A 60,948-nucleotide genomic window follows, 5' to 3' on the forward strand; every position below is an offset into this window, starting at 1 on the left:
AGTCAAAAATTATCAATCGTGCAAAAAAACTATTTACGAAGCTCTATAAGACAAACAAAGCTAAAAAAAATAGCACTTATTTCAATAGAGTCCTCACTAGCTGCTACTTTAGACTACACCAATCTGATTGACGAGTTTGCCAAAATTAAAATCAAAAGGATAAAATTGTAATTTTCATAAATGTTATTCAATGTTAATACATATTATTTCATTTAATTTAAAGTATGTTTTGTTTTTAAAATAAAAGTTTTCGTTCACTTTGTGTAATTTCATTTAATCGAAATAAATACTAGTATTAAGTTTCAATAATATTTAGGGGGCGGCATTTCGAAGACTTGCATCATATTGAAAAGATGTACCGCACGGCTCTGCCTATTAATAATCTAATTTTTTTTTACAATTTACATTTTTAGGTATATTTTGAAAAAGAAGCTACATCTTGATAAAAGGTGACTTATGAAAAAAAGACTAAAAGGCAAAAGTTTTAAAAACACTGTGTTTAACTGATGGTACCACAATAATAGTTTAATTGGAACTTACACAAACATTTGGGGGGTTTAAAGGAACAAAACCCCCATAAAATTTTTACGTAAATATATTGAAAAAGAAGCCTCATCTCGATAAAAACTGGCTTATCGAAAAAATACTAGGAGGCGAAAAAGTTTTAAAAACGTTGTGTTTAACTAATGGTACCACAATAATGAATTAATTGGAACGTACACAAAAGTTTGAGGGGGTTTAAGGGAACAAAATCCCCATAAATTTTTTATGGGGTGGACAAATTTCAATATAATTTTGTTTTAAGATGTTCCTGCCATAAGAATGATACGTGTCCATTTTTAATAAAAAATCTCTAATAGTTTTCGATATATTGAAAAAAATCGATTTTCATTTTGTAACTTCAAAGGGCTGTATTTTTTTTTATGAGCACATTTGTACTAAGGTAAGTTAGGCTTAATCAAACTATTTTTGACCCTAGAATGTGTGGTATAATTTACGACTATTCTTTTCGGGACACCCTGTATAATAGAAGAATATCTTCTTACGTGCGTACAAAGTACACACAGTCTTTTTTTTATTTTTCAGTACTTTTTATGTAAATAATATACTCTTCATTCGGAACGATAAAATGATTAGTTTTCGAGATATTTGAATTTAAACGTGAAGCGACACAATACATTAATCAAAATAGCCGTGTCGTTTCATTTTTAACTTCAAAGATCTCGAAAACTAATGACTTTATCGTTACGAATGAAGAGTATATTATTTGCATAGAAAGTATTGCAGAATCTAAAAATTATGCTAGAATAGCAGTTTCATCAGTGGCGTAGAATTTGGAAAGGGTCAACCATTCACGTTCCCCCGTCGTACGCCTCTGATAATAGCCAGAAACGTTGGTTTAACCTAATTTAGTAGTTTGTACAGTACCTATACTTCCTGCTAAGTATGAAAAGGATACATCGAGAAGTTTTAAAATGCTGAGCAAAAATAGTTTTTAAATTTTTAGATAAAACACCCTGTAACTCAGTAAGGAACCACATTTTATTTAAGAGTTTTAGGTTAAATCTTCGTATTTTGTGCTAAGCTTTCTCCAGTTACTATATGGACAATTATTAATGAAACACCCTGTATTATTATTTATAATGTATAATGCAAAAAAATGTAACACTAATAGAAAAAAAATAACATTGATTTCTTCAGAAGAAGCTGTAGAGTACATTACATATTTATCTTTGTTTATTTGTTAATTAAAGATGATATTTAATGAAAATTCCAATTTATTTATTGTTTATACCAAATTTGATTTGATTGCATTTGAGTGAGCTAAAATTGTTTTATCGTCATTTCATTTAAGTATCTATTATTCAATTATCCTCCATCGAAGAGTAGAAAATAAATGTGGCATTCGAAATGGATGTTGCGCTTTTTTATCAAACACCAATGTCAAGGTCGTTCACAGCCTCAGATCGTTTTAGCCAAAGCATGGCTGTTGCCTACAACACCATAGCCAAGTATATCATCTTCAATTGATAATACATATAGCCTTCTTACCACTTATACACTCCTTGGCACTTTGCACTCTTTAAATAAACTTTTCTTAATAATCTTTTTTGAAACCAATTGAAACGTCAACGTCATTTTTTTTGGTTAAAATGTAATTGTCATTACAATCAAGTGTGGCTAATCCTATATAAACACCATGTTTAACGACATGCTACAAGAATAGTATATTGTGCAACAAGTGCAGAAAGGTACTAATTTCTCACGAGTTTGAAAAGTTGCGGTACGAGCGCAAGCGAGTGCCGCAATTCAAACGAGTGAGAAATTACCTTTCTGCACGTGTTTCACACTATACTTTTTCTACAAGCACAGTTTTTTTATAAAAATAAAAATCACAATTTCCAAACGACGATTAATTATAATAGGTACCTATGTGATAAATTTTAAACTGTATTTAATTAATACCTACTAATCAATTTAAATTCCTTATACCGAAATAAATTGCACAGAAATCAGTTAAAATTAATGCACTGCCTTAATTTGTTTAAATTTAAACAATTATTACACATTATTGACATTATATTTATGCAGTCACGGATTTACACAAAACCTACTTCATTCGACGTCTCTTGCACATGTTGCTAAATCCTTATTGGTTATTTGATAATTATAAAAATTTTAATAAGAATAAAATTGTAAAATAAAACAGTTGTAACATCCATAATTTAGTTTCTATGCTATAGTTAAATATAATAATTGTCTTATAGGTTATATATTTGTCTAAAGTTTAACCACGGATGTAAACAGAATATAACGTTACTTAGAATGCGGTAGTCCACGGATGTAAACAGAATATAACGTTACTCAGAATGAGGTAGTCAACTGTGCAGAAAAGAACTTTGCGGCACAGAAACGTCACTTTGCGGCACAGAAACGTCACTTTTCTGCACACTAATGTCAAATATCTTATACTGTGAGAAAATATCAAGTTTGCTAACATAAAACCGTGCAGAAAAGTGCACTTTGAATAGTGGTTGTAGAAAAAATACTTTCCTAACTTTATGTATCCAAAAAACAAATTTAATAGTAATAAATATACAAGATACCATGCGCAAGGGAGTTTTTGCATTTTTGCGAGAGCAATGTCAATGTTGGCATCCCTTATTTACCTGTCAACCGAAAAGTGGCAACACTGGAAATGTAGGGGTATAAATGTCATTCAAAGGGATGGTACGACGCCGGATGGAAAGTTGCTGCCAGAAAAGGTAAGATGAGGGATATCAGAAGTTGACAAATGTGCACAACGTATGAGATGCTAAAAAATATAATACAAGGAGAACAATGACGGCTCCAGTGGCGTCATACCCCCTGGAATCTCCGTTTAGGATCATCCTGGTTACGACGTTGAACAACTCTGTATTGTGATTCATATTTACTTACATCGTCAAAAGTCTTTAAATGTGCAAATATTTTGTAAGCAGATACATAAATATTAGGTCTGGATCCCGAGTATGAAAAAAAAGTTGATTAATAGCAAGCTGAAAATTTGTTAATAGCTTAAGGGTGTCTAGTCGGATAAACTTTGATATATGGGAACACTGGAACAGGGGCAGTTTTAATTGTGGAACAGGTTAAAAATTTGGAACGGTCAGACCACGAAAACGGCACATTTATTTTGTCCGACAGAACAGACTTAAACTCTCCGAACATAGATTAAACTCTCATGCAAAAATCAGACTGCTATTTATCACCAAATGGGCGTTTTAATGAGTGGAACATGTAGAATATGTCAAATGACAGGAATTATGACAGGTGATAAATAGCAGTCTGATTTTTGCATAAGAGTTTAATCTCTGTTCGGAGAGTTTAAGTCTATTCTGTCGGACAAAATAAGTGTGCCGTTTTCGCGGTCTGACCGTTCCAAATTTTTAAACTGTTCCACAATTAAAACTGCCCCTGTTCCAGTGTTCCCATATATCAAAGTTTATCCGACTAGACACCCTTAAGCTATTAACAAATTTTCAGCTTGCTATTAATCAACTTTTTTTTCATACGCGGGATCCAGACCTATATAAATTTAGTGCTTAAAATGTAATTGAACACATGAACACTATTAGAAAAAAAATAATACATATTAATTTCTTGTGGAGTTATGGATTAAAACAGATATTTATTTATGTATTTGTAAATAAAATTATTACAATTTGAAAATTTCAAATTATTCTGTTTTTATACCAAATTTGATTTTTAAATTGGACTGACAAAATATTGTTAAAATTGTTTTATCATTATTATATCCAAAATATTCAATGATCTTCCACAGTAAGCCTCGAAGTCTAGAAAATAAATGTGGCATTGGAAATGGATGTTGCGCTTTTTTTATCAAACACCAATGTCAGGGTCGTGCTCGTGCACACCCTCACCCTCAGATCTTTTTAGCCAAAGCATGGCTATTGCCTACAACACCATAGCCAAGTATATCATCCTCAATTGATAATACATAGCCTTCTTACCACTGATACACTCCTTGGCACTTATGCACTCCTAAATAAAATTGTCTTAATAATTTTTTTGAAAACAATTTCCGGACTGGAAATTGAAACGTCAACGTCAAATTTTGTTAGGTTAAAATGTAATTGTTATTACAATCAACTGTGGCTAATTCTATATAAACACAATGTTTAACGACATGCTACAAGAAAATAGTTCATAACTTTATGTATCCAAAAAACAAATTCAAGAGTAATAATATACAAGATACTATGCGTAAGGGACTTTTTGCATTTTTGCGAGATCAATGTTAATGTTGGCATCCCTTATTTACCTGTCAACCGAAAAGTAGTGGCAACACTGTAAATGTAGGGGTACAAATGTCATTCAAATTCAAAGGGATGTTGTGACACCGGATGGAAAGTTGCTGCCGGAAAAGGAAATATGAGGGATATCTCAAGTTTACAAATGTGCACAACGTATGAGATGCTAAAAAATACAATACAAGGAAAACAATGGCAACTCCAGTGGCGTCATACCCCCCTGGAACCGCCCTTTAGGATCATCCTGGTTACGACATTGGACAAATCGGTATTGTGATTCATATTTACATCGTCAAAAGTCTTTCAGTGTGCAAATATTTTGTAAGCAGATACACAAATATGAATTTAGTGCTTAAAATGTAACTGAACACATGAACACTATCAGAAAAAAAAATAATACATATTAATTTCTTGTGGAGTTGTGGATTACAGATATTTATTTAATGTATGTTTGTAAATAAAATATGACAATTTGAAAATTTCAAATTATTCTGTTTTTATACCAAATTTGATTTTTTTTTTAATTCGACTGACAAAATATTGTTAAAATTGTTTTTTCATTATTTTATCCAAAATATTCAATGATCTTTCACGGTAAGCCTCGAAGTCTAGAAAATAAATGTGGCATTGGAAATGGATGTTGCGCTTTTTCATCAACCACCAATGTCAAGGTCGTGATCTCACTCACCTTAAACAGCTCACCATGATGCCGCCCTTTAATCCCTTGACATCCTTTCCTCACATGCGCACAACTCTGTCACTTCACTCAGTGCAACATGCCGGCACTTCCACACTTGTTCAACCACGTTGTCGTCTACTCGCGTCGCGACGCCGGCGTCTTCTCTTCGTCGTCGTCTCGGTACGGAGCACGTGCACCACGTGTAGAAACGTTTAAGCGATCAACTTTCACAGAGTCGCCGTCCGCTGCCGGAATCGAACTGCACGAGATTTCTACTTCCACTTGTACTCCGCCGAGTCTGCCATGCCGGTATTCACGCCCCAAACCATGCCTGATTCCTGATGCCGGTATCATATCGGTCATCGTCGCCCGCTGAAGGTCTTGTTTGTTTACATCCATCAGCTTCTTACAAAAAAAAGTGCTAAAAATTCAGCGACAGGTTTTAAAATCCTTTTCATAAAGCTGAAATTTTTAAAAACTCCACTCAATAATTATTATTTAAGGGTGGAATTCAACAATAGTTCAGTTTTACGGGGGTGTTGCTTTTATTTCGATAGAAGAACAATTTTTAGAATTAAAAATGTCTTATTGTTTCTCCAATTGGAATAAAAAATGTATGAGCAATTGGTAAATTATCCTATATCGGGAAAATTTCCCTGTATCGGGCAATTGTTCTATATCGGGCAAACTGGTCGTTCATTGAAAGGACGTCTTATTTTTTCTCATCGCAGTGATATCAATTGCTCTAAACATTATTGTGCACTATCGACACACGTTCTGTCTACAGAAAATCATACTGATTTTGGGAACACTGAGATTTTAGCAAGAGAAAACAATTCTTTTAAAAGATACTTTTTGGAAATTTGTCACATTCTTAAACAGCCTGCGACCATGAACCCTTTGCCTGTTCTTGCATCTCTTTCCCATATATTACTGGTGTTTTCTTATAACTAGAGTGTGAAAGGGACACCCTCTTCCATTTTTCAATTGTTTTCACTTTCTTTTAATGTTAAGTTTATCTGCTATCCATTGATATACAGTGTGAAAGAATTCACCCCTTTCCAATGCCGTCACTGATTTTGCACTTGATCCATATGGTTTTTGTTACCGAAGGTTTCTATAACTCTTGCTGGGTTGAATTTTAAGATGAGAGTACCATTTTCTCATGAGATTTCTACTTACACTTGCACTCCGCCGAGTCTGCCATACCGGTATTCACGTCCCAAACCATGCCTGATTCCTGATTCCGGTATCATATCGGTCATCGTCGCGAGCTGAAGGTCTTATTTGTTTACATCCATCAACTTCTTACAAAAATGAGCTAAAAATCAGCGACAGATTATATTTCTATCAAAACTCCATTGAAAAAATCTCTAAACTCCACTCAATAATTTAAGAGAGGAATTCAGCAATAAATTCAGTCGAGAAGTTGAGTTTTTGAGTTTTATGGGGGTATGGCTATTATTTCTACTATTTTTACTTGAAATTAATCACAATTTTATTTTAAAATAAGTTTATTTGACGTTTCCATTTTTGACTTGGTAAATCATTCTCAAAATACATTCACTTTGGTTTTTGTTGTCAATGTATAATTTTTCTCTCTAATTAGGCTCTAGTATTTTTACAGTTTTCTCCAATAGCACATTAATTAAAAATTCTGGTGATATCGAAGCTGACTAGCATATTGTTGGAATTGTAATCTATTTTTGCTAGTTTTTGCAAGAATTGTGAGATTTTAATAAAGGTTTTAATAAAGGTTAACTAGTTTTGATGGGAAATAAGCCACAATTTTACTAAAAAAAAATGATTTTATTAACGTTTCGACGCCCAAATCGGGTGTCGTTTTCAAAATATTTTTTGACAACGACATTATTTTTAGCTTATTTCCCATCAAAACTAGTTAATTGCCGAAATGCCACAAGAAAATAGCTTAACAACATTAATAAAGATTGTTGTGTTGTGTGCTTAAGGCTGTATTATGTCTAGGAGGAACTTTGACAGTCTGCTGTAAGGAGAACTCAAGCTACTGCAAATTGCTCTGAAGGGTACATGTGCCCTGTATAGTGCCAGTATAAAATTATGTCTAATATTCTGCTTGAATATGATAGTATTCCTATGAACCAGACCATGCCTGATGCCGGTATCATATCGGTGAGCGTCACGAGCTGAAAGTCTTATTTGTTTACTTCCATCAATTACTTACAAAAAAAGTGCTAAACATTTCAAAGTCAATATTTATAATGTGTTATGGTATTAGAGGTCTAATACTCACAATCTTATTGAAGTCATTTATTTTCAAACAGTTTGTGGGCGATATTCGACCGGTTTCGGCATTCACAATTTATATGCCATCGTCAGACCCTTGTAGAAACTAACAAGCTAAATAGTTATTAACGTTTCAATATAGTTGACCTAGGTTACAATTAGACTGAACCCTGATTGTAAACTAGGTCCACTATATTGAAACGATAATAATTTTTAGCTTGTTAGTTTCTACAAAAGCGTGACGATGGCATATAAATTGCGAATGCCGAAATGGTCGCCCACAAACTGTTTTAAAATAAACATCTTCAATAAGATTGTGAGTATTTGACTTCTTATACCCTAACAATTAATGATGTGCTCATACCAGTAACAATTTCATCATTTCAATATTAATACAACTGCTAGTTGTAAAAAAGGGGTCCAGTTGCCGATATGAGCATCCAGTTCCAGTCCCGATAAGGTTCCAGGAGAAACCATCTCTTAAGAAGGGGGCAATGCTACGCCCCAGTTCCCGAAGCGTTTCGAAGAATAAGGCGACTTTATATGTATAACAGAAATTCGAATTGAAGTTCTTAGTATACGTGTGATGAATATGGACTCAAGCTAAACACCGCAAAGACCAAGGTGATGGTTGTCAGTAAGACGCCAATACAACCGGAAGTAGTAACAGCTTATGGTGAACAATTAGAGAGAACTAACAGTATCACCTAACTTGGTTGTAATCTAAATGAAAACTGGGACATGAGCAAAGAAATAAGAATACGTATAGAGAAGGCCAGAGCTGCATTCTTTAAGATAAAGAAACTTTTATGTGGAAGCAACATTACTTTGAATCTTAAAATGAGATTAGTGAGATGTTATGTGTTCTCTACTCTTTTATACGGTGTCAAAGGTTGGACTTTAACAGATACTCTTCTCAAGAAATTGGAAGCCTTTGAAATTTGGGTATACCGAAGAATCCTACGAATAAGTTGGCTGGATAGGGTTCGTAACGAAGTTGTTTTGCACCGGATGGGAAAAGTCACGGAAGTCGTCAGAACAGTTAAAAATCGAAAACTTGAATATTTTGGCCATTTTATGCGACACCCAGAGAGATATAATATACTCCATTTAATAATACAAGGCAAGGTAGACGGAAGAAGAGGGGCAGGTCGAAGAAGAACAACATGGCTTCAAAACCTGAGAGAATGGTATAACAGATCCTCTGCATCTCCGAGCTGCCGTTAACAAAATTGCTTTAGCCAATTTGATAGCCAACGTTCGATAATTGAGCACGGCACATGAAGAAGAAGAAGAGTATAAAATATAAATTGGTACAGTTACATGGATAAACGTTATTAATTCGTAGTGTTTTAGTGCTGGCGCTAGAAGACATTAAATATTGTTATTGCCAGTAATAGACAAACCTCGCGACCAGAAAATAAAGCAAAAAGAAATTTGAAATTTAGGCAGAATAAAAAAAAATAATCTAATCTTTATACTATATATTTTTCTACACTTATAATTTTAGATATCAAAACCTTCTTTTAAACGGATGCTATAGGGTACATTGTGTATGGAATTATCATTGCACACTCGTTTTTGCTGTAGAAGCTGCTCCACCAATTTCTTTTTGTATTTCTTGAACTTTTGTTCGCGGACAAACCATTTAAAAGCTTTTTTTGTATTTGGAATATGTCTGTTTAGAAAACCTAGCACCCTAAAAAACATTGTTAATTACACAACTATTTTAAAAACAAATGAAAAAAAATTAAGAAGCTTCAAGACATAAAAATTATTTCTTCTTTTTCTTCTTATTTTTATGCATACATGACTTTGTCTGTTTTTCAATGTGCCTCCAGTAATTTGTCATTCCATCGTTTGCGTAGTCTTCCCACAGACATGATATTTGACTGGAATATTTGGATCTTTGTTTTTGTAGTTTATTGGCCAGACCTCCAAATAGGGTTTGTAAAAGCTTGCTGAGCTTTTCGTATCCTCATATGAATATCGTCTTCTCTACCTCCGCTTTCTGTTATGACATTTCCAAGATACGTAAAATTTTCCACATTTTTAATCTGCATGTTGTTAATAGTAAATAGTATGTTGTTTCTTGCTCATGGATTTGGATTAATATTGATTTTCAAACATATTTTATTGGCTTTAGTGGAAAGTGTTTCCAATTGGTCAGCCACATCTTTGAACCTTTGTCCTAATAGGGAGATATCGTCGGCGTATTCTAGATTGCTTAGGCGTGTGGTTAACGTCCAGTGTATCCATCTTTTGACGGAGTCTATTTTGGAGAGAACAAGAGTTTACTGCTATATATTAAAAAGAAACGGTGAAAGTACGCACTCCTCTCTGACTCCAATAAGTATATTAAATTCGTCACTGTTGATCCCATTGTGTGTCATGCTGTCATGTTTCTTAACTCTAAAATCTGTCAAAAGGCACTCTCGAAATCGACAAAAATCATATATAGGGTTGTGTTCCATTCAACCGATTAGTCGATTCAACCGACTGTTCCATTAATACTCTCAGTAAATGTGGTCTCTGCAGGAGGATTCTGGTCTAAAGCTTACTTGGTTAGCTCGAAATTTAACTTTTTTTGTATATCTTTTTAGTATGATGGTCGTGAAAATTTTATTTGCGGCAGTAAACAAGGATATTCTTCTCCAATTTTTGCGCAGTGTGAGGTTGCTCTTTTTGGAAGAAATAAACAGGCCAAGATGGGTGGGCCACGTTATGCGGATGGATGAAAGTGATCTTGCTGATATAACTATGCTAAATAGGCCGGTCGGAAGGATAAGAAGGGGGAAACTCAGATATCTTGACGATGTGCAGGAATATTTAAGGGAGATTGGAGTAAGGGATGGGAAAGACAGTCAACAGGGAAGGATGGAAGAAAGTTTTGAGGCAAGTCAAGACTCACGAAGAGCTGTAGCTGTAACCAACGGATGATGATGGTTTTTATTCTCGCATGCAAAAATATGCCCATTTTATTGGAAAGTTGTAAACAGATCTGAATATCTGTTGAAAATAGTCCTAATATTACCCAGTCGCGAATGTTGTTTTCTTTCTTACAATAAGAACTTTAGTATAGAATATGATGAACCTATCAAAAGTAGTCCAACTTTATTACTTCTATAGCAACATTTTCTTATTTTTTAGGCTGTGTCATTGATTAATTTCTTAGGTTTCACGTGATTTTCACGTAAATATCTTAAGTACATCGACACAATTTGAATTTTTTTTCGTTTTCAAATTCTCACCATATAAATTCAACTGATTGGAGGATGAAATGTATAATTAACGTATTGTTAAATACTCACATGTTCCAGGTATTGTCGGCGTTGTTCTTAAAAAGCCAGTACCGCGGTATTAACAAGCAATTAACGTGAGTTAAACTTATAACTCGTCTTCTCTCAAATGTCTCCCCGACGTTAAAGCACGAACCAGGTAACATCTCACACAACTTGATAAAGTGCGTCTTCAAATTGTAAGATGGATGAACCACAATATCTAAAAGTTTTGGTAATTATAATATCCATATTATGGAGTTGATTGCTCCAAGGAAATCACTAATTAGGAGGCTTCTGTCAGAACAAGAAATATACGAGGAAAATTCAATACATCTATAAATTTAGTGAATGACTGGGAAAAGAAAAGTATTTTTGAAGGGTGTAAAATTTATTAATTCCTAATAGATGAGCGCTTTCGACTTACAAAGACATCTTCAGAACTACGGTCAAAAAATGTTAAAGTACCACTATAGTAGGGGAGCGAAGTATGCTTAATGTGCAATCACTCAAGCGCTTTGGGGACCTATTGGGTTGTGAAGAGTAGGTCCTAAAACCAAAAACAGTTAAGTAAAGTTTTCCATTTTAGTGGGGACTTTCCATTTTTAATTTAATTTTCCATTTGAAACAATCGTTTTTTCCGATTATAGCGCCATCTATCCATAATTTGAAAAAATGTTTCGAATAAAAGTTGCTTAATTTACGTGTTCTTCTTCTTCTTGTAATAGGACTATTTCCTGTTTCTTCTGTTACAATCTTTGCTGCGATCCGGAGCTCCAACTCTCGTACCATCGTTTTTTGGGTCTTCCTATGGGTCGCTTGGTGTTGGGCTTCTGTGTTTTCGCCCAATGCGCCATACGTTCAGGGTCCATCCGATCTACGTGGTCCCTCCACATGCGTCGTCGCGCTCTTGTCCATCTCACTACGTCCTGAACGCCTAGCTCTCTCAATGTGTCTTCGTTTCGTACTCTATCTCTGAGTGTGATACCTCTTATGGATCTTAGGGTTTTCATCTCTGTTGTTCTCATTATCTATTTGGTCTTTGTTGTCTCGGCCCTTGTCTCAGCTGCGTATGTCAGTACGGGTCTAACACATGTCTTATAAATGCGGACTTTGCTTTCGGTGCTCATATATTTATTCCGCCAGATTATATCCCTCAGGAAACCAGATATTCTCGCTGCTTTCATTGCCTGCTGTTTTGATTCTTGCCACAGATGCCTGTCGCTAGATATTTCCACACCTAAGTATCTGCAATCCATTACCTGTTCGATTATTTGGTCGTCCACTACTAACTTACATCTAATTGGGTTCCTGGATATTACCATCGATTGGGTTTTCTCTTTGGATAGTGTCAGGTTATACTTTTCGGCGGTTATTTTGAATTTTTGTAGTAGGCGTTGTAAGTCATCTTCGTTTTCGGCTATTAAGATTGCATCATCTGCGTAGCAAAGTATTCTCATGGTTCGGTTACCCATTTTGTATCCCTGATTCATTATGTTAACACTACCTATAACTTCATCCATTATTAAATTAAATAGGCATGGACTGAGGCTGTCCCCTTGTCTAATGCCTGCATTGATTTTGATTTCTTCCGTGAGCCCGTGTGTGGTTTTAATTCGTGTTTTGTTGGATCTATTGAGCTCTTTGATTATGTTATAACGTTTAAGTTTTCCCAGTGTAGAATTTAATTCAGTTTTCATTGCTACATGGATTTTAACTTATTTCCCTGTAGACTTCAGAATCTCTAGTGCCGTGTTTTTCTTAGAAACACATGTGTGCTATCGATAGAGTCGAATGTTAGACTTTAATAGCTTTCTGGTGAATGATATGGGCCTTGCATCCCATAACTCATTTTAAGTATTAGGCTTGCTAAGCCCTTTATACTGTTAATAAGGCCCTTTTTTGCATTTCTGTGGCGACCGTTGGCAAGTCGCGTACCCCAAGCCGTCAGTCTTATTTAAGCAGAAATCTGAGATATCTTGGCATTCGTGAGTTAAACTTTGTGGCAGTAAGTTAAGCCGTGTCAGTCATGTAGTGGACGTTAGTTGTTTTGTGATGGACCAGCCTAGAATTTTCTTCTGGTAAGTCTTTACAAACCCCTTTTCTTTATAGAACACTCGCTGTGAATACTTAATTTTGTTCACAGGGCTGGTCCCTGGCCCAAGTCCCAGTTATCACCTATCGCTAGCACCTGAATCCACATTACACTGTGGCCAAAGCTATTCTTTGTCGTTCCTTTTATTTCGACTTCGCCGCTGGGTAAATGACCTGGCCTAGATAAAGAATGCCTCTAAGGGCATCCTCTACATCTGTTTCAAGTAAGTTACGCATCCTTTATTAGAAGTATTGAGATGTCTTCTCGCGTGTCCAGAACAAGGAACTTATGTTTGTGTTTCTTCCGTGGGATAAGTTCATTGACTTACAGTTTTAGCCCATTTTTAGTGTTAATAGTGACATTTACATATATGCCGGTCACTTGTTTTTTATTTTTAATATTTAAATAAAAGACATTTTCACCATGTAAATTTTTTTGAGTATCTTTAGAGTATTATTATTGAGTATTTTAATAAATGTTTTGTTAAAGTGTACGATGTCGTTTTTTATTTATTATTTACAGCTCAAGACTAAGAACAATGTTGTTTTGTCGTAGCATTCTTGCTAATTTGTTATTGTTGAGTTATGTTTCGTTAATTATTGTTCCTTTGAGTATTTTTTTGGTCAAAATACCTGGCGCCCTATATTTTCGTTTGAGTATTAAGTATTCCGTTTCCTTAGAGTCCAAGTGTCAAACCATCAGTTAATGTTATCTATTTACCTTTTGTCTATCTTCGTTTCATTAGCTCTATTCGCATACCATTGTTTATTCATTTAACACCTTTCATTGTAACAGAAGCCCAACCCAAAGAACCATGCCCACATCTCTTCCGACTGAGCAACGCGGTCTCTGTTTCGTCAATGTAGGCGAAAGGACCTTTTTATCTTTGGTCATTCCTTATTCCATCTAAGGATAACATCGTCCAGATCCTTCTGGTTCAGCCTTCATGACCTCTTGTCCATCTGATCGTTATACAAAATGGCGCCCCTCTCGTGGAGCCTTATACAAATTACGTGGGACTTCTTCTGTTACCTATGGTTGCTTTATACATAATTTCGTAGAGCTTTGTCAATTGCCTTTTCGCGGGCTATACAAATTTTCATGTCTATGCGTGAAGCATGATTTTCTTTTTTATCATGTTCCTATTAGACCTGATTTTTCTTCTTTTTTTGTTTTGTTTAAGTTTGGCTAATTTGTAGCTATTTTTATTGATAAAATATTTTTTGAGTTATTTTTCGCTAATAGATAATAATAGTTTGACACATTTTAGTTTGTTTATTTCCGTTTTTAGTATTTAAATGTCAGTGTAGTACCTTACACTTTCATTCCTGCTTTTTCGCATTCTAGAGTACCATTCTGTGAAGTATATAGTATAGTATCGATCTTTTTTCTTTAGATATATTTTACTTGAGTAAATTTGAGCATTTTTATTACTTTTCCTTATGTCAAAGGGATACGTCTTTTGCTATGTATCTAATTAAGGTAAAGGTATCTAGATCTTGAGCTGTGTATTTTTTGTAGCAAATCACAAAGAAGTTGTAATTGTTTAACTTTTTGATTTTTACGTTTATTTTGTGCCGTACTTTGCAACTTTTGTGATTTATTGTAGTTTGCTTTATATCGTTTTATTGTGCATTTTACTTTTTATATTTTTTGTATATGTATTGTGTTGCGGTATATTTTTTGTACTGTATTGCGTTTATTTTATTGCATTTAGGTACCGTTTTTGAGTCATGAAATGCTTTGTAACTGTTTTTAGAGGTAGCAACTATCACTATTATTATTGCGTTGTCTTCTAAATTTTCGGGTACATGCTTCTTCGTCGTTCAACGATATTGTTCTGTCCGGTTTTATGACCAATCTTTTCTGACCTCGTAGAATAGTATTGTTGTAATGATTTCTGTGCAGTATATTTTTGGATTTTTATGTGGTTATGTATTTTTGATGATATCCTATTTGGTTGATATCGTATGTTTTTCAGTACCAGAATGTTTTGAGTGGTTTTAGAGAGTTTTTAGTCATGGCGTGGTGTTAGTCTGGAGAATGAAAGAGTCCTGCAGCTTTCCGTCATGCTATTGTTTTAGGTTTGTGATTTAAGTCTTAAATGAAAGAAGTTAAGCTGTCCATTCCAGAAATTGTTTTTTACAATTAGCTATTAGTCGCGAGTGAAAGACCTCGGCGCATGCTGTTGTGAAATATGTTTGAGAAATTATGTTTTACCATTCCAATATCAGCATTCTAAAATCTATTCGGTACAAAACTACTTCCTGTCCAGAAAATATTCCTTTTTTCAGTGTAGAGTCTTCGTTTACCGTTAGGTAATCTTAATATTTTTCGACTAGCCTACGATAAGGTGGTTGACATTTCAAAATTCTTGTTCCACCCCCAATAACATCTGTCAGGGCTAGAGGTATTTAAGTGTGTCTTTTGACCCTAATTTCAGATAAAGAGGCGTAATGTTTTTATTAGCTTTTATTTAGCATATGTTGCAACCGCAAAAGCTTGTAGATACACTTATTTTGATAGTAGATATTTTTAAAGGGCTATGACCCTATTTTAGGTATTAATGAGATGTAAAAAGTAGCATCTTATTGCTTGTTTATATTTCACAAGTAGTTTGACTCGTGAATATAAATTTTCGATGTTTAGTTAGCAGATAATGCAAATATTTTTTTGTTTCGAGTAAAAGAATTCGAGTAATTATTGTTAGTTCTGTCGATAGTTTGGGTGAATTAGGATAATGTCTTGGCAATTTTGTGTCGGCTAATAAAGGGTGAAATTTTTTTGTTAAATACAGGCACGTACTAGGCCCAGATGTATTTACAGAATCAATTTTATTCTTGCGGCTTTCATAAAATAGTATTTCGATAAAATGTCGTATCTATTTAGGACCTAAGTCCCTATTAAATTGTGACACTTCCCTACCTGTGAGCTACCTGTGATTTAACCTAACGATTTAAGTACCTTTATAATAATATTTTATCATATATATTATAATAATAAGGCGTCTAGTATGCGTAATTACTTCCGGTCCTAATTAAAGGTAGATTTCGACAATTATCTGAACTTTCCTTTGTTCATTTCTTTCTATATTTCTTTGTTGAGAACTCCTTGGCATGTTTTACTAACTTCTCTATTCCTTTTGTTTGAGTTCGAATTTATTCGTTACGTGAGATAGTAATTGTGCTTTGGTAATTTTATATGTTACTCGTGTTTATTTGCTTTTGTATTATGTTTGCTGTTTGAATTTGTTTAGGCTCTTCCGGTTCATGTTATCGGGATAGCAGTAAATATTTTTTTGAGTTAGTGTTCTGTGAACATTATACTTATTTTAAGAACGTTTGATTGCGAAATGCTTTGTCCTAGACCGGCAAAGTGAAATCAAATAAGCAAACCACTAGCAATAACTAGTGCGTCTGTTATTATTAAAGTCCCGAATGAAAGATTTCGTGGCAATTTTTGAGTGTAGCTCATAAAGTCCCGGATGAGAGACTCCAAGGCACCTATGCGTTTAGTCGAGTTTGTTAGAGCTCGAGTTTGTTTGTTGTTAGTGGAAGCACTATGACAAATATTTTTGTATTGAGTTTGCTTGTGCTAATTTTGCGTTTGGTTTTGAGTTAATTCCAATGGAGTTGATTTTATTTTAGTTGAGTAGATATTATTAAAGTTATTTATAATAATATCTTATAATGTATTCAGACATATCTTGTCCTGATTACATTCCTTGTTTTTCTGGGAGTTTCTTGATTGAAAATTTTCCGCCTTGGTTAACCCCACAAGATGTTTACGGAACTTTTGGCCAACTTGTTTTCTTTCCCTGTCATAAAATTTCGAGACTTTTTTGCTTTGATCTTGCAGTCAAAATCTTAGCATTGCTTGACGCTTACCTAGTTACCGGTTGAGGGGACAACCATAACGAAGTTTGCCTACGTTACCTTGTTGGCTACTCGCCTTTGTTGAGCTGGAGCAACTTTGATTTTCGCGTCCAAAACTTCAACATTGGTATGTTCCACCTTCTTAGTTTGGCTAGAGCCATTTGTGTAGATATCTGCCATTGGTTGTTGTACTTGCGAGTCAACGAACCATATTTTGAGTCGACTTTCGAGTTGAATGTTTAGTTTTATGTTAAGGATTTAAGCAACACTGTAGGTGTTTGCTGACTTAGTCGTTTAGAATTAGAGTAATCCTTGTATATATAGTTCCCAGTTTTTGTGTTTTATTTGCGTTTAGTTTATCATAGAGATAACCCTTTTTAGTTTGGTGTTTGAGTTTAGTTGCTTATTAGCTTTTTTTGATTTGGTCACTTGTGTTCAAGCAATTCGAGGACCACCACCAATTTTAGTAAATCTAGATGACTACCAACTATTCCAGGCTACTGCTTGATGGTCAGTCTTTTGTTTATGGTGCTTACTGCAGACTCCGATTGTAAACAGTGGTATTACACCACGGTTTAAATCGTGGGGGGAAGCTGTATAACGTTTAAGTTTTCCCAGTGTAGAATTTAATTCAGTTTTCATTGCTACATGGATTTTAACTTATTTCCCTGTAGACTTCAGAATCTCTAGTGCCGTGTTTTTCTTAGAAACACATGTGTGCTATCGATAGAGTCGAATGTTAGACTTTAATAGCTTTCTGGTGAATGATATGGGCCTTGCATCCCATAACTCATTTTAAGTATTAGGCTTGCTAAGCCCTTTATACTGTTAATAAGGCCCTTTTTTGCATTTCTGTGGCGACCGTTGGCAAGTCGCGTACCCCAAGCCGTCAGTCTTATTTAAGCAGAAATCTGAGATATCTTGGCATTCGTGAGTTAAACTTTGTGGCAGTAAGTTAAGCCGTGTCAGTCATGTAGTGGACGTTAGTTGTTTTGTGATGGACCAGCCTAGAATTTTCTTCTGGTAAGTCTTTACAAACCCCTTTTCTTTATAGAACACTCGCTGTGAATACTTAATTTTGTTCACAGGGCTGGTCCCTGGCCCAAGTCCCAGTTATCACCTATCGCTAGCACCTGAATCCACATTACACTGTGGCCAAAGCTATTCTTTGTCGTTCCTTTTATTTCGACTTCGCCGCTGGGTAAATGACCTGGCCTAGATAAAGAATGCCTCTAAGGGCATCCTCTACATCTGTTTCAAGTAAGTTACGCATCCTTTATTAGAAGTATTGAGATGTCTTCTCGCGTGTCCAGAACAAGGAACTTATGTTTGTGTTTCTTCCGTGGGATAAGTTCATTGACTTACAGTTTTAGCCCATTTTTAGTGTTAATAGTGACATTTACATATATGCCGGTCACTTGTTTTTTATTTTTAATATTTAAATAAAAGACATTTTCACCATGTAAATTTTTTTGAGTATCTTTAGAGTATTATTATTGAGTATTTTAATAAATGTTTTGTTAAAGTGTACGATGTCGTTTTTTATTTATTATTTACAGCTCAAGACTAAGAACAATGTTGTTTTGTCGTAGCATTCTTGCTAATTTGTTATTGTTGAGTTATGTTTCGTTAATTATTGTTCCTTTGAGTATTTTTTTGGTCAAAATACCTGGCGCCCTATATTTTCGTTTGAGTATTAAGTATTCCGTTTCCTTAGAGTCCAAGTGTCAAACCATCAGTTAATGTTATCTATTTACCTTTTGTCTATCTTCGTTTCATTAGCTCTATTCGCATACCATTGTTTATTCATTTAACACCTTTCATTGTAACAGAAGCCCAACCCAAAGAACCATGCCCACATCTCTTCCGACTGAGCAACGCGGTCTCTGTTTCGTCAATGTAGGCGAAAGGACCTTTTTATCTTTGGTCATTCCTTATTCCATCTAAGGATAACATCGTCCAGATCCTTCTGGTTCAGCCTTCATGACCTCTTGTCCATCTGATCGTTATAATGTTTCTATACCTCTGACCTATGTTTTTCTTTTCAAGGATACTGAGCACGTCCTTTAATCGTACTCTGTCGAATGCTTGTTTCAGATCTACAAAGCATGTGAACATGGGCTTGTCGAATTCTATTGATTTCTCAACTAATTTTCGCATTATGAAAATAGCGTCTATTGTAGATCTGTTTGGGCGAAAACCCTGTTGTTCTTCCGATACACCCGCTTTCTTATATATTTTTTGGGGTAGAATTTTTGTCAATAGTTTTGATGTAGAATTGAGTAGTGTAATTCCTCGGTAGTTCGTAGGATCTGTCTTTACGCCTTTCTTGTAGATGGGTATTGTTATACTCTCTCTCCATTCCTCTGGTACTGTCATGTTGTTTACAATTTTTTGGAATAATGTTGTTATCTCTTCTATTATTATTTTTACGTAAAGAATCCAAATCTGGAATAAAAATTTGGGGCTCCTATTTAAGAATTTAAAGTAACCCCCGACCCCACGTCCGTGGGGATCGTGTTTGGTACCATTCGATAGATTTTTCAAAAATATTGATTAAGTGTATTTTGCAGTTTTTCGATCTAATGTTTATTTTGCGAAATATCGCGGATTTGCATTTAAAATTTTAAATTTACCCCCCACCCTCTCTGTGGGGGTCGTGTTTGGTATCATTCGATGGATTTTTTAAAAATATTGAACACGTATTTTTTACTTTTTCGATCTAACGTTCATTTCGCGAATTATTCGCTTTTTGTGTGAAACTTTTCAACTCGCCCATTTCCTTACCCATTTCCGCCCCGCTCAAATCGTCAGATTTTTGAAATATACATTCACTGTTTTGCATGTCCTTAACTTACCTTATCTTAATCTGACAATTTCGAGTATTTTTAAGGATAGATTTTTTTTTTCGGGCCCCCGTTAACGAACTCTCTTGTGTTAAGAGCTAATATATAGTAGAGGTACATCTGCAGGGCACCAGGTTTCTTCCCATATGATAATCTGACGCGCTCGAGTAACTGCAAAAATCCCCGCTTAGCCTCCTCTACCACTATAAAAAGTATTGAAAAAAATCTTTGAAAAAATTCCTTATGTAGGTTTTAACACAGAAAAATTTCAATGAAGCTGAAGGGAAAATTCTATAAAACAGCCATAAGACCGGCTATGATGTACGGAACTGAATGTTGGGCAGTGAAAAAGAAAGAGGAACAACGAATGCATGTGGCGGAAATGAGAATGCTTAGATGGATGAGTGGAGTGACAAAGAAGGATAAAATTAGAAATGAGTATATTAGGGGAAGTCTAGGTGTGGCACCAATTGATGCCAAAATGAGAGAGCATAGGTTAAGATGGTTCGGTCATGTTCAACGTCGAGACGTTAATCACCCAATACGAAGAATAGCTGAAGTGCAGATTCCTGGAAGGAGTAGGAGAGGAAGACCAAAGAAGACCTGGGGGGAGGCGATAAGGCAGGACATGTTGGTAAAGGGGATTAACATTGATATGACCCAAGACAGAATTGTGTGGAGAAATGCAATTAGGGAAGCCGACCCCGCATAGGGATAAGGCAAAGAGAATGATGATGATGTAGGTTTTAACACAAATTGGTTAGAGGTTGAATTTTTATATTGGAAAATTGTAAAAGGTTAAAAACGTCAAGTAGAACGATATCTTAATTGCCCCGCGATAAAAAATCTTGTTCTGGTCGTCCCCTCACAAACTAGATTTCTTCTCAAGGCAATTAAATGTGAATAATCGTGATCTTTGCTAATATTCAATTTTAAATTTTTACCGTCTCTCCGTCAGTAGTGTAGGCACTATATTGACACTTAAACACTATTTTGATAATTCTTGGGCGCTCGAATTTAATAAAATTGGGTTTAATTTCGGAGCTACGTTGAAACACGTCTTACAATTTACAGCACAGGACCGCCACCTAACTTTTTTACGGTCCAACATAAGCGAATGAATAAAAAAACAGAATGTCTAGAAAACATGAGGTCATAGTTATTTTTTAACTTGAGTATTTTATAAATGCTAGAATATTCCACAAGGTTTGAGAAAAAAACACAGTTTTATTGCTACACTCAAGAATAAGGTTATAACATATTAAAAAATCACTTAAATCGGACAACAGGTTTAGAAAATTCGAAACATCAAAAATGACCCATTTTTAAGGTGTCCGGTTAATTTTGCACCCCAGTGTATTTTCATCTATTAATTTAAAATAACTGAAAAATTCTCTACCCTGGTGAGATTCGAACTCACGACCATTCGGACCTTTCGATCTGTTTAAAAATTGAAATAAACTTATATTAGCATTATATTAATTGTATTAACTTAAACATCAAAATATCTATAAATGTATTGGAGGATCATAGTCATAGTGAAAACCGATATTCTACTGTAAAATTAATTAAGACGTTAGAATGCTTACATTTTTTAAATTTGCCAATTATGTCAGTCAAAAATCCAAAATTCTAAAGGAAAAATTCTATACATATATAAATTAAAAGATCTTTCAAACATTGGAATAATAAATAAGTACCATGATCATTTCAATTCTGACTAATTGACAAATTAGTCAGAAATCAAATAGAATGTACAGTCAAAGAAGATAAGATAAAAAAGACGATAGGAATTCTAACTATTGACCAAAAATGGGGAAAAATTTAACATGCCCTAATATGATTTGGAAAAGAAACCCACAAACCAGTTTGAGAAAAAAGAAAACCTTGGATGACCAGCAGAAATTCTTGAACTTACGGAAGAATGAAGAAAACATAAAGCAAAAAACCTGAATAAATAAAAAGAAATTCACAGACACACCAGAAAGAAAATTCGAGAGGCAAAAGATAGGTGGCTCTCCGACAGATGCAAGGATATAGAAGATCTGGATAAAAAGTACGACAGCTTTAATTTACACAAAAACATCAAAGAAGTGACAGGTTCTAGAGAAAGAACAAGAACAAATATCCATAAAAATTATAAAGGGCATTATTATTACTAATGTAGAAGAAAGGTTGTGGTGGTTGTGTCAATGGACCAATTACATACAACAACTCTTATGAAAGGGAAGAACTGTCATTAGAAACCACATAAGGTACCGGACCACCAATATTACGAAAAGAAGTCGTCTATATCATCAAAAACACACAAGAGGGCAAAGCTACTGAAACAGATAATGTGCCCACCGAATTATTAAAACTCATTGAAGAAGATGTTATTGATGTAATGGTTGAAATATTTAGTTGAATGGTTGAAATATCTTTGTTGTCAGGATATAAGGTTAGAACCAGGCCCAGGGATGCTTGTATGTTACTTGTTATCTAATATTTTTATGTCTTCACATCGTGGACACTAAGACAAGTAGGTACATCTAAATAAGTTTAGAATTTGAAGGCCGCGTTTGAATTTTGGTGTTGCAGAAGAATCCTACGAATATCATGAATAAATATCAAAGAACGTCAAACGGACAGCGGTAACTAGAAGGATAGGAAATGAAGTGGAAATAATATTATTACAACTTATTCTTCTTCTTCTTCTTCAGCCTGTGTTCGTCCACTGCTGGACATAGGCCTCTTCCATTTGCTTCCATCGATTTCTACTCTTGGCAATTCTCATCCACTGCTTGCCCGCGACTTGTTTGATACCATCTGCCCACCTCTTCTGCGGTCTACCTACTCCTCGCCTGTTTTCTCTTGGTCTCCAGTTTGTTAGTCTTTGTGTCCATTTTTCGGGATTATCTCGGGCAACATGTCCGACCCATTGCCACTTGAGCCTTGCTATACGTTCTGCGACATCAGTAATCTTTGTTATTTCACGAATGTCGATATTTCGAATTTTGTCTGTCAAACTAATCCCTAGTATGGCCCTCTCCATCGCTCTTTGAGTTGTACTGAGCTGCTCTAAGGTTTTCTTTGTAAAGGCCATGGTCTCCAGTCCATATGTAGTTACAGGCAAGATACATTTGTCATAAACTCTACGTTTTAGACACATTGGTATATCTCTATTCTTCAAGATAAAGCTTAACTTGCCGAAAGCTACCCAAGACAATTGTATGCGTCTTTTTATTTCGGCTATTTGGTTTTCTTTGCCGATTTTGATGGTATGTCCAAGATATATATAGTGGTCTACATTTTCAAGACTGACGTTGTCAATAACAAGATTAGTTTGTACATTACTCATTATTTTTGTTTTCTGAAGATTCATTTTGAGACCTATTTTATTTGACTGCTGGTTTAGTTCCTTCATCATTTGCACCAGTTCCTTCATATCTGTACTGAATAATACTATGTCGTCCGCAAACCTCAAATGACTCAAACGTACACCATCAATGTTTAGACCTTTTTCCTCCCAGTCGAGCTGTTTGAATACATTTTCCAATGCTAAGGTAAAAAATTTTGGTGAAATAGTATCACCTTGTCTAATACCTTTACCAAGGCGTATTATTTCGGTTTTTGGTCTTCATTGATTTTGATGTGGGATGTGGCCTGTTTATAAATGTTTTTAATGAGTGTAGTGTACCGTGAGTCTATTCGAGCATCCCTGAGGGCTGACAAAAAGGACCAGGTTTCAATACTATCGAAAGCCTTGTGAAAGTCAATAAATGCCATATGTAAGGGTACATTATATTCTGTGGTTTTTTCTACCAGTGTTTTGATGGTTTGTAAGTTATCGTTAGTACCAAACCCTTTTCGAAATCCCGCCTGTTCAACCGGTTGGTATAAATCAAGTTTTTGTGTTATGCGGTTGGTTATTATTCTTGTTAGCAATTTGTATAAATGTGACAACAAACTTATAGGCCTGTAGTTTTCAATATTAGTAGTGTCTCCTTTCTTGTGTAAAAGTATTATTTCGGCGTTTTCCCACAGATTGGGTATTCTTTTCTCTATTAGACACCTATTCAGCAAGACTTCCACAACCTCTACAACGGTGTTGCCACCCATTTTTAACATTTCAGACGTTATATGATCCTCGCCAGGAGCTTTTTTATTCTTCATTTGCTGTAAGGCATATCTAATTTCCGAAGAAGTTATTTTAGGGAGAGTTTCCGAGCCGACGTTTAGAATTGTTCTATGGTCTGTTCCGTGGTTCTGTATAGTGGATGTATAAAGATTCTTGTAGAACGTTTGTATTTCCTTGATTATTTGAGTTTTTTCCGTCACCGTATTCCCCTGTTGGTTTTTGATTTTAGTTATCTTCGATTTTCCTTTAGTTAAATTTGATTTCAATACTCTCATGTTTCTATTTTCTTCGATGGTTTGCAATATTTGTTTTGTTTTATAAGCCCGCAAGCCCACAAGCCTTGCGGGCTTATTACAACTTATTATGCAGATCAAAATACGAGGAACGCGAAATGTGGGAAGACGAAGAATATTCTGGCTTAAAAACTTGAGGGAATGGTTTAAATGCAGTATGCAGTATATTTAGTGTGACCAACTAGCCCGAAAAATCCGGGACATGGCCCGAATTACGAAGTCGTGTCCCGGCGTCCCGGACGAGGCTTTCGGGCCATCCGAATTTTCAACGTTTTGGTAAAATTCCATATTGAAATTTTTAATAGATCATTCTTCTAAGAATTCACATCAAATTGAATTGGTGGGACGAAAAAAAGTCGACAATTTCTAGACTGTTATACTAATACCACATCCAAAACGCATGCATTTTATATCGTCGTATTATAGTTCTACGAAAATCCTAACTCTGGACTTTTTCTGGATTCTGTATTTTAATTATCGTCTGCTGAAAAGACTATTTAAAAACACGAATATCAAAGAATGATAATTATATTTTTACCCAAGGTTCAATTTACATGGAAATCCAACATTAGTTGATTTTCTAATTTTTCGTTTTTTGAGAACGATTTCCGGCTTGAAAGTCGAAACGTCAAAAACAAAAAAAGTCAAAAAACAAAAAAAGTCAAAAAACAAAAAAAGTCAAAAAACAAAAATGTAATTATCATTACAACCCATTCCATTAAGAAAAATTTTGTCAACATAAAAATGTTAAATAATCAATAAAATTATGATATTAAGAAGAAACAGTAGCGATCAACAGGTAGCGAAAACGGGTTCCAATATTGCGGCTGTATTTTTGAATATTTTTTCGAGATATCTGGCACACGTATTCGTAATATAATAAAGAATGGCGGTACAGAGCCCAATTTGAAAAATATATAAATATGTGGAAATTACTCTGTAATTAAATACAATATTAAAAAAACTAGTCTGTACCGCCATTAAGAAGAACAAAAAAATACACTTTCTTCAAATAAACTTTTTTATCCGATGCCTAGATTTTGTGTCATTTTGGAACTACTAATGAAATAAAAAATTTTAGTAGTTCCAAAATGACACAAAATCTAGGCATCGGATAAAAAAGTTTATTTGAAGAAAGTGTATTTTTTTGTTCTTCTTAATGGCGGTACAGGCTCGTTTTTTTAATATTGTATTTAATTACAGAGTAATTTCCACATATTAATATATTTTTCAAATTGGGCTCTGTACTGCCATTCTTTATTATATTACGAATACGTGTGCCAAATATCTCGAAAAAATATTCATAATTATAGCCGCAATCTTGGAACGCGTTTTTGCTACCTGTTGATCGCTACTATATCACCTTAAATTTTTATATATAAAAAAAATGGCCTGATTTTCATTGAAAAGTCCCGGGTTTTAGGTAGTTTTTTCAGTCTTGTCCCGAATTCGACTAAATTGGAGTTGGTCACACTAAGTATATTATATGCAATATGTTACAGAATAACTATTTAAAGCAACAGTCAACAGGGTCCGCATATCCATGTCGAACTTGAAGAAGAAGAATCTACCTACTCCTACTCGCAGCCCTGCCTCTATTACCTACATCTCAAAACCATGCTGATTGAACATATTCCAATAGTAATACATTCTTTAAAAGATACAAAATTGTATTTTCCATTTATGCAATAAAGCCTAAATTTTTCAAGGTGTTTGTAATCCCACTAAAAATCATGCGTGGTTGATGTGGTATAAGTGTGTAATTAAAAAAAGGTGTTTAAAAACAATTAAAGCGCGTGTTAAAAACTACTCTAAAGCATTTTTACTTTTCAGTTATCAGAATCCGTAACAAAGCTTTGCCAGCTTTATTACAATACAAATACGCCATATGGCTAGCGAGCATGAAAACAATAATACACGTGGAATACAAACAGACCAAGTTGATGTTGTCGAGGGCTCGTTTTAAATTACAAACACTCCCGATGCAACAATATAGTCCATATTACTGCAAATGCTTTCATTTGGCAATGTCAGCTATTTTCGCTTCCACGCGAGTAAATTTTAATGATGGTTTTACCTAAAAAAAGTTTTTTGAGCTGTTTTTATTGGAAAGTTTATAAAAAAATTCGTTTGAAGTCAAGACATGTTAAAAGTCCTACCCTGGCCAATATAAAATAAAGTTTCACAGAAAACGATTGCTTGAAGACTTGGGAAAAAATGTATCAGCAGTGGTGTCATGGCAAAATTAGCAGTGCCGGAATGCACTTTTACTAACTAGTCCAGGAAATGAAGCCTTTTGGCTCGCAATTTTTTCGTCCAGGATGGATTTACTTGAAATTTTCACATAAGGTAGGGAATAGTCCAAGGATCATTTCCTATATTATACCGCTGTATGCTAAAACCTTGGGGGTGGTTGCCACCCCATCTCGGGGGTGGGAATTTTTTATTACACTTTAACAATGTAAATCGATGTAAAAGGTAATACTAAGAAAAAAAAGAATATGTACTTTGTACACACGTAAGAAGTTATAATTCTATTACATATATGATTTCTTAAAAATAAATATACTTCAAACAGTTTGTTTTAATTTTTTTAAACACCAAACTAATTTTGTGCTTACCGCTTTCAAAAAAATTAAAAAAAAAAAGTATAGGATTGCCCTGGATTCGGACTCAAGACCTCTCGATCTCTGGCCGAATGCTATAGCAAATACGCTACCAAGACTGTGTCTGTATCGGTTCGAACGTACCTAATGACAATTAACGGTAACAAACAGACAAGGTGACGCATAATAAATATACAATTCATATTCATTTTACTCCTGAGGAAGGCAAATCCAATGACACAAAAATTGTAATAAATATATTTACTAAAAACACTAATATATTCTTTTCACACCTTTTCTTGCACTGATATATATTTATAAATAACTAGAAAGATTTAGCAAATAAACGTCATACTGTCTGTTTGCGCATGCGCTCAGTATTATGAAATTTTACTCTCAATCGCGCCTAAAGAAGTATAACTTCAAAAATGTTTTTTACATTTTCTTCGTAAAACTAATATTTTTCGAGTTATTCGTACTTGAAAGTAAAAGTTTTTCGAAGAAAAAAATCGACTTTTTTAGAGTGTTTTTTGAGAATACCTCAAAAAATATGCCTTTAATCAAAAAAACTGTTGATATCAAAATTGTATCTTTTAGTAACACAAATCAAATAATTTTTCTATAATATCTTTAAGACCAATATAAACCGAGATACGACATGTTAAAGGTTAGTTTTTTTCGTCAAATGCATAATTTGAAATATTCAAAGCCAAATAACGGGAAAACTTTGCATTTTGCGAGGAAAACTTTAATAATGTTTTTTCAAGTATACAATTAGACTTTTAAAAAAATAATAAAAAGTTTCTGGCATGAAAATTGAGCCACTTATGATCAAAAAATGGTCGGTACCTGCTTTTGTCTACGAAAAAATCAGTGAAAACAACTCCCTAACTACCCTCCTAATTAAAAATTGGTCTTCACCTTTCTGTAATTCCTTTTATATTGATATTATCAATACAGCCAAAAAGTTTGACCTATTTAAAACGAACAATTTTAGAAAAATTGGCGTTTAAAGAAACATTGATTTTTTGCAATTTCGTATTTTTCACCTTTTATTTCAAAATATCTCCGAAAATAATGGAGATACGAAAAAAATGATAGGCTACTAAACTGTAGCTTTTTAAATAACTAAAATTTACTTGTACATAGATTTTCATTACAGAGAAGAGTTCGCGAGATAAATCTATTTAAAACCTCTATTTACGAGCCAACACCCCCGTATTAGAGCCCTTTAAACCCACCCCAATTAAAAACTAAAGGATCTTACGGAATTTATTTTACAGTCTTATAGCTTTTCAAAAATCCTACAAAACCGTTTTTGTAAAAACTTTTTATCGCCAAAAATGAAGGAGTTATGTTTATAAAATAATTTTTTTTTTCGAAAAATTCGAATAGATTGTGTGTAGTTTCAATGTATGTATAATACCACAGAACCGGTTAGTATACTGGAAGATGACTAAAAAACTATTTTTATTTGTAATTTTGTTCTTATTTGTAAAAAAATTCAAAATTTTCAATTTTTGTCAAATAATTTACCTATTGTTCTCAGTTGAGGACAGATTGTAAATATTACATTAAATAAAAAAAAAAAAAATTTGTAAATTCGTATTTTTGTGTAAATAAATGTGGTAATTCTTTAATTCTACTTTCTTTTCTGTATAGATCTATTAAATTATTTACTTATAAAAATTGTAATGTTAAATTACCCTTAAATTAAGGGTGATTTTTAAGGGTTGAAATATCTCCTATAATTGGTTGAATATATATTAAGCATAAAATAAATCAATCATTATTTAACCAATCAAAACCAAATTTTACCCATATTAAAGTTTACAATGTTTTTATTTAATTTATGACAATAAGGGGTAGTTTACACCCCTAAAAATTATCAACTTCCTTGATCATGATATAGAATACGAAGTACAGGGTGAGATGATCCTAATCCCAAATTTTTGTGTAAATCGATGCAAGCCGAAGTTATTCTTTTAGGATAAGTAAATATTGTATATATAGCTCCAACAATAATAAGAAACAAATGTTCACAATATTAAAGTTTAAAATGCTATTTTATAATTTTTTACAATAACGAAAAAATTGCGAGGTTTTGGGATAATGACAATATCAAATCTCTGAGAAATAATAGGTCCCCGGGAATCGATAACATTGCTGCCGAAGTACTTAAAATTGATCCACACCTAACTGCTGAACTTCTGCTCCCCATTATCCGAGAGGTGTGGAAAACAGACCAGGCATTTCAGCGGGCTGGAAAAAAGGACCCATTATTAAGCCTCCAAAAAAGGGCAACCTCACACTGTGAAAAGATTATAGAAGAATATCCTTGCTTAGCGCCATAAATAAAATTTTCACGACCATCAATTAAACAATGTTTAATTTCGAGCTAATCAAGAAGGCTTTAGACTTTAGAGCAAAATCCTTCTGCATAGACCACACTAATACTGTGAGGGTAATAATGGAACAATCGGTTGAATGGAACACACTCCTATACATGGTTTTTGTTGATTTCGAACGTGCCTTTGGCAGCTTATCTAATGCTGCTATATGGAAAATTTTAGAACATAAAACATCACTCATAAAATAGTTTCCATTATAAAGTCACTGTACACTGATGGCGAGATGCAGCGTGACACACAATAGGATCAACAGTGACGAATTTGACGTACTTACTGGAGTCAGATAGGGATGAGTGCTGTCTCCGTTTCTTTTTAACATAGCTATAGATAGACTATGTTCTCTCCAAACTAGACTACGACACAAGACGGATACAATGGACGTTAACCACACGCCTAAGCGATCTAGAATACGCCGACGATATCTGCCTATTAGGACAAAGGTTCCAAGATGTGGCTGACCAATTGGAAACACTTTCTACTGAAGCCAATAAAATAGATCAAAAATGAATAACCATTTTCAATTTCGTTGCAACACGAATCTACAGCCGCACCATATTCTAGTCCAATCAGAAAGCGCAGCAAGCACCTCTACCGGTTTCGAAACTTATTAGTCTCTCATCAGGAGGCACATAATATGCTGCTCTCTCTGACCCAACCAGGACAAACCCCGGCGTGCAGTTACGGATTGCAACGAACGAAATGGCAGACATGCCCTAGCGGTAACTGCTAGCAAAAGACTAAGTTTTCAATCTAATAGCACATAAAACAACACCAAAAATATTACTCTACATCCCTTCTTCTTCAGGTGCCGTGTCCGTATTCAGACGTTGGCTGTCATCATGTTTACAAGTTCCTGAAACCTCTCTCTATCGGCTACTGCGCGAAATATTTCTTCTACCGTGGAACCACACCATTGTCTAATATTATGTAACCATGAAAGTTTCTTTCGACCAATCCATCTCTTTCCCTCCACTTTTCCTTGTATTATAAGGCGAAGTAGATGGTATTTAGACTTTCTAATTATATGGCCGAAGTATTCTGTTTTTCTCTTCTTTGTGATGTTTATAAGCAGACGTTCTGAATTTATCATTTGGAGAACATTTTCATTGGAAGTGTGCGAAACCCACGATATCTTTAGGATTCGTCGATATAACCTCAATTCGAATGCTTCTAATTTATCTAATTTATACTCTACATCCCACCAGATTGAAAACAATGGGAACCTTCTCTGATTACACCTCCGAGGTTTCTAAAATTTTGCTCGGAGGTGATTTCCACTTCGGAAATCAAAACGTCAAATAAACTTAATTCTACAGCAGAATTGTGGCTAATTCCCACCAAAAATAGTAAATAGGGATTATTAAATTAAATAAAATTTAATTCAATATTTAAATCCCAACGTCTAAGATGGGCAGGTCGAAGGTCATATCCATATACTTCCAAATAATCTCCTTGCGAAGCTAATCTGTGAGGAAGTCCCGACATGGAGAAAGCCCTTAAGAAGTCCACTAATGCGATGGAGAGATAAGATTTTTAAGATTTCACTAAGGGGTATTTGAAGCAAAAAACCGGTCATAATTATTTAAGAGTCTATATTATCTCAAAATATGATTAAAAATAATATTTCATTAACATTTTGAATTTATAATAAAAATACATAAAAAAATAACGGAAAAGTACATTTTTTTGAAAAATTGAAAAAAATGAAGATGTTTATACAAATAAATTTTTATTCGGAATCAGTGCAATCTGATTCACTGGTAACTTCAGAATCCTCTTCATCATCATCATCTTCGATAGTATTGTCGTCTAAACTATTTAGGTTAGGTTTTGCTGCAATTAAAATTGCCTTTGCTTCGTCAGAAAATGGCAAGATTTTCTTCTTAGTTTTTGGCCGATTACAGCTGATGAGAGGATCAGATGTTAGAAGTTGTCTATTTAAAATGTCCCTGTTACACTCAATTCTCGAAAATTTTCGGGAAAAGTTCACCCGATATTTTCGAAAATGCTTATTACGTGCTTCAGCGGCCTCCTAGGACAATTGCCCTATTGGCATAATTGCCTGTTCGATCACCTGCGCTCCATGCATTAAAATTTTATGGACTGTAGGTGACATTGGATGCCAGCCGTACAATTTTACATATAGTTTGGCGGTCTCTTGGGCATAATTGTCAAATTTCTGGTGATCAATCTCATGACTACTTGATATTACCTCAAGAATCACTTTAAATCTGTTAATTAATTCCCCGTTGATACCTGTGATGCGAGAAGAGCATTCTGCATTTTGAAAAAATCTGCAAAGCACTGAGAGCCCAAAGTTTAAAGCTTCTTTTTTATGGAATATTTTTCTAATTTATTAAAATCTTTTGATGTCTGACGGCATATATAACATCGCATAGTTGAAGCAGTGTCCGTTGCGGAGTTGCAGACCTTTCCATCTACCATTGTCAGCAAAATATTGTGACTGATTTTCACTGATGTTTCACTGTCTTTAGTTTCTATCAAATTGTTTGCTTGACTTTCAATGTTCTTCAATATTTCTTCTTTGTGACATCTTTCGTTTCATGTACAAATTGAGCTCTGATAAGTCTGCAAAATCGCACCGAAGAAGGAGCAGGATTCTGCCAAATGGTTTTTAATGTTTTTCCACCAATAGAAGCCACCAACCTCACCGGAACAATCGAGCTCATAAATATATTGGAATCATCATCTGCAACATTTTTGAGTTTGGTGAGATCCATCACATCCCCATTTTGATATCAAAAGTACGTGCTGTTTTTCAGTGTCGTTCAACGTATAAATATTTCGTTCTCTTAAATATTTTATGAAACGCAAAGCCGTATGATCCAGAAAAGCTTGAAGTTCAACATTAAAACTGGTCTCGGTAACAGTTATTTTGTCGTCACCTGGGTAGCACTCTTTTTTGCCTTTTGAAGCAAAGAATAACACGAACACGGGTAGATGTACTTCCGTCGACTTGTAATAAATTCCACTGGCTTCTTGTGAAGTTACCTTCTACAAATATCTATAACGTTTCTTGTGGTGTATATTTTATCTCCACGTGATCTTTTTTAGTTGAAATTATTTTTCTGATCTTCTTAGCTTTCGTTGGTGTTAAAGTTATTTCTTTAATCATCTTTGAGGTATCTTTATTTCCGGAAGTGCCCTGACTAACACGACCAGCGAAAGTCAGCTCCTCGACAGGTATATGAGCCCGTATTTGTTCAGTTATCCGCCGCTTGCTCCTTTCCAAGCGACTGACAGGCGGTTAATTGAAGCCAAAATCACCACATACACGCAGTTTTCGTAAAGGCATTGGCACGCTCGATCACAAAACTGCGTGTGTGTGGCGTCTTAACTGCAGTTCATTAACTTAACTACTCAAATAACGGTCTTCAGTCCTGGCCTGCATGCCATGTCCTCTTCGATATCCGTAAGTGAGTGGCCAGCAAATTTTTGGAACTGTTTAACTGGGCGACCGGGCTTAAATGATGACCAAGAAGGAAGCTCTAGTGATGTTCTTAGCCATTCTTCATTATTTTTCAAAAATCGTTCATCAGTATTACGGGCTGCCGTCCATTTCTGCTTAAAACTTGTTTTGAAATACCTTAAAGAACGGGACAAAATATTCCTATCCTCTCTTGGGCATGACGTCATCTGAGCAAGTCTTTCTTCTAACAGGATAAATTTTTGATCTATTTTCATTCCTCTGAATCCCATTAGGATATCAAATAGTTTCGGTCTGGTAATAGTTTTCACCTTTTCCGGAGCACCTACAACGAAAAACTATATAAATTGTATTTTTTTAATGGTACCTATAAACTTAAAAATAGAAATAAAACAATGGGGTACATTGGCGGAAAATTTTCTTGCTGTTTCGGTTAGGAGGCTTCAAACTTTATTACCGTAAATAAAATCTAGCGCGACAAACCCCGACACATAAACAAACGCATTAATGTTTTAAAATTTTAGTAATAATACCACGTTCCTTAATCGTAAATTGGAAACATAAGTTTAAATGCCGAAACTTACGGAGAAATTAACTGTAATATATTATAAAACAATGTACATACCTTCAACTTCCATATTTAGTATGAAATTTTCTGGTAATTCACCACACGACGACATCTTAACACAAAGAAAAATGAATAACAATTTTGTGAGCGCTGTCAACAATGATATACGTTGTACACAAATGTTTTGTTTTGACAGATTAGTAGGCGGAAGCGCTGACACAAAGCGGGCTACGGGGCGCGCCCTCTATGAATTGGTTTATGAACTTTATAAAACATCCATTGCTTACACCATTTGGTGAATTTTAGAAAAACTACTTATGACCGGTTTTAGGCCTCAAATACCCCTTAGTGATATCAAAGAATACTCCATCCAACAAGAAGCGAAAGCACCTGTCGGCTCCTTTGATATTCAGGGGACAGAAATATCGGTCGGAGAATGGTAGGGGTAATACTTCACCCTACACTAAGAAAAGTAATGAGGAATTCGTTCAAAACAGTAGGAAATTTGAGTTACACTGAGAAACAAAGTAATAATTAAAACTATAGTGTTTTTAAGTTGATCTATTTAATATGAATTGTATTTTTTTCTGTAAAATTTAATGTAACCCATATATCAATTTTGTCCTTATAAGTAAATAGGTTTTAAGTTAAAAATATCGATTTTGACTAAGTTTTGTAAACTTATGTAAACATAATGGATTTTTAATACTTAGTTGAATTTAATTAATAGTTAATTTCAAAATAGAGATTCAAATTTCTATTACTTTTTTTCGTACTAAAACTTGTTAAAATAGATATTTTTGACCCACGACCGTTTTACTTAGTACAGAATTGGACTTTCAAATTTTCTATTAACTTTGTCTTAGGTTGATAACTTTTTTGTTTCCTTTTGAGAAATTTTTTTAAATGTATATTGACCTCCAGTGCCACCATATTCTCGATGCACGAGGAAACTCTGCGGCTGAGGCTAGAATGACTTTATTTACCTTCGATTTCTTTCTGTGCATCTGAGGTTTCTGGAAACTTTGGTTGTACTGTACCAAATTCAACTCGCCTGGATATATAACAATTATCCCATCACATCTAGCATCTAATACCTGAGAATTAATTTATCAGCTGACAACAATATCGAAGAAGAGGTAAAAGAACAAATAATTAAAGCCAGTAGAACGGCTCGATGCCTAAACGACACAATTTGGAAAAACAAACACGTAAGAGTGGAAACAAAGGCCCGAATATATAAGTCAGTTATTAGGCCAGTTATGACTTATACGGCCGAAACAAGACCAGATACAAGCAAAACACAAAAACCAACCAAAGAAACCAACGAAATGAAGATCTTAAGAAGGATTGCTGGAAAAGGACTACAGGATAGGGTAAGAAGTGAGGAAATCAGACGCATATGTGGGGTGGACAATATAAATACCTGGGTAAAGAACAGAAAAAGAAGAGTGGACTCAACATATAAGCAGGATGTTTGAATCAAGGATAGTAAGAATAGCCCGGGACAAGTCACTATAGGCAGGAGAAGTATAGGACGCCCAAGAAAAAGCTGTAATGACAATTTAGGGACAGAATGAAATGCACTGTTGAAGAAAAACAGGCAGTACTGCCTATATAAAAGAAAGAAGATATCAGATCTAGCATCCAGCCACCTTAACCTGTTTCTTATTTTGTTTCCAATAGGATCCACACCCAATTTTTTCGTATATACTGATTCCTAACATTATCTTTTCTAGTTATTCGCTAGTTCTAGTTATTAATAACTACGGGTTTAATACGGAACTTAACCTAACCCTAATCTAAGCTCTGCTTTCACACAAAATTTTCCAGTTTCAGCTGCATTCGCTATCTAATTGTTACCGTCTGATATATCTCTAATACCACTCTCACATATTCAGCCGGCACTCCTTTCCTACTTAGTACCAATAGTTTTCTGGTAACTTTGCTATATGCCTTCTCAAGATTAATAAACACTATGTGCAAGTCTTTCTTCCACTCATAAGTTTTTCCCTCAGCTGTCGTAAAATAAAAATTGATGTTGTGGACCTGCCTTGTATAAATTCAAAATGACTTTTATTTCTAGAACCGTACACTAAATTTTGTAGATTTCAAATGTATTACGATAACGAAAACTTGGCTAGACGAAGAAGAAGAAGAACGAAAACTTATTTTGAATAGGGTACTAAGACTTAATGATCTGAACAAAATTAAGCAAATGTTTGTTTACTGGAGATAAAATAATACTATTGCAAATTAAATAAATCACTAAATAGCTACGTTTAAATTGTTTTTATTCTTTATTCAAAATATGGAAATAATAGTACATTGTTTACCGGGTAGGAAAAGCTTAACATTCCTGGACGACTGTGAAGATTGCTAAGTCGAGGCGCAAGCCGAGACTTAGCAACACAGAGTCCAGGAATGTGGCTTTTCCTACGAGGTAAACATACTATTTTTCCGCAAATCGTTTAAAATTCGACAGATATTGATTGATTTAAAAAAAACGCGATAATTTTATTCCCAAATAAATGGTGCTTTGAAATTCCTAATAAAATTACTTGGGTTACTATGGAAACGTATTGAGGTTGAATTGTCAAACTTGACGCTTATAAATTTAATTGCTGGTGTTCTCGAAAGTAAAATGATAAGTGATGATGAAATTTCCATTCCTGGGACTCCTCCAGAGCTGGTTGAGGCAGTGAATGCTGCTTCATTAGAATTATTGCCAAAGAAATCAAGAGAAAAGTACGAAAATGCATACAGACGTTTTATGGATTATCGCATGAGTAAAAATACGAGTTCTTTCTCAGAAAATGTTGTAATGGCATACTTCCTAGACCTTTGTTTAAAGATGAAATCTTCAACATTATGGGCCAATTATTCAATGCTGAAGTCAACCCTTGCACTTAAACACAATGTAGATATATCTACATACTCAAAACTTCGTTCTTTATTGAAACGGCAAGCTCAAGGTTATAGGGCAAAGAAATCTAAGATTTTAACGAAGGAAGAAATTGAAAAATTTATCCAGGAAGCTCCAGATAAAGAAAATTTAATGATTAAGGTAATTTACAAGGTTTTAATAGCAATGTGTTTTCTATCATTTATGTAGAACACTAACAACTGTACGGAAATATCATTTCCTTACAGTAAGGAAATGACATTTCCTTACAGTAAGGAAGTCCTGACTTTTTCTTCAAGAAATTTTGACAGGAATGTCAAAATTTCCTGGCGATTTGCGGAAAATAATTTTAATAGATAGGTACGTATATGGAATCACATAAATGTTTGAAAATGAATGAAAATGAATAACATATGTAAATGTTTAAAAGGAACTTCTCTCATTGCCCTACTATCGTTTACCTGCTACAATTTCTCGGTACTGAAAAGAGAATTATTTGTTCACGATCTAGTGGGGCATCCCAGTACGAACCACACAAGAAAATCCACCTTTGCGTGGAGCCATCACAATGAGAGTTTATTTTAACAATAGATCTTTAATAGCATTATCCTTTCTTCTACAATTAGAAAAGATTAAACAACACAATAATTTTAGAAATAAATTTAAATTATTTGTTCAACAGGTTCAACAAACAGTTGTTAGGGGTTAGGCTGAGAAATAATAAATAATACATGAAACATGGCGGATCGTACATGCGCAAAGAAATTTGGATCGTGAAATAGTCGATGCTTTCGCTTCTTGTTGGATGGAGTATTCTTTGGTGATATGATTAGATTTAAGAACAATGGAGCTACCGTCTGACCCAACTATCATTGACGACCGTTCGAGATGGAAGCGAGTTCTGCAGCCAGCCAAAACCCACCTCGGGTTGTAGTGCTACAAGAAGAAGCATAAAAAGAATTATTAAATAACTACACGTAGAGGAAAAATATAACAAGAAAACAAAAATTCACTACAAACAATGTTAATAATTACAACTAAAATACAAACCTTTTGCAGATGTCGAAAATATACTTAGCTCCTCTTCTGACTCTAGTATTTCGTCAAATGTTCTAATACTATCCTTAGAAATGAGTTGACGATTTATACTAGAACCACTAGGTCGATTGGAAATATCTCTACTCTTAAGCGAAGACTTATGAACATTTAATCCGGGTAAACTTTTTCGAAGGACATTAGTAGATGCAGAGGAAAGCTTAAATAAATAATATTTATAGTGCAAAATATATACAGGGTGAGTCAAATAAAAGTGTCCACCTCGATATTTGGCAGTATTTATTAGATTTTAAGGAAATGACGAAACAGGTCTATTTTTGATCTAAGGGGGACACATTTTTACGGTACATACTGTTATGATCTGCTTTCTATTACTTTTATATTAATTATTATTTATTTGATCAATTATTTAATTAACGCAAATCATACATAAAATTATTAAGAAAAAATCTCAGGGTGCCTTTTTATCTTATGTTATACTTAACTTCTCTCGTGGTTTCAGTATCTCTTAGTTGATCCTTATCGGGATAAAATAGGAAAAAGGAAAAAAATAGAAAAATCATAAATAAACACATATAAATACCTTTATTATCAAAAGCAATGCTCTGTAAATTTATCAATTAAATCCTGTGGGCATAACTGTCCAAAAGAACTTTTACCATATAAATTAATCTAATTCAAACAAACATTTATCGCTTTGTTCTTGATACCCTTAATAAAAAAACAAGCTAAACAAACAAATTTCCCAAGTAGCAATTAGTCGACGCGACAACGTTGTCTACCGCGTGGCAACGTTTTGTTACAACGTTGTTATTGCCTAGAAGACGACCCAATTCTGCATCAATTTGGTGGACGATTTTTGAGTTGTCTTGACGTTGCCTAGGCAACCTTAAGCGTTGCATAAGACAACTGAAGCGACTATAAAAAGTGCCTGCGTGCAATGGTTGCTCAAAGAGTCGGACTGGTTATGTTTTTTTACCTATATAAAAAGGAAACTATTTGGACATCATATCAGGTATTTAAATTTATATAAATACATAAATTAAGGACTTAAACAAAATTACCTGATGTGAAATTTATAAACGCATCTCAGATTACCGTCAAATATGGATATTCCACCTTTAAAAAACACACGCGCTCATTTTTTATCACCTTTTTAACAAAAAATATGCAAATTTAAAAAATCTAATTTTAATATAAAAGCCAGAATTTATGTTAAAGATGTTTTGTATAAATTTAATGTATTGATGGTGCTTTTAAAGGTATTAGAAAATGCCTGCATTTTTTATATTTTGTGTTTTTATTTTCTTTACATCTGAAAAAAACCAAAATGGTGCATTAAACAACATTACCAATATTACTTAAAATATACCTTATTACCAACCATAGACGGATGAGACAACCGAGAAGTCCAATCGCCGACCAAACACGGCCTGGACCGACTATCCCAACCACTTTAGAACGCACCCTCTTATTGGGTGACAGAGGGCATGTGACCAGTGCAATGAAGTGCATCATTCTCCTTAACAGCGTTGCCACATTTAGTAGATATCTACTGTTTTGGTATATTTTTGATATCATTTAAAAAATTCTAGTAGGCAATGTTTTTTATTAGATATTTGGTATATTTCAATATTTTTTTACCCCATTTCTAAATTAATTTTCAGACATTTTGTTACAATTTCCCAATGTCATTACCGAAAATAAGATTCAGGACGTAGATGATGATAAATAGATGGACAGAGAAATGAAACTGGTAAATACCAGATCTAAATAAGGAAATCTTCATATAATTGGTTTGGAGAATTTTCAAAATGATTGTAACGCTCGGTTACATAATCAGTTAAAGTGGATTTTAAATTTTAAGTAAGTTGGTACCTACCTTTATCACAATTCATATATGGGTAAATGTCAACTTTAAAGTGAACTTTACTTAATGTTTACTTTAAGTTGATTATGAAACCGGGCGATTTTGACAGGTAACCGTTAACACAGATTTTACTGTATTTACAGGGCCTAAAAAGAATCTACTGATTTCTATTGATTTTTTGAAAGCAAAACTACTATCCGCTGCAAGATAATTCGGATGGAATTCAGACAAAATATGTACAAAAAGTACATATTTTGTCGGAGTTTCAGCCAAATTATCTTGCAACGGATATAGTACTGAAAGAGTAAGAACTGGCCTGGCAACCCTGTCTAGCAAAGCTGATACAAAGATTTAAGCTTATCAAATCTACTGATAAAACAATGGACAATGGAGAAACCAGCTAATAAAAAACAAATAAACAGGTTGTTAAATAAATCGAAAATTTCCAGCAAAATAAAATATAAAATAATAAGAAAAAAGTAAGGTTATAAAGTAAATTCTTTTTTTGCTCCTGAAGTTGCCGTAAACGTGTCACACATCTATAGAACTATAGGTAAAGGCCCTGGGGTCGTGAGAGACAACTACCTAGTCGGCCAGAAAACCCATGGGCGTAAATTAGTTTAGCATTATAACGTTTTTAAGTAGTTGCGATTGTTGAAAAAACTTAACTGTGATATGTAGTTGTCACAATAGTAATAACTTAGTTGCCCATATAACTAAAGATATTACTTAACGTTGTAACATCGTAATGTCAGTCGGGTTAGGGGTCGTTGGCCGAAACAACTGAAAGTCCACTGTGGCAACGTTATATACAGTGCATTTGTTTGTACTGACAACCAATGCGTCGAAAAATTGCTACTTGGGTTGGTATTCGCAAATTACTTATACTTCCTATTAAATTTTTTAAATGTTGGAATCTTAAATGCATATGCTTTTACGTAAAAAAATTTAACTTCTGATTATAAAGAAAATCACATAGGTTATTGACTGAACTTTTTGATTCACACACAATGATGTCTCCTCTTGACCCAAACAGCTCCTCCTTGTTGATTATGTTAGGCTACCAATCAAAGCCCTCTCCGTTCTCAGCAAACAATCCAGCAGGGTACCAGCAACTATTTCTCCAAAACACAAACCAGGCCTCTTTTTGCCAGTACTCGTTCAATCAACTCCAAAACTCTCTCCTCTCTTTCTCTCAACAATAATCTCCTGAGACCCAAGTATCTTTTTTACTTGGTGTCACAAATAATTTTAATAACGATAATTCTTGTAACTTACTTTCTTGGACTTTACAGAATCAAAGAGGTATTTCTTCTCGATTTGATTTGTCTCTCGTTCCACCTTTCAGCTACTCTCCCTATCAACACAATCACTAGTACTTGCTTCTGAACTACTCACGAAAACTTTTTACTGCTCCTTTCGGATGCCGGTAACACAATGAATTCCTCTTTCCAAAACTATCTCAACATTCAAACAAAACTTTCCCCATTCCAAATTTCTAAGCCAATCAGAAACATTTCTCTCTCCACCTCCCTGTTTCAATCGAAAAACCCAGTCATTCTTTCAAACAATACTTCTACTCAAAACTAATGACTTTTCGGAAATTATCTAAATATTCCTGTCATTAAACAAACATATTTAAAATTCCAATTCTCTTTACCTCTATTTTTCTAAAAACTAATAATTACATCTACCTGTGGTTTTACCTTTTCCGTAATAAACAATCGGTTTAAAATTATAATCCTAATATAATTTTCACTTCACTTTTTATTTACAAAAATGTTTTTAATCCTTCATGGAAAATTTCATTAAGGAGAAACCACTTTGCGTTGAAAACTAACTTCTAATAATTATTTACAAATCAATATACAGGGTGTATCAAATTTATGTGCCCGCGTTATATTAAAAAAATTAAAATTTTTATTCTATCTTTGATTGATAAATTGAAACACAATAATATATATGTCATTTGTCAACCCCCTCCCTTCCACATCCCCACCCCTTATTTTTAAATAGGGAATAGGGGTTGTGTCTTAGCTCATTTGAAAGGGTATTCAATTCTCTATTCAGTAATACAAACAACATAATTATTTATACAGGTTGTCCAAGAACAAAAATTTTAAATTAAATTAATTGACACAAAAAGAAGAATGTATGTAATTTATTTAATTCAAAATACATTCTATTGCTGTCACAAAACAGAAAAAATGTTTTTTGATAAACAAACATTGCATTTTGCTTAATTTCAATGTTCAAACTGCCACCCATCTGCCTCTTTTGGTAGGTTGAATATTGAATTTAAGCAACAAACAATGTTAATTTATCAAATTAACATTTTTTTTTTTCGTTTTCTGTCAGCAGTAGAATGTATTTTGAGTTAAATAAATTACATACATTCTTCTTTTTGTGTCAATTAATTTAATTTAAAATAATTTTTCTTGGACACCCTATACAAATAATTATGCTAATGTTAATATTACTGAATAGAGAATTGAATAACCTTTCAAATGAGCTAGCACACGACCCCTATTCCCTATTAAAAAATAAGGGGTGGGGATGTGGAAGGGAGGGGGTTGACAAATGACAGGTGTATGTACCGTAAAAATGTGTCCCCCTTTGATCAAAAATCGACCTGCTTCGTCATTTTCTTAAAATCTAATAAATACTGCCAAATATCGAGGTGGACACTTTTATTTGGCCCACTCTGTATATATTTTGCACGTATATATACAAAATATATATATATATAAAATACATTTTATCGTATAATAATATTAAATGTAAAAAATTTGGATATTATGGTGGAAATTTAAAAGGAAAGTAATATTGTTATTTATAAAAACTAGAGACAAGGTCCAAGCGAAAATCCAAAAGTCGACTTACACGAAATAGCATTGGTCCATAAATATAAATTCTTAGGGTATGAAATCCAAATTGCCAGGGATAATCAAACTGACGAACTATAAAAAAGGATGATCATCTTAGCATGGACCGCCTATGGAGTATGGAGCTCTATCAGAAATCTTCAAGAGCAACATGCCAAATTATCTGAAAAATAAGACGCTCGACCAATGTGTGCTTCCAGTCATGGTACAAGGTACACACACATTCTTTTTTTGTAATAAATGGTATACAGCCAAATAGAGGAATTTTTTTCCTCGTGGAAATTTTAATACTAACCACTTTCAAAGTTTTTTTATTAAAACAATACCAAAAATAAAAAAAAAAAGAAATATTAATCGTCCGGATTTGAACCCGGGACCTCTCGATCTGTGGTCGAATGTTCTACCAATGATCCATCACCGCTTTGTGTACATGGTTTCTCGGCCATAATTACAAATTAGGGTGACAAATAGATCAAGTGAAGTATAAATATAAATATGTTTTAATAATACTTATTATCTTACTACCGAGGAAGACAAATCCAAAGACACAAAAATTATAATAAACATATTTACTAAACACACTAATATATTCTTTTCATACCTTATTTGCGCTGATACATACATAACTTGAAAGATTTAGCAACTAACTCCATACTGTATGTGTGCGCATGCGCGTAGCATTATACAAATTCACTCTAAATCGCGCCTAAAGAAGTATAACTTAAAAAAAGTAATAAAGATAACGCAAGTAGAAAGAGTGAATAACTACAAATATCTGGAAACCTGGGTAGATGAAAACAATGAACAAGGTAGAGAAATCAGGAGACGCATTGAAATTGCAAGACAAGCATTTATAAAATGAAAAACAATGTTTATTAATCGAAACCTTCCTCTGCAGCTGAGGATAAGAGCCTTAAGATGCTTCCTATTCTTGACTTTGTTGTTTGGAATGGAAAGCGGGACACTAAAAGTAGATAATATAAAGAAGTTGAAAGCTTTTGATATATAGTGTTATAGAACGATTTTGAAAATAATATGTATCCAATGAGTTTCAAATGCAGAAATGTTAAAAAGGCTACAAAAAGATCTTTGATCAAAACAAGAAAGCTGGAATATTTAGGCCACATTATCATTAATATTTTTTGTATTTTGACAACGACACCCGATTCGGGCGTCGAAACGTTAATAAAATCATTTTTTAGTAAAATTGTGGCTTATTTTCCATCAAAACTAGTTAATTACATTATCAGATATGCGAAATATGAGATATTAAGGCTCAGAATGCAAGAGAGATCTGAGAAATCTAAGAGAGTGTTATAGTTGTAGTTCAGTAGATCTTTCCAGAGCAGCCACCAATAAGGTACGGATAGCTGTGATAATAGTCAACCTCCGATAAAAGAAACTACAAGGAGAAAAAGAAGAAATGAAACAATAGACAACAAACATTTGCAAAGTGAATACAAAGGCAAAGTGTAGAAAACATTTGACGATGAAATACAAGTCAAACATTTGAAAACCAATCATATTTTAATTACGGTATAAAACAATAAAATCATTGTTTTACCTTCCAAGTGACAGCTGACATTTTGGGAGTTATTGTAGGAGTTATATCATCTTCTCTATAATATTTGCCTATAATTCGTGATATATTTTCCTCGGTAACATTAGTGGAGTCTTGTGAAACAGTGTCCATACGATATGACTTTACTCCCCCTCTTTCGTATACTCGGATCTTCATATTTTCCACCAACATACAGGCTCCTACAAAGAATTTTATTAGTTCATGAACAGTTATTTTTAATGTTGTTCTGAAGCTAGTTCCTTGTGGCATTTTTATAATTAACTATTTAGATGGGAAATAAGCCACAATTAAATTGAAAAAAACAGAATGTGTGTGTACTTTTTACGCACGTAAGAAGTTATACCTCTAAATATGATTTCAATGAAATAAATATACTTTCGGACAGTTTATTTGTATTTTATTTAAAGATTAAATTAATTTCTACTTACTACTTTCCAAAAATTTTTATTAAAACAATACCAAAAATTAAAAAAAGATTAGAAAACACCAGGATTCGAACCGCGGACCTCTTGATTTCCAGTCCAACGCTCTACCACTGAGCTATACCCTTTTCTTTATCCGGGCTACAAGATTTCTCAGACATAGTGACAAACAGACGAAGTTGAATATAAAATACTTTAAATATTACTTATTATATTATTCCCTAGGTAGACAAGTTTAAATACACGAAAATTATAATAGTTATTTATGATATAAATGTTAACAGTACAATTTTAAGGCACGTATGTGAAAGTTTCGTGTGAAAGATTCGCTTCGCTCGTTCTGCAATTCACATGAGTGCCTTAAAAATGTACTTTTTAACACGTATATCATACAATATTTTTTCTACAAACGTCTTATATATCAACAATTATAATTTATTCATTCTCAATTACAGGACAATACCTACAAAACATTACATCAAAACTGCCTATACTGTCAATACGCAATTCATAACAACTATAGAATAACATCAGAATCTACTTTTATTTTATGTATATTCTAACAAATTTTAATAGTTTTTTTCACAAACGTGTTAAAAATGCAATAATACAGTTTAAATTAAATTTTAAAAAACCTTTGAAACCACCTTTTTCAAATTGCGCAAGTTGTATTATTAATATAGTCCAGAACGCCACTACGCATCCGCTAGGAAAAATATTCTAATTCGGATTTTTTGTACAATCTTACTCAAAAAGGACCCCTTTTAACAAATTTGCATGTTGCCAGGACCAAAAGGTGGTCAAAAATTTTTTAAACGTTTTTTTTTTTTGTTTTTTCCTAAAATTATTTTTTTTGCATGGAACAAATTTTTTTTAGGTTTTTTGGATCATTCCAAACAGAAAAGGTCTTTAGTGACTTTTCTCTAAAGTTGATAGTTTTTGACATATAAGCGATTAAAAATTGAAAAATTGCGAAATCGGCCATTTTTAACCCTCAAAAGCTATGTGAAAAACTGAAAATTTAAATTTTGCCAAGGTAAGTGGATATTCTTTAAACATCGATTGATGAAATCCCGAAGAGATTTTTGCAATATAATATCAAAAACCCCTTTGTTTTTTAATTGCCAATCAAGCGTGCGCTACACTATTTTCCACCGTTGCATGTGTATGCAGTATGGTGCAAATGAAAGGAATAAATTCGTTATTTCCTAAACCGGCGACTATAAGGAAAAATCCCGAAACAGGTCGATTTTTATTTTAAGTTATGATATTGTGACATATATGGTATACTAGTGACGTCATCCATCTGTGCGTGATGACGTAATCGATGATTTTTTTAAATGAGAATAGGGGTCGTGTGCTAGCTCATTTGAAAGGTTCTTCAATTCTCTATTCAGTTATATAAACATTTACATAATTATTTATACAGGGTGTCCAATAATTTAATTTTTTTGTCAATTTGCCAAATGATTTAATTTAATAAAAATTTTTTGGACACCCTGTATAAATAATTATGTACATGTTTATATTACTGAATAGAGAATTGAAGAACCTTTTAAATGAGCCAGCACACGACCCGTATTCTCATTTAAAAAAATCATCGATTACGTCATCACGCCCAGATGGATGACGTCACTAGTATACTATATATGCCACAATATTATAACTTAAAAATAAAAACCGACCTGTTTTGGGATTTTTCCTTAAAGTCACCGGTTTACGAAATAACGAATTTATTCCTTTCATTTCCACCATACTGTATAGACATGCAAAGGAAAATAGTGTCGCGCACGCTTGATTGGCAATTAAAAAACAAAGGGGTTTTTGATATTGTATTACAAAAAACTCTTCGGGATTTCATCAATCGATGTTTAAAGAATATCTTCCTGCCTTGGCAACATTCAAATTTTCAGTTTTTCACATAGTTTTTGAGGGTTAAAAACGGCCGATTTCGCAATTTTTCAATTTTTAATCGCTAATATGTCAAAAACTATCAACTTTAGAGAAAAGTCACTAAAGACCTTTTCTATTTGGAATGATCCAAAAAACCTAAAAAAAATTTGTTCCATGCAAAAAAAAATAATTTTAGGAAAAAAACAAAAAAAAAACGTTTAAAAAATTTTTGACCAACTTTTGGTCCTGGCAACATGCAAATTTGTTAAAAGGGGTCCTTTCTGGACTAATATTAATGTTAATAAATGAAATATAAATATTTTGACGTTTCACAATTTGACAATTCACTTTTAACTGCAGTGCGTTAAAATTTTAAAGCACTGGTGCTTTAAAGTAGCATTTTTAACGTTCCTATGGAGTGCTATAAATTGCATTTTTAACACGTTTATAGAAAATAGTATATTACATACCTAGCGGGAAAGTACTCTATTTCAGCCGAGCGGCAAGGTAGTTTAGCGAGGTGCGAAGCACCGAGGTAAACTACAGACGCGAGGCTAGAATGAGTTCCCGCGAGGTTTGTATACTATTTTACTCACAATCGGTTAGTAGTTTATGGATTTCTAATACTCACAATCTACCAATAATAATTTCGTTTCAAATAGCTGTATCCATTTTCATTATGTGATAAGATGAATTATTTTAAGTAACCTGTGAGATCGTTGCTAGGTAACAAAACAAGTTTGTTGAATCTGACATTTAGGCGATACACGACGCCATTAATTGTGCATATAATCAAATTGTGTTTATTTTATCATCATCTATTTCTGAAACTCATAATTTTGAGCAACACGGTCTTACTTTAACCGTTAATAGTAATCTTAATTCCAATGTAACTATTAATATTTATAATTCCAAATAGTTTTCTTTTTGTTATTGTTGTTGTTTCTTAATTAAATAAATATTGAGTGGATTCTATTCTTTCTAAACCATCTTTTAATCAAAAATGACATTGACATTTGCAGGTAGAAAAGTGACAGATGATAGCCGGGAAAGTACTTTCCTGGCTAGCTGGGAAAGTAAAGTAAATAATAAGTCGCTTCCTGATTACTTCAAAGGTTAGAAATCCATAAATTACTAACCGATTGTGAGTAAATATATTTAAAAAACACTAATATATTATTTCCACACCTTTTCTGGACTGATACATACATAAATTAAAACATTTAGTAACGAACTCCATACTCTCTCTGTGCGCATGCGCGCATACTAATACGTGCGCATGCGCGCAGATTAATAAAATTTCACCCTCAATCGTGCCTATAGGGTATAACTTCAAAAATAATTTTATTAACGTTTCGACGCCCAAATCGGGTGTCGTTGTCAAAATACAAAATACTACTGTTATTTTTTAATTTTTTATAATTTTAATTTATAAAAGTGGATAATGGCGGCTTTCGCTCCGCGCCAATAACTACGCGGATTGCAACAGACTAGTACCAGGACGTCGGTGTCTTTAAAAATTTCTTCATCATATTTCCGACAACCCTCTGAATAGCTGATGTATTTCTTTTATCAACACATCTGAAATAGTGGCGGCCTTCTGGTCTGGAATTGCGTAGATCTCAACCCATTTCGTGAAGTAATCCATTACGACAAACATGTACTTGCATCCATTTTCACTTTCTGGAAATGGCGCGGCAATGTGCAAAGCTATTCTTTCAAACGGACTTCCAACATTGTACTGTCTCATAGGAGCCTTTCTTTTCCAGTAAGGTCTGTTGCTCGTAGCATAGGTAGTATATTTCTTACACCAGTCCTTTACATCATCGGAACTATTTATCCAATAAAACCATTCCCAAATTCACTGAAGGGTTTTCTTTATCTCGAAATGCCCTCCTGATAGGCTGTCGTGTAACTGACGAAATACTTCTGATATTCTGCTCTTTGGAATCACCAACTGTGTTCTCTTCTCTGAACCATCATATTTCAGTATTCGTTTGAGCTGACTAGTGAGCATAGGCTTCATTTTTGTAGAAATACTCTGCTGAGCACGGCCTTTTATAAAGGGTTATGCACGACCTTCGTGTTATGCGTCACCCAGAAAGATCTAATATACTTCATTGAATAATACAAGAAGAAGAACGTCATAGCTTAGAAACCTAAGGGAATAGTTTAACAGATCCTTTCGATCCCATTTCCGTGCTGCTTTCAACAAAATATGTATACAGGGTATAGCCAATTTGATAGCTCAAGAACACATGATCATTGAGCATGGCATAGGAAAAAGAGAAGAAAATAGGTTATCAAAATAATTACAAAAATCAGTGCGACTATGATTGTGAAGTTTTTAGTAAAATTGTTATTATAATCTTAACGATGTGAAAAATAAACTAAAACATAATAATATATGAAATATATTACCTACCTTCTATCACAAAATATACATGTTGCTGAAATCCTATGCCGTCTCCTAAAATAGTCTCATTAGCCTCGAAATTTCTAGTTTTACATATTATGCAACACTCCCTTTTGGTAATTTGGTCCCAATTCTTAAAATACGTAAGCCGATCCAACACGTTCGTTAACCTATCCCACAGGGCTGTGACAGTTTCCTTCAGCACATACTCGAAGTCCGCCTTTTTAACCTGTAACACAAAAAATATTACACACTAGTGATGTAAATAAGTACCCGTTACTTTGTAACGGGTATTTGTCCAATACCCGAAGTACCGACTCCTCTTTGTTAGAAATACTCCTTACTTTTAGTACAGAATAAAACTATGTGTAGGGTGCATCGAAAAAATAAAAGTTGGAAATGTTATATCTAATAGAGTGAAAAAGTTGCTAGTGTTATTTTGCAGCATATTAGTATTTTTAATTTTTTTTTTCTAAGCGAATTTTCTGCCCCCCGCCAACGACCTTGAATCTTATTAAATATCTGATTTTTATGGAAATTTCAATTTATATTATTTGGAATAAAATATGTGCTAAGTCGATCTAAGATCAATTAAAGAAAACTTAAAATGTTGTCAATTACAAATTTAAACGATATTTAACATTTTATGTGTTTTTTCAGTCTCCCCAACCCCTTTGAAATGTCCCGCTTCGTGAGTCCGTGCGTGTAATTTTCACTTATGTTTGGTGCGATGCCTTACTTAGTTATTATTGTTGTTTGTAAATTAAAGATTTTTAAAATAGATAAACCAGGACCATGGGGAATAAAATCAAGATGTGCTGTGGACCGCCCCATTTTTGGGCATCCGCCAAATATACCTGAAAATGTTTTAACGAAATACAAACAAGCGATAAAGTTTTGGGGTTGCAAGAGGATAAAAAACTCAGCAAGAAAGAGCCAGAATTTTCTGGTATTGCCGAACAGGTTGCAATTAATTTGGAGGAAATATGGAAAAGGCTTTAATTTCAATAATTTAACATACAAGAATTATTCAGCTCTTAAAAGCCTACCATGACAAATATATGAAACTAAGGAAACCATTTAAGAACAGACAAAACAGTGAATTTTACAAAAATAAAATTCAACGCTTTAAGAACAAAAGTAAAACTACACGTTTCGATCTTGCAGCATGCAAATGTGACACTCTGATTAATTTTCTTTGTAGCAAACCTCAAAAAGTGTCTCTGGATGATCGCGAGTTTCTATTAAATCAAAGAGGTACCAGAAAAATGGTGATAAGCTCGATTGATAGGGAAAACAAAAACAAATATAATCAGAGAGAACAACGGTAAAAGAAGAAAGTTACCGACGCAAAGACAAAACTTTAGCTCAAGTAAAAAACAGTACCAAGTTTTATGGTCAATCGATCGTGGAAGAACACATAACACTTGTGCATGAGCCAGGGTGCAAATATTTCGGATATGGGTATCCACTGTCTGGTATATCAGAAAGTATCAAATCCAGCTATTGCATGTGACGAAACAGTCGTAAATACTGGCGTTAAGGGTGATGTAATAAGGCTGTTAGAAGAACATCTTGTCTGCGACATTCAAATGATCTACCCTTTGGACATCAAAAGAAGTTTGCCAATGACCAAATCAAAAAACGTGAGGGTCTTCAAATTCTCTCCTTTAAATTTTGATTCAAACGACTACTTTGAGTTAATTAACTAACAAGAATATCATCTTACAGAACCATCTATATTCTCTAGATTTTCGAGTGACAATCTGCGCCTAACTTAGACCCTTTTACCATTGAGATTAAGAAAAATCACTGCCACAAACAATGTGTAGAACGATGAGTCAAACTTGTGACACAAGCTTCTCTAGCAGTTTGTGGAGCGTATTCGATGGATGGATTTATAAAAGTTCGAATTAATTCCAGAAAAACTATGCCCCACTTTAATGCTAAATCGGAAGACATCTTCGAATAGAATGCTTTTACCATATTTTTTTGTAATATTTATATACCTAATTTTGTACTTTGCTTTATATTTATTTTAGTATTAAAAAACTTGGGTGACGTCAGGGAGACGGATAAGTTAGGCTATTTTGTAATAAAAAGAATGTTTTAGTATACTTTTCTTAAGTAAAATTTTTAATTTCGTTGTGAAACCAGAAAATATGTTCCAATTTAAACCGAATTTATTTATCCAAGTTCTATAAGGTATTACATTTCACTTACAAAAAAAATTCGCATATTAGCGTATTTTTTCTAATTTTTAGTTGCCGCGGGGGGAAGAAAATATTTTTTTATTTCAACGCAATTTTACTAAAATACTAAATAGTGTGTTAAGCAACTTTTATGAGCTATTACATTTTCGTTTCGAAATAAAAAATTTTGTCGTCTGTTAACATTATTGTTAATTATTGTCTTGGGGGGGCAGAAGATATTTTCCAATTTCGAAAAATTTTTACCAGAATACTTAACAGTTGATTGGGCAACTTTTGCGAGGTATTGCTTTTCCATCGCAAAAAAAATTTTTTTTCGCCTTTTTCGATGCACCCTAATGTATAACCAAACAAGTAAACAAAAACGAAATCACCGGATGTCAGTACCCGTAGCGAAATACCTGCGACGGGCGACGGGGTATGGATATCGGTTTCTTTAATAGTTACATTATTTATTATAAACAAGAAAAAATTGACCCACAATGTCTTGGTTTTAACAAAGCTCCATAACACTGGTTATTCTGTATACCGGAATACATTTCCATTGAACAACTTAAAATTGACTGCTTTTTCACATAAAATAAACTTTTGATTTGCCTTGTATTATGCACATAACTTTATTTAATGACTCAACTGGGTGCCAAAGAAACTTAGGTGCATTTAACACCGAAACATTAAACATTATACATTGTAGAATAATGAACTTTCTTGCTTGGAGTCAGTGGCGTGCTGGAACTTTTCAAGCGGCCCGGTGATCTTATAGAAAAGCGGCCTCCCATCCTCATTTTACCTTCTATTATCAGGATGTTGTATTCGGTATTTAAAAAAACAAAAACAAACAACAAAAATTAAATTTTTTTTTAATCAAACATAAAACTTTGAATTCAATGATTTTTTTCTTAATTTGCTATATTTTTTCATTTAAGAATAATAAATCTCACAAATAATTATTGACATGTATGACAATATCGTACCTATGCAGTAAGGCAGAAACCATAATTTCCTAAATAAATATAATATGAATTTGATGTAATTAAGGTACCTACAAGTAAAATAAAATTGAGAATTTTTCAATTATGTATTAAGTTGCATTTTAGTAAATCAATTATACAAGAGAGTACAAATACAAGTACAGTGCAAATACTTTAATTTAACAATATTTAAAATGTTAATACAACGCAATAATCTAAATATTCTTTTGCAATTATTTTATAAAATAATTACTTAACTCCCGATCAATAATTTCCGCATTAAAATAGATTTTTGAACGAATTCGTTGATTATTTCATCATTTTTAAGCTCATACAAAGCTTCTTTTTCTAGAGTCATTAGCATAACAGTGATCTCGCGTTAAAATACTTTTTAAACGATTTTTTATGTATTTTAATGTTGAAAAGCTTTTTCGCAAGATACTTGGGTCACTGAAAGTGTTAATAAATGTTTTACATTATACTATTTAAATTTGGATAGGCACACTGATATAATAAGTTGTACTTATGCAAAACAGCGTAACAGCAAGCTTTACATTTTTTAGTACCACACGTAGGTGAGGTTTTCACGATATCAACATTGTCATTTGTTACTTCATGTTCATTATCACTTGGATTAATAATATCATCCTTCATATTTTCTGTAGGCTGAACATATTCATCATTAACTCCATCTTCTATAATCTCAGTATTTTGCAAAATCCTATTTTTAATACAATCCATTTATCAGCAAAATCGATGAGTTCTTCTCTAATTGCAGTCGCAGATATGGTAGGATAAAACTTTCTTAATTTTTCATAAATGATTTAAATGGCATCAAAGGTATACCATTTTTTTATTGTATCAAAATTTCTAGGATGTAGAGTGCTTATATCATCATAAAACGATTTGATTTGTCTTGATCAAATCGTTTTTAGATACTTTCAATAATTCAGTCAAAAATGAGCAAGACGTTTTTCCATTTTTTAATTCTGCAGAGTACATATACATGTTTGAAGGAAATTGGAAAACTATAAATATACTTGTATGTATGAAAATATATAATATTATCTGTAGCAATCTATTTATGTATATAGACTAGAGAGTCTTACTCATTTACTTAAACTGAATTGCACAATTAAAAAGATTTTGATTTTTTTAAATGTTTTATTAATATTATTAGCAAAATAAACATCCGATTAGAAATTAAAAAAATATTTTTTTGTTACATCTAAAAATTTTTGGGAAAACCTATTTGACCGGCCTCAAGAGGCCGCGGCCTCTCGGCGATTGCACCGATTCATTTATATGGCCAGCACGCCACTGGCTTGGAGATCTGACTGAAAGTAACGTGTGATCTCCACACAGAATCGCAATTTCACAGCAAACGCATATCGCATCATAATTTTCGACCAATCGAATACGGACACAACAAACACTCAACTCGTCGAAAGATCTCTTTCGCCAATAACCAAAAACCCCACCTCTGTTTTTTCTTCTTCTTGTAGTACCGTCTCCTATCGGATGTTGGCTATCATCACAGCAATATTAACTTTGTTGGCCGCAGCTCTGAACAATTGTTTTGAACTGCACCCATACCATTCCCTTAAATTTCGCAACCAGGAAATCCTCCTACGTCCCACATTTCTGTTTCCCGAGATTTTTCCTTGGATTATGAGCCTTAGCAAGGAGTACTTTTCCCCTCTCAATATGTGGCCTAGGTATTCCAATTTTCTCGTTCGTATTGTTTTTATGACTTCGTATTCCTTCCCCATCTTCAGCAAAACCATATCTATTTATATTCTCTCAATGCTTCATCGGCAATTCTCAGTAAAAAATAAAGGCCTTTAAAACAAATCTTAACTGCTTGCAAATATTCTGGAAACTGAAACATTCCAAGATAAAATTTGAATGTTAAAATAAACAATGACGATATACGCACAGCGCACAGTGGGTCCAAATCCTGAAAGCGTGGTGATGAGGCGGAAAAAATCCCTATTTAAGGATTTTCATGTATACAGTTGTTTTCTACTTTACTATCGTAGAGTCGTAATACACAGGTATAAGGATCATACTGGATGTATTCTGGTTCATAGCTCAGGAACAAGTGAGCAATGTCCGAGGTTATTTGAGACGGCAGAGAAAGTATAAAAGTAAAATTTTTGAAAGTTTATCAATTTTATCGCTATAAAGCAGATTCTTTTTTTTTTGAGTGGGTAGTAATGTAAGATGTAAGTTAACTTAAGATTTAGTAACAATAAAAGCCTTAAATTGGTTAATGCATAAATAGTGAAAATATTCTTGAAATAATCAAATTTTTGTAAAGATACATTTAAAAAGTACAAAATTTTGCATAATTCTGCGACTATTGTTGATTAGGTAATCTTAAAATTTATGTAGTAAGAAGATACAGAATCACTTTGATTTAGCTGCCTACTGCCTATGAATTGCTGGTAGTCGTTTGAATACAAAAGTGGGAAATGACGCATATTAGATGATTCTGGCGATTGTTGAGTAGGTATGGGTGGTTGTACATAAGTAATGGGTTCTAAATGGTGTACTTCATAAAAGAAAATGTATTGGTAATGCGCAATTTCAAAAGTCCCTTATAATAAAAAATTTTAAACAAATATGCGTTTAAAATAAAATTTTCGAAATTCTCTCCGTCATATTGGATCCGGCATTTTGTTAAAAAAAAAGTAATGTTAGATTTGTAATCAGAGACTTTAAACTTCCAAATTTGACAAAAAATTTGCGTTTTGATTGATATTTTCAATTTTTTTCCGCCATGTTGGATCCACCATTTTATTTTTCAGAAAAAATAATGCCAGAATCGTAATCGGACTGCCAAAAACCCTTAAGAGCGAAAGTAATTCCGAAGTGTATAAACAATATACGCTTTTAAAGGTGCATGACCACGTTTTCGGCATTTTGGAACCACGATGTGACGCTTGGAATTAAAAATTTAAAACGCAACTCTTTCATAGACATAGGTAGATGATGTATGATGTATGCTGGGTGTGGCAAAAGTTTCTCTGGCTAAAAGATGGAAATAAAACAAAATTGAAAAGCCCTTTTTTTGAATTGTTACAAATTTTATATACAGGACGGGACCTCTAATATGTAAACTAAAAAAAAATCAAAAGTATTATGAATCGTTACAAACCTTCAGGAACTCGCAATCGGTGTGGGTTTCGATGGTGGTTAACCTTCCAGTTCCGTGCAGTAGAGCTACTTCACCGAACATCCCTCCTGGACCTATAGTACCTATGTCTTCGGTTACGTGTTCTTTGAGTATTTGGTCGTATCGGGTTTTCAAAACGGTGCATTCGCCAATCAGTACGAAGTACATTGCTAAAATCTCGAAGTAAATTAAAATCAAATTTTCATCAGAGTGAATGAATGAAGAATGGATTATTCAATGGAAAATAGCAATAAATCCAGAAAATACTCAAGCCGTTATCTTCAAAAAAGAACAGATAACCCAGAAGAACAACTAACAGTGCAAGACAAGCCCATGGAATGGCAAAACAAAGCGAAATATCTAGTAGTCACAATGGACCAACCAAGGTCTAACATTCACAACACATGTTAACACGACAGCCCAGAAAGCAGCAACGGTAAAAGCCGCAATAAGAGTACGCACAGGAAAAAGAAGCAAATTAGCTATGAAAACAAAATTAAGACTGATGAACAGCATCATACCAGCAATAATTACTTATACATCTCTTTCACAAGGACACACAAGTCATAGCAACAAAAAGAAGATTCAAGCGTCACACAACTGTCATTACATTACATTACATAGAGAAGTTGCAAACATGCCCAGATACAGGGCCCCCGCTACCATATGTGCAAAGTGTGCAATGAACACGGGCGCCATCCTTTAGGGGCGCCAAAATCAAGGGTCCAAAATTGAAAAAAAAACTGTAAAAAAACCAAAATTCATTTTATTTTGACATTGCCTGTATCTGTAGCTTTTGGCGAGCAATCATTTACAAAATTAAAAATCATTTAAGGACAATGCTTCAAGAAAGATTGCCTGAGCAAAACGCAACAACAAGTGACAGTAAGTGACTTGCTGTTGCGTTTAGTAAATTTCAATTTCCGACTTATCATCGAATTATTTATTATGCTTTAAATGATGGCGCACGGGTAAAGATTCCCGGACTCAACTGTACATGATGATTTTAACACAAAAAATAATTGTTGTATTGCAAGCCCCTGGGAGTAGTAGAAGAGGAAATCATCTAAGAAGATTGACTGTAGAATTACCACTTACCTTCGGGTAAATGATCTGGTTTTATAGTTATTCTCCCAAGTCCGAAATACTGAAAATAAGTAACAGCAGCCAGTTTTTCTTCACCTCTGGAGGATACTTCCTGAAACACCTGAGACCACTGATGCACTTAACTAATATCTTCTTCTCCTCGTCTCTTTAGGTTTACTTAAAATCGACTTCTCCTTGATAGTCAAAACACTCTGTATTCTTTTCCTTCTCATGAGCAATCGGATTTTTCTTTTGACGTTATCTCCAATATTCAGGTCTTCAAGATCGCATATCCAGTAGAGATTGGCCATTACGTGGCGGACTATGGCTCTGAACCTGCGAAGAGCTCTCCTTCGCTGTAAGTAGCCATTATCGGCTCTTCTTCTTCTTCTTCTTCTTCTTCTTCTTCTTCATCCAGTTTGAATCCACTCCTGGACAAAGGCCTCCCCATGAGTTCTCCACTCTTTTCTGTTTTGTGCTATTTGGTGCCAGTTTCTTCCGACTTTTTCTTTGATGCCGTCTAGCCATCGTTTTTGTGGTCTTTCTCTACTACGACTGTGTTCGCGTGGTCTCCAGTGTATAATGTTTCTCGTCTACCTGTCGTTGTTTTGCCGTGATACGTGTCCTACCCAGTTCCATTTCATTTGCGGCTACTTCTTTATTATTTGCCTTATGTTTAGAAGGTGTTCTTGAGTACCTGTCTTCTTCTTAACGTGCCCTATCAAGTCCACTTGACGTTGGCAATTAACAAGGCGAAACTGTCTCTGTTTCAAGCTATTCTAATCTAAATAGTTGCTCTGCTTTCTTTATGCCTATCCACTCTCTGATATTCTTCAACCAAGAGGCCTGTTTTCTACCAATTCCTCTGCGTCCTTCGATTTTACCCATCATAATAAGTTGAAGAATATTATATCGGTCTCCCCTTACTACGTGTCCAAAATAGGCCATCTTTCTACATTTGATATTATCAAGCAGCTCGCGAGTAGCATTTACTCTCTTAAGGACTGTCACATTTGTCAGCAACGAGTACCCTTTATCTTTGGTAAATCCGGTTTGCTCTTGGGTTATTTATCTTAGGAGCGGAGACATTAATATAGTAGCAAAAAAGACGAAGGAAAATTTAAGAGTAGCTTAGAGAGCCAAGGAAAGAGATAAAGATAGACAGGTTGTGTGTTATGTGGCGAGGACGTGGAACGACAGATGGACTATAAGAATACTAGAATGGCGACCACGAATAGAAAAACGTAGCAGAGATCTACCACCAACGCTTTGGAGCGACGACATAAAAAGAATTGTTGAAAACTTGTTGCTGAACATGAAATGAATTGGAAGCTGCTAGCAAAGTTAGGATAGCCATGCTGATCACCAACATCCGAACGGGTAGCCACCGTAAGAGGAAGATGATGATGATGAGAGCTCATAATCTAGAGATTTGGAGGAGACCTATGTTCAACAGTGAACAATATCGGCTAAATGATAATATGAATGCAAAATAATTGTATTGCAAGCTTCTGGAAACAGTAGAAGAAGAAGGTTTAAGAAGATTGAGAGTAGGTAAAACTATTAGGTTGATATATACTTACCTTCTGGTAAATGATCTTGTTTTATAATTATTCTCCCAGGTCCGAAATACTGGAAATAAGTAACAGCAGCCAGTTTTTCCTTCACCTCTGGAGGATACTTCCTGAAACACCTCAGACCACTGATACACTTAACCAATATCTTCTTCTCCTCTTCCGTGCGCATCTCTTTAGGTTTATTTAAAATCGACTTCTCCTTGATAGTCAACACACTCTGTATTCTTTTCCTTCTCATGAGCAATCGGATGTTTCTTTTGACGTTATCTCCAATATTCAGGTCTTCAGGATCTCCTATCCAGTAGAGATTGGCCATTACGAGGCGGACTAAGGCTCTGAACCTGCGAAGAGCTCTCCTTCGCCGTAAGTAGCCATTTTCGGGGGAATTATCATAATGTAAATCAGAAGGCGTCGGGGATGCTGCGTACATCTTAAATTTAGAAAACTTACGAAAAATGTGTTAAAATAAGTATTACGATGTTTATATTGAAGTTAATTAAGGATACAAAAACAACTAACTCAACAAAAATTGTTGACAAGTGACATTGACAAAATTTTTGAAGTAATTATTTGGCACATTTTTATTTAATTTTGAACATTAAAAATTGAACTCAAAAAAACGACATTTAGAGCTTAGTAACACACCTCTATCTATTAGACTTAAGTACAAGAAAACATTAAGAACTAAAAAATGTGCAAAGTCCGGATATCTTCTTCTTCCTTCTTTATTTGAGGCGAATCGCTAGTATAAACTTCATCCACTTGCATCATCAATATTCAAATTGTCGGACGGCTCATCCAAAAAATTACAGTTTAGAGACAACGAGCAGACAGAAGAAGCAGAGATAAAACAACTACACTATGGAAACACAACATTAAAAGAACCGCTGGTAACTGGCTAGAGGAAACTCAAAACCGATAGAACTGGTAGAAATAAGGGGAGGCCTATGATCAACTTTGGAGGCAGAAAACTGGATGATGATAAAGACCATCGCTATTCTGTTCAGTTTCTGGTGACGACCTGTTTCGTTCGTCTGATTTTTAATATCCGAAATCGGTCTCAACTCCTTCTAACCACTTAATCCGGGGTCGGTCTCTGCCACTTCTTGTTCTTCTGCCTCATGTTCAAGAATATGAAGAATATGACTACCAAAGAATTTTCCCCATTTCCCATTTGCTATAGGGTCCTTAGTAACCAACATGTATGTACTTGCTTTTGTCTTCTTTGATGACCAGACCTACCTGTTTCACCGCCAATTCAAATGCTACAAAATATTGCTTAACATCATATTGTGCTGTCTTTTCCAAGACAATATTAAATAGGAGACAAGCCAGAGTATCCCTTACCTGAGTACCTACATCCTTTATCCCAATAGTTCTAGATTTATCTTCCTGTATCCTAACACTTGCAGTTAAATATTGCCATTCTACACTCATGGACAAAAATACCGAATATTTTAAAATTATAATGTGAAGTGAAATTTTTTGTGCTGCAATCCTTGGCCCTCCCCTCGACTCAAGTTTTAGACGGAGAGCTAGAGCCGAAAAATTATCGTCATAAGTAATATGGAGTTTGGCATGTGAAATGTGTCTATTGTATATTGACAATTATGACCCCTTTCAGGCTGACACCTCAGTGGATACAGGAAGTAGAAATAAGGGATGAAAGGGGAAAGTTAGTACAGTCATTAAAGGTTTTCACCTTCTATTTTGTTAAACCTCCATCGATTTGCATGAAAATTGGTGACTAGTTAGGGCATACCTCAAGAAATAAAACTGATTTTGTGCCAACTTGCCCTTTTACCCTGGTGGTGAATACCACCCGTTCCCGCGGGTGAAAACAATTTTATTAAAAATAACACCACAAATCGATAGACAAATTTTAAGTAAAATTTGTTATATCATATTATTAAAATAAATCAATACATTTTGAGTTATTAAAAATCAAAGATTTGTCTATTTAAGAGCATATGCGTGAAGTGACGGATGATAAAAAGAACATATTAATTAATAATTGTATGTTAGTAAAATACTATTTATATATTATTTCGATATTTAATTGAATTTTTTCTATCAATATAAACTGAATATATCCAGAAATTAAAGGTGTCCAATAATGGGTACATTTGACATATTCGAATACACTTTTGCTAAATTTATAATATCGAAATAGTATAAAAATAATATTTTATTAACATACAATTAATTAATATGTTCTTTTTATCATCCGTAACTTCACGCATTCACGCATGTGCTCTTAAACAGACAAATCTTTGATATTTAATAACTCAAAAAGTATTGATTTATTTTAATAACAATATAACAAATTTTACTTATAATTTGTCCCTCTATCGATTTGTGGGGTTATTTTTAATAAAATAGATTTTACCTACGAGAAGGGGTGGTATCCACCCCCCAGGGTAAAAGTGCAAGTTGGCACCAAATCATTTTTATTTCTATTGGTATGCTCTAACTAGTCACCAATTTTCATGCAAATCGATGGAGGTTTAACACAATAGAAGGTGAAAACCTTTAAAGACTACACTAACTTTCCCCTTTCATCCCTTGTTGCTACTTCCTGTATCCACTGAGGTGTCAGCCTGAAAGGGGTCATAATTATCAATATACAATAGACACATTTCACATGCCAAACTCCATATTACTTAAGACGATGATTTTTCGGCTCTAGCTCTTAGACTATTTAGGAATAATTTACCGAATGCGATCTAAGTGTCATATAAATGCTCGATCCGATTTAACTCCGATATGGGCCAATATAATTTTTCAATCGAATCTGATCAAGATAAGTATTAACTGTTCTAGCGACATAAAGACGTGCGTTAACGTGCATTAGAACGGATCTGTCATATCCAATCAGGCTGGCAAATGGCAAAAATGATCTTCTAAAATGTCTTTTATGTACATATAATGTACAATGGTATTTCTTGGAAAAGACCTACCGAACCTGTGGAAATGATTGGGTGAATGACAGCTGATATGTAGATTAAAAACATTTTAGAAGATATCCATATTGGATGTGACAGATTCAAGCTAATGCACGATAACGCACTAAATAGTGAATACTTACCTTGATGATCATCATCATTCTCTTTGCCTTATCCCTATGCGGGGTCGGCTTCCCTAATTGCATTTCTCCACACAATTCTATCTTGGGTCATATCAATGTTAATCCCCTTTACCAACATATCCTGCCTTATCGCCTCCCCCCAGGTCTTCTTTGGTCTTCCTCTCCTACTCCTTCCAGGAATCTGCACTTCAGCTATTCTTCGTATTGGGTGATTAACGTCTCGACGTTGAACATGACCAAACCATCTTAACCTATGCTCTCTCATTTTGGCATCAATTGGTGCCACACCTAGACTTCCCCTAATATACTCATTTCTAATTTTATCCTTTTTTGTCACTCCACTTACCCATCTAAGCATTCTCATTTCCACCACATGCATTCATTGTTCCTCTTACTTCTTCACTGCCAAACATTAAGTTCCGTACATCATAGCCGGTATTATGGCTGTTTTATAGAATTTTCCCTTCAGCTTCACTGGAATTTTTCTGTCACACAACACACCACTCGC

General features: G+C 34.1%; 1 protein-coding gene across 1 annotated transcript; it reads right to left on the bottom strand.

The window, feature by feature from the left end:
• Window positions 1–9,243: 9,243 nt before the first annotated feature.
• On the bottom strand, window positions 9,244–57,886 carry LOC114329268 (uncharacterized). The gene is made up of 7 exons (XM_028278309.2): window positions 57,359–57,886; window positions 54,672–54,859; window positions 48,337–48,556; window positions 43,579–43,775; window positions 37,254–37,458; window positions 11,070–11,259; window positions 9,244–9,457 (listed from the first exon to the last, which is right to left on the bottom strand). Exons 1-7 carry the CDS (start codon window positions 57,780–57,782, stop codon window positions 9,265–9,267), a joined length of 1,617 nt encoding a protein of 538 aa, XP_028134110.2. The 5' UTR covers window positions 57,783–57,886; the 3' UTR covers window positions 9,244–9,264.
• Between the last annotated feature and the right edge of the window lie 3,062 nt (window positions 57,887–60,948).

This window comes from Diabrotica virgifera, chromosome 7 (genome assembly GCF_917563875.1).
Source record: "Diabrotica virgifera virgifera chromosome 7, PGI_DIABVI_V3a".
NCBI lineage: Eukaryota > Metazoa > Arthropoda > Insecta > Coleoptera > Chrysomelidae > Diabrotica > Diabrotica virgifera.

What these genes read in the sequence shown, in the direction of transcription:
- LOC114329268 (XM_028278309.2), bottom strand. Translation starts at nt 57,782, where the DNA reads ATGTACGCAGCATCCCCGACGCCTTCTGATTTACATTATGATAATTCC. An exon ending in ACAAGATCATTTACCAGAAG is followed by an intron (nt 54,860 to 57,358) that starts GTAAGTATATAT and finishes TCGAGATTTTAG; the next exon opens with CAATGTACTTCGTACTGATT. An exon ending in TGTCAGCTGTCACTTGGAAG is followed by an intron (nt 37,459 to 43,578) that starts GTAAAACAATGA and finishes TATTTATTTAAG; the next exon opens with CTTTCCTCTGCATCTACTAA.